We start from the raw sequence: 72,089 nt of genomic DNA, 5'->3' as shown, positions 1-72,089 counted from the left end.
AAGGTGAAAAATGGTCCGTTTTCAAATGTTTTATTTTTGAAAGTCAGTTCACATTTGTAGGTGGATTATTAGTTTTAGAGCTAAAATTAGCATGTTTAAAGTGATTTTCATGCTTCCAGGGGCTCTAAACACAAGATTTGTGGAATGGTTAAAAGTGCATGAAAATGGCCAATTTGCTCACTCTGAGGTCTCAAAAAGTGTTTCTTCACCCCGGGAAGTGAATTAAATACCATTTGAAGGCATTTAATGTTCAAGCAAAAACAGCTGATTTTTGACAAAAGAGATAACACCCCCCCATTACGTCATTCTTCAGAAAGGTGAAAAATGGTCCGTTTTCAAATGTTTTATTTTTGAACGTCAGTTCACATTTGTAGGTGGATCATCAGTTTTAGAGCTAAAATTAGCATGTTTAAAGTGATTTTCATGCTTCCAGGGGCCCGGGAAGTGAATTAAATACCATTTGGAGGCATTTATTGTTCAAGCAAAAACAGCTGATTTTTGACAAAAGAGATAACACCCCCCCCCATTACGTCATTCTTCAGAAAGGTGAAAAATGGTCCGTTTTCAAATGTTTTATATTTGAACGTCAGTTCACATTTGTAGGTGGATTATTAGTTTTATAGCTAAAATTAGCATGTTTAAAGTGATTTTCATGCTTCCAGGGGCTCTAAACACAAGATTTGTGGAATGGTTAAAAGTGCATGAAAATGGCCAATTTGCTCACTCTGAGGTCTCAAAAAGTGTTTCTTCACCCCGGGAAGTGAATTAAATACCATTTGGAGGCATTTAATGTTTAAGCAAAAACAGCTGATTTTTGACAAAAGAGATAACACCCCCCATTACGTCATTCTTCAGAAAGGTGAAAAATGGTCCGTTTTCAAATGTTTTATTTTTGAACGTCAGTTCACATTTGTAGGTGGATTATTAGTTTTAGAGCTAAAATTAGCATGTTTAAAGTGATTTTCATGCTTCCAGGGGCCCGGAAAGTGAATTAAATACCATTTGGAGGCATTTAATGTTCAAGCAAAAACAGCTGATTTTTGACAAAAGAGATAACACCCCCCATTACGTCATGCTTCAGAAAGGTGAAAAATGGTCCGTTTTCAAATGTTTTATTTTTGAACGTCAGTTCACATTTGTAGGTGGATTATTAGTTTTAGAGCTAAAATTAGCATGTTTAAAGTGATTTTCATGCTTCCAGGGGCTCTAAACACAAGATTTGTGGAATGGTTAAAAGTGCATGAAAATGGCCAATTTGCTCACTCTGAGGTCTCAAAAAGTGTTTCTTCACCCCGGGAAGTGAATTAAATACCATTTGGAGGCATTTAATGTTCAAGCAAAAACAGCTGATTTTTGACAAAAGAGATAACACCCCCCCATTACGTCATTCTTCAGAAAGGTGAAAAATGGTCTGTTTTCAAATGTTTTATTTTTGAAAGTCAGTTCACATTTGTAGGTGGATTATTAGTTTTAGAGCTAAAATTAGCATGTTTAAAGTGATTTTCATGCTTGCAGGGGCCCGGGAAGTGAATTAAATACCATTTGGAGGCATTTAATGTTCAAGCAAAAACAGCTGATTTTTGACAAAAGAGATAACACCCCCCCCATTACGTCATTCTTCAGAAAGGTGAAAAATGGTCTGTTTTCAAATGTTTTATTTTTGAAAGTCAGTTCACATTTGTAGGTGGATTATTAGTTTTAGAGCTAAAATTAGCATGTTTAAAGTGATTTTCATGCTTCCAGGGGCTCTAAACACAAGATTTGTGGAATGGTTAAAAGTGCATGAAAATGGCCAATTTGCTCACTCTGAGGTCTCAAAAAGTGTTTCTTCATCCCGGGAAGTGAATTAAATACCATTTGGAGGCATTTAATGTTCAAGCAAAAACGGCTGATTTTTGACAAAAGAGATAACACCCCCCCATTACGTCATGCTTCAGAAAGGTGAAAAATGGTCCGTTTTCAAATGTTTTATTTTTGAACGTCAGTTGACATTTGTAGGTGGATTATTAGTTTTAGAGCTAAAATTAGCATGTTTAAAGTGATTTTCATGCTTCCAGGGGCCCTAAACACAAGATTTGTGGAATGGTTAAAAGTGCATGAAAATTGCCAATTTGCTCACTCTGAGGTCTCAAAAAGTGTTTCTTCACCCCGGGAAGTGAATTAAATACCATTTGGAGGCATTTAATGTTCAAGCAAAAACGGCTGATTTTTGACAAAAGAGATAACACCCCCCATTACGTCATGCTTCAGAAAAGTGAAAAATGGTCCGTTTTCAAATGTTTTATTTTTGAACGTCAGTTCACATTTGTAGGTGGATTGTTAGTTTTAGAGCTAAAATTAGCATGTTTAAAGTGATTTTTATGCTTCCAGGGGCCCGGGAAGTGAATTAAATACCATTTGGAGGCATTTAATGTTCAAGCAAAAACAGCTGATTTTTGACAAAAGAGATAACACCCCCCCATTACGTCATTCTTCAGAAAGGTGAAAAATGGTCCGTTTTCAAATGTTTTATTTTTGAACGTCAGTTCACATTTGTAGGTGGATTATTAGTTTTAGAGCTAAAATTAGCATGTTTAAAGTGATTTTCATGCTTCCAGGGGCCCGGGAAGTGATTTAAATACCATTTGGAGGCATTTAATGTTCAAGCAAAAACGGCTGATTTTTGACAAAAGAGATAACCCCCCCCCCATTACGTCATGCTTCAGAAAGGTGAAAAATGGTCCGTTTTCAAATGTTTTATTTTTGAACGTCAGTTAACATTTGTAGGTGTATTATTAGTTTTAGAGCTAAAATTAGCATTTTTAAAGTGATTTTCATGATTCCAGGGGCTCTAAACACAAGATTTGTGGAATGGTTAAAAGTGCATGAAAATGGACAATTTGCTCACTCTGAGGTCTCAAAAAGTGTTTCTTCCCCCCGGGAAGTGAATTAAATACCATTTGGAGGCATTTCATGTTCAAGCAAAAACAGCTGATTTATTGACAAAAGAGATAACACCCCCCCATTACGTCATTCTTCAGAAAGGTGAAAAATGGTCCGTTTTCAAATGTTTTATTTTTGAACGTCAGTTCACATTTGTAGGTGGATTATTAGTTTTAGAGCTAAAATTAGCATGTTTAAAGTGATTTTCATGATTCCAGGGGCTCTAAACACAAGATTTGTAGAATGGTTAAAAGTGCATGAAAATTTTCAATTTGCTCACTCTGAGGTCTCAAAAAGTGTTTCTTCACCCCGGGAAGTGAATTAAATACCATTTGAAGGCATTTAATGTTCAAGCAAAAACAGCTGATTTTTGACAAAAGAGATAACACCCCCCATTACGTCATTCTTCAGAAAGGTGAAAAATGGTCCGTTTTCAAATGTTTTATTTTTGAACGTCAGTTCACATTTGTAGGTGGATCATCAGTTTTAGAGCTAAAATTAGCATGTTTAAAGTGATTTTCATGCTTCCAGGGGCCCGGGAAGTGAATTAAATACCATTTGGAGGCATTTAATGTTCAAGCAAAAACAGCTGATTTTTGACAAAAGAGATAACACCCCCCCCCCATTACGTCATTCTTCAGAAAGGTGAAAAAAGGTCCGTTTTCAAATGTTTTATATTTGAACGTCAGTTCACATTTGTAGGTGGATTATTAGTTTTATAGCTAAAATTAGCATGTTTAAAGTGATTTTCATGCTTTCAGGGGCTCTAAACACAAGATTTGTGGAATGGTTAAAAGTGCATGAAAATGGCCAATTTGCTCACTCTGAGGTCTCAAAAAGTGTTTCTGCACCCCGGGAAGTGAATTAAATACCATTTGGAGGCATTTAATGTTCAAGCAAAAACAGCTGATTTTTGACAAAAGAGATAACACCCCCCCATTACGTCATTCTTCAGAAAGGTGAAAAATTGTCCGTTTTCAAATGTTTTATTTTTGAACGTCAGTTCACATTTGTAGGTGGATTATTAGTTTTAGAGCTAAAATTAGCATGTTTAAAGTGATTTTCATGCTTCCAGGGGCCCGGAAAGTGAATTAAATACCATTTGGAGGCATTTAATGTTCAAGCAAAAACAGCTGATTTTTGACAAAAGAGATAACACCCCCCCATTACGTCATTCTTCAGAAAGGTGAAAAATGGTCCGTTTTCAAATGTTTTGTTTTTGAACGTCAGTTCACATTTGTAGGTGGATTATTAGTTTTAGAGCTAAAATTAGCATGTTTAAAGTGATTTTCATGCTTCCAGGGGCTCTAAACACAAGATTTGTGGAATGGTTAAAAGTGCATGAAAATGGTCAATTTGCTCACTCTGAGGTCTCAAAAACTGTTTCTTCACCCCGGGAAGTGAATTAAAAACCATTTGAAGGCATTTAATGTTCAAGCAAAAACAGCTGTTTTTTGACAATAGAGATAACACCCCCCATTACGTCATTCTTCAGAAAGGTGAAAAATGGTCTGTTTTCAAATGTTTTATTTTTGAAAGTCAGTTCACATTTGTAGGTGGATTATTAGTTTTAGAGCTAAAATTAGCATGTTTAAAGTGATTTTCATGCTTCCAGGGGCCCAGGAAGTGAACTAAATACCATTTGGAGGCATTTAATGTTCAAGCAAAAACGGCTGATTTTTGACAAAAGAGATAACACCCCCCCCCATTACGTCATGCTTTAGAAAGGTGAAAAATGGTCTGTTTTCAAATGTTTTATTTTTGAACGTCAGTTCACATTTGTAGGTGGATTATTAGTTTTAGAGCTAAAATTAGCATGTTTAAAGTGATTTTCATGCTTCCAGGGGCTCTAAACACAAGATTTGTGGAATGGTTAAAAGTGCATGAAAATGGACAATTTGCTCACTCTGAGGTCTCAAAAAGTGTTTCTTCCCCCCGGGAAGTGAATTAAATACCATTTGGAGGCATTTCATGTTCAAGCAAAAACAGCTGATTTATTGACAAAAGAGATAACACCCCCCCATTACGTCATTCTTCAGAAAGGTGAAAAATGGTCCGTTTTCAAATGTTTTATTTTTGAACGTCAGTTCACATTTGTAGGTGGATTATTAGTTTTAGAGCTAAAATTAGCATGTTTAAAGTGATTTTCATGCTTCCAGGGGCTCTAAAAACAAGATTTGTGGAATGGTTAAAAGTGCATGAAAATGGCCAATTTGCTCACTCTGAGGTCTCAAAAAGTGTTTCTTCACCCCGGGAAGTGAATTAAATACCATTTGAACGCATTTAATGTTCAAGCAAAAACAGCTGATTTTTGACAAAAGAGATAACACCCCCCCATTACGTCATTCTTCAGAAAGGTGAAAAATGGTCCGTTTTCAAATGTTTTATTTTTGAACGTCAGTTCACATTTGTAGGTGGATCATCAATTTTAGAGCTAAAATTAGCATGTTTAAAGTGATTTTCATGCTTCCAGGGGCCCGGGAAGTGAATTAAATACCATTTGGAGGCATTTAATGTTCAAGCAAAAACAGCTGATTTTTGACAAAAGAGATAACACCCCCCCCATTACCTCATTCTTCAGAAAGGTGAAAAATGGTCAGTTTTCAAATGTTTTATTTTTGAACGTCAGTTCACATTTGTAGGTGGATTATTAGTTTTAGAGCTAAAATTAGCATGTTTAAAGTGATTTTCATGCTTCCAATGGCTCTAAACACAAGATTTGTGGAATGGTTAAAAGTGCATGAAAATGGTCAATTTGCTCACTCTGAGGTCTCAAAAAGTGTTTCTTCACCCCGGGAAGTGAATTAAATACCATTTGGAGGCATTTAATGTTCAAGCAAAAACAGCTGATTTTTGACAAAAGAGATAACACCCCCCTCTACGTCATGCTTCAGAAAGGTGAAAAATGGTCCGTTTTCAAATGTTTTATTTTTGAACGTCAGTTCACATTTGTAGGTGGATTATTAGTTTTAGAGCTAAAATTAGCATGTTTAAAGTGATTTTCATGCTTTCAGGGGCTCTAAACACAAGATGTGTGGAATGGTTAAAAGTGCATGAAAATGGCCAATTTGCTCACTCTGAGATCTCAAAAAGTGTTTCTTCACCCCGGGAAGTGAATTAAATACCATTTGGAGGCATTTAATGTTCAAGCAAAAACAGCTTATTTTTGACAAAAGAGATAACACCCCCCCATTACGTCATTCTTCAGAAAGGTGAATAATGGTCCGTTTTCAAATGTTTTATTTTTGAACGTCAGTTCACATTTGTAGGTGGATTATTAGTTTTAGAGCTAAAATTAGCATGTTTAAAGTGATTTTCATGCTTCCAGGGGCCCGGGAAGTGAATTAAATACCATTTGGAGGCATTTAATGTTCAAGCAAAAACGGATGATTTTTGACAAAAGAGATAACACCCCCCCCCATTACGTCATGCTTCAGAAAGGTGAAAAATGGTCCGTTTTCAAATGTTTTATTTTTGAACGTCAGTTAACATTTGTAGGTGGATTATTAGTTTTAGAGCTAAAATTAGCATGTTTAAAGTGATTTTCATGATTCCAGGGGCTCTAAACACAAGATTTGTGGAATGGTTAAAAGTGCATGAAAATGGACAAATTGCTCACTCTGTTGTTTCAAAAAGTGTTTCTTCCCCCCGGGAAGTGAATTAAATACCATTTGGAGGCATTTCATGTTCAAGCAAAAACAGCTGATTTATTGACAAAAGAGATAATACCCCCCCCATTACGTCATTCTTCAGAAAGGTGAAAAATGGTCCGTTTTCAAATGTTTTATTTTTGAACGTCAGTTCACATTTGTAGGTGGATTATTAGTTTTAGAGCTAAAATTAGCATGTTTAAAGTGATTTTCATGATTCCAGGGGCTCTAAACACAAGATTTGTAGAATGGTTAAAAGTGCATGAAAATGGCCAATTTGCTCACTCTGAGGTCTCAAAAAGTATTTCTTCACCCCGGGAAGTGAATTAAATACCATTTGGAGGCATTTAATGTTCAAGCAAAAACAGCTGATTTTTGACAAAAGAGATAACACCCCCCATTACGTCATTCTTCAGAAAGGTGAAAAATGGTCCGTTTTCAAATGTTTTATTTTTGAACGTCAGTTCACATTTGTAGGTGGATTATTAGTTTTAGAGCTAAAATTAGCATGTTTAAAGTGATTTTCATGCTTCCAGGGGCCCGGAAAGTGAATTAAATACCATTTGGAGGCATTTAATGTTCAAGCAAAAACAGCTGATTTTTGACAAAAGAGATAACACCCCCCATTACGTCATTCTTCAGAAAGGTGAAAAATGGTCTGTTTTCAAATGTTTTATTTTTTAACGTCAGTTCACATTTGTAGGTGGATCATCAGTTTTAGAGCTAAAATTAGCATGTTTAAAGTGATTTTCATGCTTCCAGGGGCCCGGGAAGTGAATTAAATACCATTTGGAGGCATTTAATGTTCAAGCAAAAACAGCTGATTTTTGACAAAATAGATAACACCCCCCATTACGTCATGCTTCAGAAAGGTGAAAAATGGTCCGTTTTCAAATGTTTTATTTTTGAACGTCAGTTCACATTTGTAGGTGGATTATTAGTTTTAGAGCTAAAATTAGCATGTTTAAAGTGATTTTCATGCTTCCAATGGCTCTAAACACAAGATTTGTGGAATGGTTAAAAGTGCATGAAAATGGTCAATTTGCTCACTCTGAGGTCTCAAAAAGTGTTTCTTCACCCCGGGAAGTGAATTAAATACCATTTGGAGGCATTTAATGTTCAAGCAAAAACAGCTGATTTTTGACAAAAGAGATAACACCCCCCTCTACGTCATGCTTCAGAAAGGTGAAAATTGGTCCGTTTTCAAATGTTTTATTTTTGAACGTCAGTTCACATTTGTAGGTGGATTATTAGTTTTAGAGCTAAAATTAGCATGTTTAAAGTGATTTTCATGCTTCCAGGGGCTCTAAACACAAGATGTGTGGAATGGTTAAAAGTGCATGAAAATGGCCAATTTGCTCACTCTGAGATCTCAAAAAGTGTTTCTTCACCCCGGGAAGTGAATTAAATACCATTTGGAGGCATTTAATGTTCAAGCAAAAACAGCTTATTTTTGACAAAAGAGATAACACCCCCCCATTACGTCATTCTTCAGAAAGGTGAATAATGGTCCGTTTTCAAATGTTTTATTTTTGAACGTCAGTTCACATTTGTAGGTGGATTATTAGTTTTAGAGCTAAAATTAGCATGTTTAAAGTGATTTTCATGCTTCCAGGGGCCCGGGAAGTGAATTAAATACCATTTGGAGGCATTTAATGTTCAAGCAAAAACGGCTGATTTTTGACAAAAGAGATAACACCCCCCCCCCCCATTACGTCATGCTTCAGAAAGGTGAAAAATGGTCCGTTTTCAAATGTTTTATTTTTGAACGTCAGTTAACATTTGTAGGTGGATTATTAGTTTTAGAGCTAAAATTAGCATGTTTAAAGTGATTTTCATGATTCCAGGGGCTCTAAACACAAGATTTGTGGAATGGTTAAAAGTGCATGAAAATGGACAAATTGCTCACTCTGAGGTTTCAAAAAGTGTTTCTTCCCCCCGGGAAGTGAATTAAATACCATTTGGAGGCATTTCATGTTCAAGCAAAAACAGCTGATTTATTGACAAAAGAGATAACACCCCCCCATTACGTCATTCTTCAGAAAGGTGAAAAATGGTCCGTTTTCAAATGTTTTATTTTTGAACGTCAGTTCACATTTGTAGGTGGATTATTAGTTTTAGAGCTAAAATTAGCATGTTTAAAGTGATTTTCATGATTCCAGGGGCTCTAAACACAAGATTTGTAGAATGGTTAAAAGTGCATGAAAATGGCCAATTTGCTCACTCTGAGGTCTCAAAAAGTGTTTCTTCACCCCGGGAAGTGAATTAAATACCATTTGAACGCATTTAATGTTCAAGCAAAAACAGCTGATTTTTGACAAAAGAGATAACACCCCCCCATTACGTCATTCTTCAGAAAGGTGAAAAAATGGTCCGTTTTCAAATGTTTTATTTTTGAACGTCAGTTCCCATTTGTAGGTGGATCATCAGTTTTAGAGCTAAAATTAGCATGTTTAAAGTGATTTTCATGCTTCCAGGGGCCCGGAAAGTGAATTAAATACCATTTGGAGGCATTTAATGTTCAAGCAAAAAAAGCTGATTTTTGACAAAAGAGATAACACCCCCCCATTACGTCATTCTTCAGAAAGGTGAAAAATGGTCCGTTTTCAAATGTTTTGTTTTTGAACGTCAGTTCACATTTGTAGGTGGATTATTAGTTTTAGAGCTAAAATTAGCATGTTTAAAGTGATTTTCATGCTTCCAGGGGCTCTAAACACAAGATTTGTAGAATGGTTAAAAGTGCATGAAAATGGTCAATTTGCTCACTCTGAGGTCTCAAATACTGTTTCTTCACCCCGGGAAGTGAATTAAAAACCATTTGAAGGCATTTAATGTTCAAGCAAAAACAGCTGATTTTTGACAATAGAGATAAGACCCCCCATTACGTCATTCTTCAGAAAGGTGAAAAATGGTCTGTTTTCAAATGTTTTATTTTTGAAAGTCAGTTCACATATTAGTTTTAGAGCTAAAATTAGCATGTTTAAAGTGATGTTCATGCTTCCAGGGGCCCAGGAAGTGAACTAAATACCATTTGGAGGCATTTAATGTTCAAGTAAAAACGGCTGATTTTTGACAAAAGAGATAACACCCCCCCCCATTACGTCATGCTTCAGAAAGGTGAAAAATGGTCCGTTTTCAAATGTTTTATTTTTGAACGTCAGTTCACATTTGTAGGTGGATTATTAGTTTTAGAGCTAAAATTAGCATGTTTAAAGTGATTTTCATGCTTCCAGGGGCTCTAAACACAAGATTTGTGGAATGGTTAAAAGTGCATGAAAATGGACAATTTGCTCACTCTGAGGTCTCAAAAAGTGTTTCTTCCCCCTGGGAAGTGAATTAAATACCATTTGGAGGCATTTCATGTTCAAGCAAAAACAGCTGATTTTTGACAAAAGAGATAACACCCCCCCATTACGTCATTCTTCAGAAAGGTGAAAAATGGTCCGTTTTCAAATGTTTTATTTTTGAACGTCAGTTCACATTTGTAGGTGGATCATCAGTTTTAGAGCTAAAATTAGCATGTTTAAAGTGATTTTCATGCTTCCAGGGGCCCGGGAAGTGAATTAAATACCATTTGGAAGCATTTAATGTTCAAGCAAAAACAGCTGATTTTTGACAAAAGAGATAACACCCCCCCATTACGTCATTCTTCAGAAAGGTGAAAAATGGTCCGTTTTCAAATGTTTTATTTTTGAACGTCAGTTCACATTTGTAGGTGGATTATTAGTTTTAGAGCTAAAATTAGCATGTTTAAAGTGATTTTCATGCTTCCAGGGGCTCTAAACACAAGATTTGTGGAATGGTTAAAAGTGCATGAAAATGGCCAATTTGCTCACTCTGAGGTCTCAAAAAGTGTTTCTTCACCCCGGGAAGTGAATTAAATACCATTTGGAGGCATTTAATGTTCAATCAAAAACAGCTGATTTTTGACAAAAGAGATAACACCCCCCCATTACGTCATTCTTCAGAAAGGTGAAAAATGGTCTGTTTTCAAATGTTTTATTTTTGAAAGTCAGTTCACATTTGTAGGTGGATTATTAGTTTTAGAGCTAAAATTAGCATGTTTAAAGTGATTTTCATGCTTCCAGGGGCTCTAAACACAAGATTTGTGGAATGGTTAAAAGTGCATGAAAATTGCCAATTTGCTCACTCTGAGGTCTCAAAAAGTGTTTCTTCACCCCGGGAAGTGAATTAAATACCATTTGGAGGCATTTAATGTTCAAGCAAAAACGGCTGATTTTTGACAAAAGAGATAACACCCCCCCATTACGTCATGCTTCAGAAAAGTGAAAAATGGTCCGTTTTCAAATGTTTTATTTTTGAACGTCAGTTCACATTTGTAGGTGGATTGTTAGTTTTAGAGCTAAAATTAGCATGTTTAAAGTGATTTTTATGCTTCCAGGGGCCCGGGAAGTGAATTAAATACCATTTGGAGGCATTTAATGTTCAAGCAAAAACAGCTGATTTTTGACAAGAGATAACACCCCCCCATTACGTCATTCTTCAGAAAGGTGAAAAATGGTCAGTTTTCAAATGTTTTATTTTTGAACGTCAGTTCACATTTGTAGGTGGATTATTAGTTTTAGAGCTAAAATTAGCATGTTTAAAGTGATTTTCATGCTTCCAGGGGCTCTAAACACAAGATGTGTGGAATGGTTAAAAGTGCATGAAAATGGTCAATTTGCTCACTCTGAGGTCTCAAAAACTGTTTCTTCACCCCGGGAAGTGAATTAAAAACCATTTGAAGGCATTTAATGTTCAAGCAAAAACAGCTGATTTTTGACAAAAGAGATAACACCCCCCATTACGTCATTCTTCAGAAAGGTGAAAAATGGTCTGTTTTCAAATGTTTTATTTTTGAAAGTCAGTTCACATTTGTAGGTGGATTATTAGTTTTAGAGCTAAAATTAGCATGTTTAAAGTGATTTTCATGCTTCCAGGGGCCCAGGAAGTGAATTAAATACCATTTGGAGGCATTTAATGTTCAAGCAAAAACGGCTGATTTTTGACAAAAGAGATAACACCCCCCCCCATTACGTCATGCTTCAGAAAGGCGAAAAATGGTCCGTTTTCAAATGTTTTATTTTTGAACGTCAGTTCACATTTGTAGGTGGATCATCAGTTTTAGAGCTAAAATTAGCATGTTTAAAGTGATTTTCATGCTTCCAGGGGCCCGGGAAGTGAATTAAATACCATTTGGAGGCATTTAATGTTCAAGCAAAAACAGCTGATTTTTGACAAAAGAGATAACACCCCCCCATTACGTCATTCTTCAGAAAGGTGAAAAATGGTCCGTTTTCAAATGTTTTATTTTTGAACGTCAGTTCACATTTGTAGGTGGATTATTAGTTTTAGAGCTAAAATTAGCATGTTTAAAGTGATTTTCATGCTTCCAGGGGCTCTAAACACAAGATTTGTGGAATGGTTAAAAGTGCATGAAAATGGCCAATTTGCTCACTCTGAGGTCTCAAAAAGTGTTTCTTCACCCCGGGAAGTGAATTAAATATCATTTGGAGGCATTTAATGTTCAAGCAAAAACAGCTGATTTTTGACAAAAGAGATAACACCCCCCCATTACGTCATTCTTCAGAAAGGTGAAAAATGGTCCGTTTTCAAATGTTTTATTTTTGAAAGTCAGTTCACATTTGTAGGTGGATTATTAGTTTTAGAGCTAAAATTAGCATGTTTAAAGTGATTTTCATGCTTCCAGGGGCTCTAAACACAAGATTTGTGGAATGGTTAAAAGTGCATGAAAATGGCCAATTTGCTCACTCTGAGGTCTCAAAAAGTGTTTCTTCACCCCGGGAAGTGAATTAAATACCATTTGGAGGCATTTAATGTTCAAGCAAAAACAGCTGATTTTTGACAAAAGAGATAACACCCCCCCATTACGTCATTCTTCAGAAAGGTGAAAAATGGTCTGTTTTCAAATGTTTTATTTTTGAAAGTCAGTTCACATTTGTAGGTGGATTATTAGTTTTAGAGCTAAAATTAGCATGTTTAAAGTGATTTTCATGCTTCCAGGGGCTCTAAACACAAGATTTGTGGAATGGTTAAAAGTGCATGAAAATTGCCAATTTGCTCACTCTGAGGTCTCAAAAAGTGTTTCTTTACCCCGGGAAGTGAATTAAATACCATTTGGAGGCATTTAATATTCAAGCAAAAACGGCTGATTTTTGACAAAAGAGATAACACCCCCCCATTACGTCATGCTTCAGAAAAGTGAAAAATGGTCCGTTTTCAAATGTTTTATTTTTGAACGTCAGTTCACATTTGTAGGTGGATTATTAGTTTTAGAGCTAAAATTAGCATGTTTAAAGTGATTTTCATGATTCCAGGGGCTCTAAACACAAGATTTGTAGAATGGTTAAAAGTGCATGAAAATGGCCAATTTGCTCACTCTGAGGTCTCAAAAAGTGTTTCTTCACCCCGGGAAGTGAATTAAATACCATTTGAACGCATTTAATGTTCAAGCAAAAACAGCTGATTTTTGACAAAAGAGATAACACCCCCCCATTACGTCATTCTTCAGAAAGGTGAAAAAATGGTCCGTTTTCAAATGTTTTATTTTTGAACGTCAGTTCCCATTTGTAGGTGGATCATCAGTTTTAGAGCTAAAATTAGCATGTTTAAAGTGATTTTCATGCTTCCAGGGGCCCGGAAAGTGAATTAAATACCATTTGGAGGCATTTAATGTTCAAGCAAAAAAAGCTGATTTTTGACAAAAGAGATAACACCCCCCCATTACGTCATTCTTCAGAAAGGTGAAAAATGGTCCGTTTTCAAATGTTTTGTTTTTGAACGTCAGTTCACATTTGTAGGTGGATTATTAGTTTTAGAGCTAAAATTAGCATGTTTAAAGTGATTTTCATGCTTCCAGGGGCTCTAAACACAAGATTTGTAGAATGGTTAAAAGTGCATGAAAATGGTCAATTTGCTCACTCTGAGGTCTCAAATACTGTTTCTTCACCCCGGGAAGTGAATTAAAAACCATTTGAAGGCATTTAATGTTCAAGCAAAAACAGCTGATTTTTGACAATAGAGATAAGACCCCCCATTACGTCATTCTTCAGAAAGGTGAAAAATGGTCTGTTTTCAAATGTTTTATTTTTGAAAGTCAGTTCACATATTAGTTTTAGAGCTAAAATTAGCATGTTTAAAGTGATGTTCATGCTTCCAGGGGCCCAGGAAGTGAACTAAATACCATTTGGAGGCATTTAATGTTCAAGTAAAAACGGCTGATTTTTGACAAAAGAGATAACACCCCCCCCCATTACGTCATGCTTCAGAAAGGTGAAAAATGGTCCGTTTTCAAATGTTTTATTTTTGAACGTCAGTTCACATTTGTAGGTGGATTATTAGTTTTAGAGCTAAAATTAGCATGTTTAAAGTGATTTTCATGCTTCCAGGGGCTCTAAACACAAGATTTGTGGAATGGTTAAAAGTGCATGAAAATGGACAATTTGCTCACTCTGAGGTCTCAAAAAGTGTTTCTTCCCCCTGGGAAGTGAATTAAATACCATTTGGAGGCATTTCATGTTCAAGCAAAAACAGCTGATTTTTGACAAAAGAGATAACACCCCCCCATTACGTCATTCTTCAGAAAGGTGAAAAATGGTCCGTTTTCAAATGTTTTATTTTTGAACGTCAGTTCACATTTGTAGGTGGATCATCAGTTTTAGAGCTAAAATTAGCATGTTTAAAGTGATTTTCATGCTTCCAGGGGCCCGGGAAGTGAATTAAATACCATTTGGAAGCATTTAATGTTCAAGCAAAAACAGCTGATTTTTGACAAAAGAGATAACACCCCCCCATTACGTCATTCTTCAGAAAGGTGAAAAATGGTCCGTTTTCAAATGTTTTATTTTTGAACGTCAGTTCACATTTGTAGGTGGATTATTAGTTTTAGAGCTAAAATTAGCATGTTTAAAGTGATTTTCATGCTTCCAGGGGCTCTAAACACAAGATTTGTGGAATGGTTAAAAGTGCATGAAAATGGCCAATTTGCTCACTCTGAGGTCTCAAAAAGTGTTTCTTCACCCCGGGAAGTGAATTAAATACCATTTGGAGGCATTTAATGTTCAATCAAAAACAGCTGATTTTTGACAAAAGAGATAACACCCCCCCATTACGTCATTCTTCAGAAAGGTGAAAAATGGTCTGTTTTCAAATGTTTTATTTTTGAAAGTCAGTTCACATTTGTAGGTGGATTATTAGTTTTAGAGCTAAAATTAGCATGTTTAAAGTGATTTTCATGCTTCCAGGGGCTCTAAACACAAGATTTGTGGAATGGTTAAAAGTGCATGAAAATTGCCAATTTGCTCACTCTGAGGTCTCAAAAAGTGTTTCTTCACCCCGGGAAGTGAATTAAATACCATTTGGAGGCATTTAATGTTCAAGCAAAAACGGCTGATTTTTGACAAAAGAGATAACACCCCCCCATTACGTCATGCTTCAGAAAAGTGAAAAATGGTCCGTTTTCAAATGTTTTATTTTTGAACGTCAGTTCACATTTGTAGGTGGATTGTTAGTTTTAGAGCTAAAATTAGCATGTTTAAAGTGATTTTTATGCTTCCAGGGGCCCGGGAAGTGAATTAAATACCATTTGGAGGCATTTAATGTTCAAGCAAAAACAGCTGATTTTTGACAAGAGATAACACCCCCCCATTACGTCATTCTTCAGAAAGGTGAAAAATGGTCAGTTTTCAAATGTTTTATTTTTGAACGTCAGTTCACATTTGTAGGTGGATTATTAGTTTTAGAGCTAAAATTAGCATGTTTAAAGTGATTTTCATGCTTCCAGGGGCTCTAAACACAAGATGTGTGGAATGGTTAAAAGTGCATGAAAATGGTCAATTTGCTCACTCTGAGGTCTCAAAAACTGTTTCTTCACCCCGGGAAGTGAATTAAAAACCATTTGAAGGCATTTAATGTTCAAGCAAAAACAGCTGATTTTTGACAAAAGAGATAACACCCCCCATTACGTCATTCTTCAGAAAGGTGAAAAATGGTCTGTTTTCAAATGTTTTATTTTTGAAAGTCAGTTCACATTTGTAGGTGGATTATTAGTTTTAGAGCTAAAATTAGCATGTTTAAAGTGATTTTCATGCTTCCAGGGGCCCAGGAAGTGAATTAAATACCATTTGGAGGCATTTAATGTTCAAGCAAAAACGGCTGATTTTTGACAAAAGAGATAACACCCCCCCCCCATTACGTCATGCTTCAGAAAGGCGAAAAATGGTCCGTTTTCAAATGTTTTATTTTTGAACGTCAGTTCACATTTGTAGGTGGATCATCAGTTTTAGAGCTAAAATTAGCATGTTTAAAGTGATTTTCATGCTTCCAGGGGCCCGGGAAGTGAATTAAATACCATTTGGAGGCATTTAATGTTCAAGCAAAAACAGCTGATTTTTGACAAAAGAGATAACACCCCCCCATTACGTCATTCTTCAGAAAGGTGAAAAATGGTCCGTTTTCAAATGTTTTATTTTTGAACGTCAGTTCACATTTGTAGGTGGATTATTAGTTTTAGAGCTAAAATTAGCATGTTTAAAGTGATTTTCATGCTTCCAGGGGCTCTAAACACAAGATTTGTGGAATGGTTAAAAGTGCATGAAAATGGCCAATTTGCTCACTCTGAGGTCTCAAAAAGTGTTTCTTCACCCCGGGAAGTGAATTAAATATCATTTGGAGGCATTTAATGTTCAAGCAAAAACAGCTGATTTTTGACAAAAGAGATAACACCCCCCCATTACGTCATTCTTCAGAAAGGTGAAAAATGGTCCGTTTTCAAATGTTTTATTTTTGAAAGTCAGTTCACATTTGTAGGTGGATTATTAGTTTTAGAGCTAAAATTAGCATGTTTAAAGTGATTTTCATGCTTCCAGGGGCTCTAAACACAAGATTTGTGGAATGGTTAAAAGTGCATGAAAATGGCCAATTTGCTCACTCTGAGGTCTCAAAAAGTGTTTCTTCACCCCGGGAAGTGAATTAAATACCATTTGGAGGCATTTAATGTTCAAGCAAAAACAGCTGATTTTTGACAAAAGAGATAACACCCCCCCCATTACGTCATTCTTCAGAAAGGTGAAAAATGGTCTGTTTTCAAATGTTTTATTTTTGAAAGTCAGTTCACATTTGTAGGTGGATTATTAGTTTTAGAGCTAAAATTAGCATGTTTAAAGTGATTTTCATGCTTCCAGGGGCTCTAAACACAAGATTTGTGGAATGGTTAAAAGTGCATGAAAATTGCCAATTTGCTCACTCTGAGGTCTCAAAAAGTGTTTCTTTACCCCGGGAAGTGAATTAAATACCATTTGGAGGCATTTAATATTCAAGCAAAAACGGCTGATTTTTGACAAAAGAGATAACACCCCCCCATTACGTCATGCTTCAGAAAAGTGAAAAATGGTCAGTTTTCAAATGTTTTATTTTTGAACGTCAGTTCACATTTGTAGGTGGATTGTTAGTTTTAGAGCAAAAATTAGCATGTTTAAAGTGATTTTTATGCTTCCAGGGGCCCGGGAAGTGAATTAAATACCATTTGGAGGCATTTAATGTTCAAGCAAAAACAGCTGATTTTTGACAAAAGAGATAACACCCCCCCATTACGTCATTCTTCAGAAAGGTGAAAAATGGTCCGTTTTCAAATGTTTTATTTTTGAACGTCAGTTCACATTTGTAGGTGGATTATTAGTTTTAGAGCTAAAATTAGCATGTTTAAAGTGATGTTCATGCTTCCAGGGGCTCTAAACACAAGATTTGTGGAATGGTTAAAAGTGCATGAAAATGGACAATTTGCTCACTCTGAGGTCTCAAAAAGTGTTTCTTCCCCCCGGGAAGTGAATTAAATACCATTTGGAGGCATTTCATGTTCAAGCAAAAACAGCTGATTTATTGACAAAAGAGATAACACCCCTCCATTACGTCATTCTTCAGAAAGGTGAAAAATGGTCCGTTTTCAAATGTTTTATTTTTGAACGTCAGTTCACATTTGTAGGTGGATTATTAGTTTTAGAGCTAAAATTAGCATGTTTAAAGTGATTTTCATGCTTCCAGGGGCTCTAAAAACAATATTTGTGGAATGGTTAAAAGTGCATGAAAATGGCCAATTTGCTCACTCTGAGGTCTCAAAAAGTGTTTCTTCACCCCGGGAAGTGAATTAAATACCATTTGAACGCATTTAATGTTCAAGCAAAAACAGCTGATTTTTGACAAAAGAGATAACACCCCCCCGTTACGTCATTCTTCAGAAAGGTGAAAAATGGTCCGTTTTCAAATGTTTTATTTTTGAACGTCAGTTCACATTTGTAGTTGGATCATCAGTTTTAGAGCTAAAATTAGCATGTTTAAAGTGATTTTCATGCTTCCAGGGGCCCGGGAAGTGAATTAAATACCATTTGGAGGCATTTAATGTTCAAGCAAAAACAGCTGATTTTTGACAAAAGAGATAACACCCCCCCATTACGTCATTCTTCAGAAAGGTGAAAAATGGTCCGTTTTCAAATGTTTTATTTTTGAAAGTCAGTTCACATTTGTAGGTGGATTATTAGTTTTAGAGCTAAAATTAGCATGTTTAAAGTGATTTTCATGCTTCCAGGGGCTCTAAACACAAGATTTGTGGAATGGTTAAAAGTGCATGAAAATTGCCAATTTGCTCACTCTGAGGTCTCAAAAAGTGTTTCTTCACCCCGGGAAGTGAATTAAATACCATTTGGAGGCATTTAATGTTCAAGCAAAAACGGCTGATTTTTGACAAAAGAGATAACACCCCCCCCATTACGTCATGCTTCAGAAAAGTGAAAAATGGTCCGTTTTCAAATGTTTTATTTTTGAACGTCAGTTCACATTTGTAGGTGGATTGTTAGTTTTAGAGCTAAAATTAGCATGTTTAAAGTGATTTTTATGCTTCCAGGGGCCCGGGAAGTGAATTAAATACCATTTGGAGGCATTTAATGTTCAAGCAAAAACAGCTGATTTTTGACAAAAGAGATAACACCCCCCCATTACGTCATTCTTCAGAAAGGTGAAAAATGGTCCGTTTTCAAATGTTTTATTTTTGAACGTCAGTTCACATTTGTAGGTGGATTATTAGTTTTAGAGCTAAAATTAGCATGTTTAAAGTGATTTTCATGCTTCCAGGGGCTCTAAACACAAGATTTGTGGAATGGTTAAAAGTGCATGAAAATGGTCAATTTGCTCACTCTGAGGTCTCAAAAAGTGTTTCTTCACCCCGGGAAGTGAATTAAATACCATTTGGAGGCATTTAATGTTCAAGCAAAAACAGCTGATTTTTGACAAAAGAGATAACACCCCCCTCTACGTCATGCTTCAGAAAGGTGAAAAATGGTCCGTTTTCAAATGTTTTATTTTTGAACGTCAGTTCACATTTGTAGGTGGATTATTAGTTTTAGAGCTAAAATTAGCATATTTAAAGTGATTTTCATGCTTCCAGGGGCTCTAAACACAAGATGTGTGGAATGGTTAAAAGTGCATGAAAATGGTCAATTTGCTCACTCTGAGGTCTCAAAACTGTTTCTTCACCCCGGGAAGTGAATTAAAAACCATTTGAAGGCATTTAATGTTCAAGCAAAAACAGCTGATTTTTTACAAAAGAGATAACACCCCCCATTACGTCATTCTTCAGAAAGGTGAAAAATGGTCAGTTTTCAAATGTTTTATTTTTGAACGTCAGTTCACATTTGTAGGTGGATCATCAGTTTTAGAGCTAAAATGAGCATGTTTAAAGTGATTTTCATGCTTCCAGGGGCCCGGGAAGTGAATTAAATACCATTTGGAGGCATTTAATGTTCAAGCAAAAACAGCTGATTTTTGACAAAAGAGATAACACCCCCCCCCCATTACGTCATTCTTCAGAAAGGTGAAAAATGGTCCGTTTTCAAATGTTTTATTTTTGAACGTCAGTTCACATTTGTAGGTGGATTATTAGTTTTAGAGCTAAAATTAGCATGTTTAAAGTGATTTTCATGCTTCCAGGGGCTCTAAACACAAGATTTGTGGAATGGTTAAAAGTGCATGAAAATGGCCAATTTGCTCACTCTGAGGTCTCAAAAAGTGTTTCTTCACCCCAGGAAGTGAATTAAATACCATTTGGAGGCATTTAATGTTCAAGCAAAAACAGCAGATTTTTGACAAAAGAGATAACACCCCCCCATTACGTCATTCTTCAGAAAGGTGAAAAATTGTCTGTTTTCAAATGTTTTATTTTTGAAAGTCAGTTCACATTTGTAGGTGGATTATTAGTTTTAGAGCTAAAATTAGCATGTTTAAAGTGATTTTCATGCTTCCAGGGGCTCTAAACACAAGATTTGTGGAATGGTTAAAAGTGCATGAAAATTGCCAATTTGCTCACTCTGAGGTCTCAAAAAGTGTTTCTTTACCCCGGGAAGTGAATTAAATACCATTTGGAGGCATTTAATGTTCAAGCAAAAACGGCTGATTTTTGACAAAAGAGATAACACCCCCCCATTACGTCATGCTTCAGAAAAGTGAAAAATGGTCCGTTTTCAAATGTTTTATTTTTGAACGTCAGTTCACATTTGTAGGTGGATTGTTAGTTTTAGAGCTAAAATTAGCATGTTTAAAGTGATTTTTATGCTTCCAGGGGCCCGGGAAGTGAATTAAATACCATTTGGAGGCATTTAATGTTCAAGCAAAAACAGCTGATTTTTGACAAAAGAGATAACACCCCCCCATTACGTCATTCTTCAGAAAGGTGAAAAATGGTCCGTTTTCAAATGTTTTATTTTTGAACGTCAGTTCACATTTGTAGGTGGATTATTAGTTTTAGAGCTAAAATTAGCATGTTTAAAGTGATTTTCATGCTTCCAAGGGCTCTAAACACAAGATTTGTGGAATGGTTAAAAGTGCATGAAAATGGTCAATTTGCTCACTCTGAGGTCTCAAAAAGTGTTTCTTCACCCCGGGAAGTGAATTAAATACCATTTGGAGGCATTTAATGTTCAAGCAAAAACAGCTGATTTTTGACAAAAGAGATAACACCCCCCTCTACGTCATGCTTCAGAAAGGTGAAAAATGGTCCGTTTTCAAATGTTTTATTTTTGAACGTCAGTTCACATTTGTAGGTGGATTATTAGTTTTAGAGCTAAAATTAGCATGTTTAAAGTGATTTTCATGCTTCCAGGGGCTCTAAACACAAGATGTGTGGAATGGTTAAAAGTGCATGAAAATGGCCAATTTGCTCACTCTGAGATCTCAAAAAGTGTTTCTTCACCCCGGGAAGTGAATTAAATACCATTTGGAGGCATTTAATGTTCAAGCAAAAACAGCTTATTTTTGACAAAAGAGATAACACCCCCCCATTACGTCATTCTTCAGAAAGGTAAAAAATAATCCATTTTCAAATGTTTCATTTTTGAAAGTCAGTTCACATTTGTAGGTGGATTATTAGTTTTAGAGCTAAAATTAGCATGTTTAAAGTGATTTTCATGCTTCCAGGGGCCCGGGAAGTGAATTAAATACCATTTGGAGGCATTTAATGTTCAAGCAAAAACGGCTGATTTTTGACAAAAGAGATAACACCCCCCCCCATTACGTCATGCTTCAGAAAGGTGAAAAATGGTCCGTTTTCAAATGTTTTATTTTTGAAAGTCAGTTCACATTTGTAGGTGGATTATTCGTTTTAGAGCTAAAATTAGCATGTTTAAAGTGATTTTCATGCTTCCAGGGGCTCTAAACACAAGATTTGTGGAATGGTTAAAAGTGCATGAAAATTGCCAATTTGCTCACTCTGAGGTCTCAAAAAGTGTTTCTTTACCCCGGGAAGTGAATTAAATACCATTTGGAGGCATTTAATGTTAAAGCAAAAACGGCTGATTTTTGACAAAAGAGATAACACCCCCCCATTACGTCATGCTTCAGAAAAGTGAAAAATGGTCCGTTTTCAAATGTTTTATTTTTGAACGTCAGTTCACATTTGTAGGTGGATTGTTAGTTTTAGAGCTAAAATTAGCATGTTTAAAGTGATTTTTATGCTTCCAGGGGCCCGGGAAGTGAATTAAATACCATTTGGAGGCATTTAATGTTCAAGCAAAAACAGCTGATTTTTGACAAAAGAGATAACACCCCCCATTACGTCATTCTTCAGAAAGGTGAAAAATGGTCCGTTTTCAAATGTTTTATTTTTGAACGTCAGTTCACATTTGTAGGTGGATTATTAGTTTTAGAGCTAAAATTAGCATGTTTAAAGTGATTTTCATGCTTCCAAGGGCTCTAAACACAAGATTTGTGGAATGGTTAAAAGTGCATGAAAATGGCCAATTTGCTCACTCTGAGGTCTCAAAAAGTGTTTCTTCACCCCGGGAAGTGAATTAAATACCATTTGGAGGCATTTAATGTTCAAGCAAAAACAGCTGATTTTTGACAAAAGAGATAACACCCCCCCATTACGTCATTCTTCAGAAAGGTGAAAAATGGTCCGTTTTCAAATGTTTTATTTTTGAAAGTCAGTTCACATTTGTAGGTGGATTATTAGTTTTAGAGCTAAAATTAGCATGTTTAAAGTGATTTTCATGCTTCCAGGGGCTCTAAACACAAGATTTGTGGAATGGTTAAAAGTGCATGAAAATGGCCAATTTGCTCACTCTGAGGTCTCAAAAAGTGTTTCTTTACCCCGGGAAGTGAATTAAATACCATTTGGAGGCATTTAATGTTCAAGCAAAAACAGCTGATTTTTGACAAAAGAGATAACACCCCCCCATTACGTCATTCTTCAGAAAGGTGAAAAATGGTCTGTTTTCAAATGTTTTATTTTTGAAAGTCAGTTCACATTTGTAGGTGGATTATTAGTTTTAGAGCTAAAATTAGCATGTTTAAAGTGATTTTCATGCTTCCAGGGGCTCTAAACACAAGATTTGTGGAATGGTTAAAAGTGCATGAAAATTGCCAATTTGCTCACTCTGAGGTCTCAAAAAGTGTTTCTTTACCCCGGGAAGTGAATTAAATACCATTTGGAGGCATTTAATATTCAAGCAAAAATGGCTGATTTTTGACAAAAGAGATAACACCCCCCCATTACGTCATGCTTCAGAAAAGTGAAAAATGGTCAGTTTTCAAATGTTTTATTTTTGAACGTCAGTTCACATTTGTAGGTGGATTGTTAGTTTTAGAGCAAAAATTAGCATGTTTAAAGTGATTTTTATGCTTCCAGGGGCCCGGGAAGTGAATTAAATACCATTTGGAGGCATTTAATGTTCAAGCAAAAACAGCTGATTTTTGACAAAAGAGATAACACCCCCCCATTACGTCATTCTTCAGAAAGGTGAAAAATGGTCCGTTTTCAAATGTTTCATTTTTGAACGTCAGTTCACATTTGTAGGTGGATTATTAGTTTTAGAGCTAAAATTAGCATGTTTAAAGTGATGTTCATGCTTCCAGGGGCTCTAAACACAAGATTTGTGGAATGGTTAAAAGTGCATGAAAATGGACAATTTGCTCACTCTGAGGTCTCAAAAAGTGTTTCTTCCCCCCGGGAAGTGAATTAAATACCATTTGGAGGCATTTCATGTTCAAGCAAAAACAGCTGATTTATTGACAAAAGAGATAACACCCCTCCATTACGTCATTCTTCAGAAAGGTGAAAAATGGTCCGTTTTCAAATGTTTTATTTTTGAACGTCAGTTCACATTTGTAGGTGGATTATTAGTTTTAGAGCTAAAATTAGCATGTTTAAAGTGATTTTCATGCTTCCAGGGGCTCTAAAAACAATATTTGTGGAATGGTTAAAAGTGCATGAAAATGGCCAATTTGCTCACTCTGAGGTCTCAAAAAGTGTTTCTTCACCCCGGGAAGTGAATTAAATACCATTTGAACGCATTTAATGTTCAAGCAAAAACAGCTGATTTTTGACAAAAGAGATAACACCCCCCCGTTACGTCATTCTTCAGAAAGGTGAAAAATGGTCCGTTTTCAAATGTTTTATTTTTGAAAGTCAGTTCACATTTGTAGGTGGATTATTAGTTTTAGAGCTAAAATTAGCATGTTTAAAGTGATTTTCATGCTTCCAGGGGCTCTAAACACAAGATTTGTGGAATGGTTAAAAGTGCATGAAAATTGCCAATTTGCTCACTCTGAGGTCTCAAAAAGTGTTTCTTCACCCCGGGAAGTGAATTAAATACCATTTGGAGGCATTTAATGTTCAAGCAAAAACGGCTGATTTTTGACAAAAGAGATAACACCCCCCCATTACGTCATGCTTCAGAAAAGTGAAAAATGGTCCGTTTTCAAATGTTTTATTTTTGAACGTCAGTTCACATTTGTAGGTGGATTGTTAGTTTTAGAGCTAAAATTAGCATGTTTAAAGTGATTTTCATGCTTCCAGGGGCCCGGGAAGTGAATTAAATACCATTTGGAGGCATTTAATGTTCAAGCAAAAACGGCTGATTTTTGACAAAAGAGATAACACCCCCCCCCATTACGTCATGCTTCAGAAAGGTGAAAAATGGTCCGTTTTCAAATGTTTTATTTTTGAAAGTCAGTTCACATTTGTAGGTGGATTATTCGTTTTAGAGCTAAAATTAGCATGTTTAAAGTGATTTTCATGCTTCCAGGGGCTCTAAACACAAGATTTGTGGAATGGTTAAAAGTGCATGAAAATTGCCAATTTGCTCACTCTGAGGTCTCAAAAAGTGTTTCTTTACCCCGGGAAGTGAATTAAATACCATTTGGAGGCATTTAATGTTCAAGCAAAAACGGCTGATTTTTGACAAAAGAGATAACACCCCCCCATTACGTCATGCTTCAGAAAAGTGAAAAATGGTCCGTTTTCAAATGTTTTATTTTTGAACGTCAGTTCACATTTGTAGGTGGATTGTTAGTTTTAGAGCTAAAATTAGCATGTTTAAAGTGATTTTTATGCTTCCAGGGGCCCGGGAAGTGAATTAAATACCATTTGGAGGCATTTAATGTTCAAGCAAAAACAGCTGATTTTTGACAAAAGAGATAACACCCCCCCATTACGTCATTCTTCAGAAAGGTGAAAAATGGTCCGTTTTCAAATGTTTTATTTTTGAACGTCAGTTCACATTTGTAGGTGGATTATTAGTTTTAGAGCTAAAATTAGCATGTTTAAAGTGATTTTCATGCTTCCAAGGGCTCTAAACACAAGATTTGTGGAATGGTTAAAAGTGCATGAAAATGGCCAATTTGCTCACTCTGAGGTCTCAAAAAGTGTTTCTTCACCCCGGGAAGTGAATTAAATACCATTTGGAGGCATTTAATGTTCAAGCAAAAACAGCTGATTTTTGACAAAAGAGATAACACCCCCCCATTACGTCATTCTTCAGAAAGGTGAAAAATGGTCCGTTTTCAAATGTTTTATTTTTGAAAGTCAGTTCACATTTGTAGGTGGATTATTAGTTTTAGAGCTAAAATTAGCATGTTTAAAGTGATTTTCATGCTTCCAGGGGCTCTAAACACAAGATTTGTGGAATGGTTAAAAGTGCATGAAAATGGCCAATTTGCTCACTCTGAGGTCTCAAAAAGTGTTTCTTCACCCCGGGAAGTGAATTAAATACCATTTGGAGGCATTTAATGTTCAAGCAAAAACAGCTGATTTTTGACAAAAGAGATAACACCCCCCCATTACGTCATTCTTCAGAAAGGTGAAAAATGGTCTGTTTTCAAATGTTTTATTTTTGAAAGTCAGTTCACATTTGTAGGTGGATTATTAGTTTTAGAGCTAAAATTAGCATGTTTAAAGTGATTTTCATGCTTCCAGGGGCTCTAAACACAAGATTTGTGGAATGGTTAAAAGTGCATGAAAATTGCCAATTTGCTCACTCTGAGGTCTCAAAAAGTGTTTCTTTACCCCGGGAAGTGAATTAAATACCATTTGGAGGCATTTAATATTCAAGCAAAAACGGCTGATTTTTGACAAAAGAGATAACACCCCCCCATTACGTCATGCTTCAGAAAAGTGAAAAATGGTCAGTTTTCAAATGTTTTATTTTTGAACGTCAGTTCACATTTGTAGGTGGATTGTTAGTTTTAGAGCAAAAATTAGCATGTTTAAAGTGATTTTTATGCTTCCAGGGGCCCGGGAAGTGAATTAAATACCATTTGGAGGCATTTAATGTTCAAGCAAAAACAGCTGATTTTTGACAAAAGAGATAACACCCCCCCATTACGTCATTCTTCAGAAAGGTGAAAAATGGTCCGTTTTCAAATGTTTCATTTTTGAACGTCAGTTCACATTTGTAGGTGGATTATTAGTTTTAGAGCTAAAATTAGCATGTTTAAAGTGATGTTCATGCTTCCAGGGGCTCTAAACACAAGATTTGTGGAATGGTTAAAAGTGCATGAAAATGGACAATTTGCTCACTCTGAGGTCTCAAAAAGTGTTTCTTCCCCCCGGGAAGTGAATTAAATACCATTTGGAGGCATTTCATGTTCAAGCAAAAACAGCTGATTTATTGACAAAAGAGATAACACCCCTCCATTACGTCATTCTTCAGAAAGGTGAAAAATGGTCCGTTTTCAAATGTTTTATTTTTGAACGTCAGTTCACATTTGTAGGTGGATTATTAGTTTTAGAGCTAAAATTAGCATGTTTAAAGTGATTTTCATGCTTCCAGGGGCTCTAAAAACAATATTTGTGGAATGGTTAAAAGTGCATGAAAATGGCCAATTTGCTCACTCTGAGGTCTCAAAAAGTGTTTCTTCACCCCGGGAAGTGAATTAAATACCATTTGAACGCATTTAATGTTCAAGCAAAAACAGCTGATTTTTGACAAAAGAGATAACACCCCCCCGTTACGTCATTCTTCAGAAAGGTGAAAAATGGTCCGTTTTCAAATGTTTTATTTTTGAACGTCAGTTCAAATTTGTAGGTGGATCATCAGTTTTAGAGCTAAAATTAGCATGTTTAAAGTGATTTTCATGCTTCCAGGGGCCCGGGAAGTGAATTAAATACCATTTGGAGGCATTTAATGTTCAAGCAAAAACAGCTGATTTTTGACAAAAGAGATAACACCCCCCCATTACGTCATTCTTCAGAAAGGTGAAAAATGGTCCGTTTTCAAATGTTTTATTTTTGAAAGTCAGTTCACATTTGTAGGTGGATTATTAGTTTTAGAGCTAAAATTAGCATGTTTAAAGTGATTTTCATGCTTCCAGGGGCTCTAAACACAAGATTTGTGGAATGGTTAAAAGTGCATGAAAATTGCCAATTTGCTCACTCTGAGGTCTCAAAAAGTGTTTCTTCACCCCGGGAAGTGAATTAAATACCATTTGGAGGCATTTAATGTTCAAGCAAAAACGGCTGATTTTTGACAAAAGAGATAACACCCCCCCATTACGTCATGCTTCAGAAAAGTGAAAAATGGTCCGTTTTCAAATGTCTTATTTTTGAACGTCAGTTCACATTTGTAGGTGGATTGTTAGTTTTAGAGCTAAAATTAGCATGTTTAAAGTGATTTTCATGCTTCCAGGGGCCCGGGAAGTGAATTAAATACCATTTGGAGGCATTTAATGTTCAAGCAAAAACGGCTGATTTTTGACAAAAGAGATAACACCCCCCCCCATTACGTCATGCTTCAGAAAGGTGAAAAATGGTCCGTTTTCAAATGTTTTATTTTTGAAAGTCAGTTCACATTTGTAGGTGGATTATTCGTTTTAGAGCTAAAATTAGCATGTTTAAAGTGATTTTCATGCTTCCAGGGGCTCTAAACACAAGATTTGTGGAATGGTTAAAAGTGCATGAAAATTGCCAATTTGCTCACTCTGAGGTCTCAAAAAGTGTTTCTTTACCCCGGGAAGTGAATTAAATACCATTTGGAGGCATTTAATGTTCAAGCAAAAACGGCTGATTTTTGACAAAAGAGATAACACCCCCCCATTACGTCATGCTTCAGAAAAGTGAAAAATGGTCCGTTTTCAAATGTTTTATTTTTGAACGTCAGTTCACATTTGTAGGTGGATTGTTAGTTTTAGAGCTAAAATTAGCATGTTTAAAGTGATTTTTATGCTTCCAGGGGCCCGGGAAGTGAATTAAATACCATTTGGAGGCATTTAATGTTCAAGCAAAAACAGCTGATTTTTGACAAAAGAGATAACACCCCCCCATTACGTCATTCTTCAGAAAGGTGAAAAATGGTCCGTTTTCAAATGTTTTATTTTTGAACGTCAGTTCACATTTGTAGGTGGATTATTAGTTTTAGAGCTAAAATTAGCATGTTTAAAGTGATTTTCATGCTTCCAAGGGCTCTAAACACAAGATTTGTGGAATGGTTAAAAGTGCATGAAAATGGCCAATTTGCTCACTCTGAGGTCTCAAAAAGTGTTTCTTCACCCCGGGAAGTGAATTAAATACCATTTGGAGGCATTTAATGTTCAAGCAAAAACAGCTGATTTTTGACAAAAGAGATAACACCCCCCCATTACGTCATTCTTCAGAAAGGTGAAAAATGGTCCGTTTTCAAATGTTTTATTTTTGAAAGTCAGTTCACATTTGTAGGTGGATTATTAGTTTTAGAGCTAAAATTAGCATGTTTAAAGTGATTTTCATGCTTCCAGGGGCTCTAAACACAAGATTTGTGGAATGGTTAAAAGTGCATGAAAATGGCCAATTTGCTCACTCTGAGGTCTCAAAAAGTGTTTCTTCACCCCGGGAAGTGAATTAAATACCATTTGGAGGCATTTAATGTTCAAGCAAAAACAGCTGATTTTTGACAAAAGAGATAACACCCCCCCATTACGTCATTCTTCAGAAAGGTGAAAAATGGTCCGTTTTCAAATGTTTTATTTTTGAAAGTCAGTTCACATTTGTAGGTGGATTATTAGTTTTAGAGCTAAAATTAGCATGTTTAAAGTGATTTTCATGCTTCCAGGGGCTCTAAACACAAGATTTGTGGAATGGTTAAAAGTGCATGAAAATGGCCAATTTGCTCACTCTGAGGTCTCAAAAAGTGTTTCTTCACCCCGGGAAGTGAATTAAATACCATTTGGAGGCATTTAATGTTCAAGCAAAAACAGCTGATTTTTGACAAAAGAGATAACACCCCCCCATTACGTCATTCTTCAGAAAGGTGAAAAATGGTCTGTTTTATTTTTGAAAGTCAGTTCACATTTGTAGGTGGATTATTAGTTTTAGAGCTAAAATTAGCATGTTTAAAGTGATTTTCATGCTTCCAGGGGCTCTAAACACAAGATTTGTGGAATGGTTAAAAGTGCATGAAAATTGCCAATTTGCTCACTCTGAGGTCTCAAAAAGTGTTTCTTTACCCCGGGAAGTGAATTAAATACCATTTGGAGGCATTTAATATTCAAGCAAAAACGGCTGATTTTTGACAAAAGAGATAACACCCCCCCATTACGTCATGCTTCAGAAAAGTGAAAAATGGTCAGTTTTCAAATGTTTTATTTTTGAACGTCAGTTCACATTTGTAGGTGGATTGTTAGTTTTAGAGCAAAAATTAGCATGTTTAAAGTGATTTTTATGCTTCCAGGGGCCCGGGAAGTGAATTAAATACCATTTGGAGGCATTTAATGTTCAAGCAAAAACAGCTGATTTTTGACAAAAGAGATAACACCCCCCCATTACGTCATTCTTCAGAAAGGTGAAAAATGGTCCGTTTTCAAATGTTTCATTTTTGAACGTCAGTTCACATTTGTAGGTGGATTATTAGTTTTAGAGCTAAAATTAGCATGTTTAAAGTGATGTTCATGCTTCCAGGGGCTCTAAACACAAGATTTGTGGAATGGTTAAAAGTGCATGAAGATGGACAATTTACTCACTCTGAGGTCTCAAAAAGTGTTTCTTCCCCCCGGGAAGTGAATTAAATACCATTTGGAGGCATTTCATGTTCAAGCAAAAACAGCTGATTTATTGACAAAAGAGATAACACCCCTCCATTACGTCATTCTTCAGAAAGGTGAAAAATGGTCCGTTTTCAAATGTTTTATTTTTGAACGTCAGTTCACATTTGTAGGTGGATTATTAGTTTTAGAGCTAAAATTAGCATGTTTAAAGTGATTTTCATGCTTCCAGGGGCTCTAAAAACAATATTTGTGGAATGGTTAAAAGTGCATGAAAATGGCCAATTTGCTCACTCTGAGGTCTCAAAAAGTGTTTCTTCACCCCGGGAAGTGAATTAAATACCATTTGAACGCATTTAATGTTCAAGCAAAAACAGCTGATTTTTGACAAAAGAGATAACACCCCCCCGTTACGTCATTCTTCAGAAAGGTGAAAAATGGTCCGTTTTCAAATGTTTTATTTTTGAACGTCAGTTCACATTTGTAGGTGGATCATCAGTTTTAGAGCTAAAATTAGCATGTTTAAAGTGATTTTCATGCTTCCAGGGGCCCGGGAAGTGAATTAAATACCATTTGGAGGCATTTAATGTTCAAGCAAAAACAGCTGATTTTTGACAAAAGAGATAACACCCCCCCATTACGTCATTTTTCAGAAAGGTGAAAAATGGTCCGTTTTCAAATGTTTTATTTTTGAAAGTCAGTTCACATTTGTAGGTGGATTATTAGTTTTAGAGCTAAAATTAGCATGTTTAAAGTGATTTTCATGCTTCCAGGGGCTCTAAACACAAGATTTGTGGAATGGTTAAAAGTGCATGAAAATGGCCAATTTGCTCACTCTGAGGTCTCAAAAAGTGTTTCTTCACCCCGGGAAGTGAATTAAATACCATTTGGAGGCATTTAATGTTCAAGCAAAAACAGCTGATTTTTGACAAAAGAGATAACACCCCCCCATTACGTCATTCTTCAGAAAGGTGAAAAATGGTCTGTTTTCAAATGTTTTATTTTTGAAAGTCAGTTCACATTTGTAGGTGGATTATTAGTTTTAGAGCTAAAATTAGCATGTTTAAAGTGATTTTCATGATTCCAGGGGCTCTAAACACAAGATTTGTAGAATGGTTAAAAGTGCATGAAAATGGCCAATTTGCTCACTCTGAGGTCTCAAAAAGTGTTTCTTCACCCCGGGAAGTGAATTAAATACCATTTGAACGCATTTAATGTTCAAGCAAAAACAGCTGATTTTTGACAAAAGAGATAACACCCCCCCATTACGTCATTCTTCAGAAAGGTGAAAAAATGGTCCGTTTTCAAATGTTTTATTTTTGAACGTCAGTTCCCATTTGTAGGTGGATCATCAGTTTTAGAGCTAAAATTAGCATGTTTAAAGTGATTTTCATGCTTCCAGGGGCCCGGAAAGTGAATTAAATACCATTTGGAGGCATTTAATGTTCAAGCAAAAAAAGCTGATTTTTGACAAAAGAGATAACACCCCCCCATTACGTCATTCTTCAGAAAGGTGAAAAATGGTCCGTTTTCAAATGTTTTGTTTTTGAACGTCAGTTCACATTTGTAGGTGGATTATTAGTTTTAGAGCTAAAATTAGCATGTTTAAAGTGATTTTCATGCTTCCAGGGGCTCTAAACACAAGATTTGTGGAATGGTTAAAAGTGCATGAAAATGGTCAATTTGCTCACTCTGAGGTCTCAAATACTGTTTCTTCACCCCGGGAAGTGAATTAAAAACCATTTGAAGGCATTTAATGTTCAAGCAAAAACAGCTGATTTTTGACAATAGAGATAAGACCCCCCATTACGTCATTCTTCAGAAAGGTGAAAAATGGTCTGTTTTCAAATGTTTTATTTTTGAAAGTCAGTTCACATATTAGTTTTAGAGCTAAAATTAGCATGTTTAAAGTGATGTTCATGCTTCCAGGGGCCCAGGAAGTGAACTAAATACCATTTGGAGGCATTTAATGTTCAAGTAAAAACGGCTGATTTTTGACAAAAGAGATAACACCCCCCCCCATTACGTCATGCTTCAGAAAGGTGAAAAATGGTCCGTTTTCAAATGTTTTATTTTTGAACGTCAGTTCACATTTGTAGGTGGATTATTAGTTTTAGAGCTAAAATTAGCATGTTTAAAGTGATTTTCATGCTTCCAGGGGCTCTAAACACAAGATTTGTGGAATGGTTAAAAGTGCATGAAAATGGACAATTTGCTCACTCTGAGGTCTCAAAAAGTGTTTCTTCCCCCTGGGAAGTGAATTAAATACCATTTGGAGGCATTTCATGTTCAAGCAAAAACAGCTGATTTTTGACAAAAGAGATAACACCCCCCCATTACGTCATTCTTCAGAAAGGTGAAAAATGGTCCGTTTTCAAATGTTTTATTTTTGAACGTCAGTTCACATTTGTAGGTGGATCATCAGTTTTAGAGCTAAAATTAGCATGTTTAAAGTGATTTTCATGCTTCCAGGGGCCCGGGAAGTGAATTAAATACCATTTGGAAGCATTTAATGTTCAAGCAAAAACAGCTGATTTTTGACAAAAGAGATAACACCCCCCCATTACGTCATTCTTCAGAAAGGTGAAAAATGGTCCGTTTTCAAATGTTTTATTTTTGAACGTCAGTTCACATTTGTAGGTGGATTATTAGTTTTAGAGCTAAAATTAGCATGTTTAAAGTGATTTTCATGCTTCCAGGGGCTCTAAACACAAGATTTGTGGAATGGTTAAAAGTGCATGAAAATGGCCAATTTGCTCACTCTGAGGTCTCAAAAAGTGTTTCTTCACCCCGGGAAGTGAATTAAATACCATTTGGAGGCATTTAATGTTCAATCAAAAACAGCTGATTTTTGACAAAAGAGATAACACCCCCCCATTACGTCATTCTTCAGAAAGGTGAAAAATGGTCTGTTTTCAAATGTTTTATTTTTGAAAGTCAGTTCACATTTGTAGGTGGATTATTAGTTTTAGAGCTAAAATTAGCATGTTTAAAGTGATTTTCATGCTTCCAGGGGCTCTAAACACAAGATTTGTGGAATGGTTAAAAGTGCATGAAAATTGCCAATTTGCTCACTCTGAGGTCTCAAAAAGTGTTTCTTCACCCCGGGAAGTGAATTAAATACCATTTGGAGGCATTTAATGTTCAAGCAAAAACGGCTGATTTTTGACAAAAGAGATAACACCCCCCCATTACGTCATGCTTCAGAAAAGTGAAAAATGGTCCGTTTTCAAATGTTTTATTTTTGAACGTCAGTTCACATTTGTAGGTGGATTGTTAGTTTTAGAGCTAAAATTAGCATGTTTAAAGTGATTTTTATGCTTCCAGGGGCCCGGGAAGTGAATTAAATACCATTTGGAGGCATTTAATGTTCAAGCAAAAACAGCTGATTTTTGACAAGAGATAACACCCCCCCATTACGTCATTCTTCAGAAAGGTGAAAAATGGTCAGTTTTCAAATGTTTTATTTTTGAACGTCAGTTCACATTTGTAGGTGGATTATTAGTTTTAGAGCTAAAATTAGCATGTTTAAAGTGATTTTCATGCTTCCAGGGGCTCTAAACACAAGATGTGTGGAATGGTTAAAAGTGCATGAAAATTGTCAATTTGCTCACTCTGAGGTCTCAAAAACTGTTTCTTCACCCCGGGAAGTGAATTAAAAACCATTTGAAGGCATTTAATGTTCAAGCAAAAACAGCTGATTTTTGACAAAAGAGATAACACCCCCCATTACGTCATTCTTCAGAAAGGTGAAAAATGGTCTGTTTTCAAATGTTTTATTTTTGAAAGTCAGTTCACATTTGTAGGTGGATTATTAGTTTTAGAGCTAAAATTAGCATGTTTAAAGTGATTTTCATGCTTCCAGGGGCCCAGGAAGTGAATTAAATACCATTTGGAGGCATTTAATGTTCAAGCAAAAACGGCTGATTTTTGACAAAAGAGATAACACCCCCCCCCATTACGTCATGCTTCAGAAAGGCGAAAAATGGTCCGTTTTCAAATGTTTTATTTTTGAACGTCAGTTCACATTTGTAGGTGGATCATCAGTTTTAGAGCTAAAATTAGCATGTTTAAAGTGATTTTCATGCTTCCAGGGGCCCGGGAAGTGAATTAAATACCATTTGGAGGCATTTAATGTTCAAGCAAAAACAGCTGATTTTTGACAAAAGAGATAACACCCCCCCATTACGTCATTCTTCAGAAAGGTGAAAAATGGTCCGTTTTCAAATGTTTTATTTTTGAACGTCAGTTCACATTTGTAGGTGGATTATTAGTTTTAGAGCTAAAATTAGCATGTTTAAAGTGATTTTCATGCTTCCAGGGGCTCTAAACACAAGATTTGTGGAATGGTTAAAAGTGCATGAAAATGGCCAATTTGCTCACTCTGAGGTCTCAAAAAGTGTTTCTTCACCCCGGGAAGTGAATTAAATATCATTTGGAGGCATTTAATGTTCAAGCAAAAACAGCTGATTTTTGACAAAAGAGATAACACCCCCCCATTACGTCATTCTTCAGAAAGGTGAAAAATGGTCCGTTTTCAAATGTTTTATTTTTGAAAGTCAGTTCACATTTGTAGGTGGATTATTAGTTTTAGAGCTAAAATTAGCATGTTTAAAGTGATTTTCATGCTTCCAGGGGCTCTAAACACAAGATTTGTGGAATGGTTAAAAGTGCATGAAAATGGCCAATTTGCTCACTCTGAGGTCTCAAAAAGTGTTTCTTCACCCCGGGAAGTGAATTAAATACCATTTGGAGGCATTTAATGTTCAAGCAAAAACAGCTGATTTTTGACAAAAGAGATAACACCCCCCCATTACGTCATTCTTCAGAAAGGTGAAAAATGGTCTGTTTTCAAATGTTTTATTTTTGAAAGTCAGTTCACATTTGTAGGTGGATTATTAGTTTTAGAGCTAAAATTAGCATGTTTAAAGTGATTTTCATGCTTCCAGGGGCTCTAAACACAAGATTTGTGGAATGGTTAAAAGTGCATGAAAATTGCCAATTTGCTCACTCTGAGGTCTCAAAAAGTGTTTCTTTACCCCGGGAAGTGAATTAAATACCATTTGGAGGCATTTAATATTCAAGCAAAAACGGCTGATTTTTGACAAAAGAGATAACACCCCCCCATTACGTCATGCTTCAGAAAAGTGAAAAATGGTCAGTTTTCAAATGTTTTATTTTTGAACGTCAGTTCACATTTGTAGGTGGATTGTTAGTTTTAGAGCAAAAATTAGCATGTTTAAAGTGATTTTTATGCTTCCAGGGGCCCGGGAAGTGAATTAAATACCATTTGGAGGCATTTAATGTTCAAGCAAAAACAGCTGATTTTTGACAAAAGAGATAACACCCCCCCATTACGTCATTCTTCAGAAAGGTGAAAAATGGTCCGTTTTCAAATGTTTTATTTTTGAACGTCAGTTCACATTTGTAGGTGGATTATTAGTTTTAGAGCTAAAATTAGCATGTTTAAAGTGATGTTCATGCTTCCAGGGGCTCTAAACACAAGATTTGTGGAATGGTTAAAAGTGCATGAAAATGGACAATTTGCTCACTCTGAGGTCTCAAAAAGTGTTTCTTCCCCCCGGGAAGTGAATTAAATACCATTTGGAGGCATTTCATGTTCAAGCAAAAACAGCTGATTTATTGACAAAAGAGATAACACCCCTCCATTACGTCATTCTTCAGAAAGGTGAAAAATGGTCCGTTTTCAAATGTTTTATTTTTGAACGTCAGTTCACATTTGTAGGTGGATTATTAGTTTTAGAGCTAAAATTAGCATGTTTAAAGTGATTTTCATGCTTCCAGGGGCTCTAAAAACAATATTTGTGGAATGGTTAAAAGTGCATGAAAATGGCCAATTTGCTCACTCTGAGGTCTCAAAAAGTGTTTCTTCACCCCGGGAAGTGAATTAAATACCATTTGAACGCATTTAATGTTCAAGCAAAAACAGCTGATTTTTGACAAAAGAGATAACACCCCCCCGTTACGTCATTCTTCAGAAAGGTGAAAAATGGTCCGTTTTCAAATGTTTTATTTTTGAACGTCAGTTCACATTTGTAGTTGGATCATCAGTTTTAGAGCTAAAATTAGCATGTTTAAAGTGATTTTCATGCTTCCAGGGGCCCGGGAAGTGAATTAAATACCATTTGGAGGCATTTAATGTTCAAGCAAAAACAGCTGATTTTTGACAAAAGAGATAACACCCCCCCATTACGTCATTCTTCAGAAAGGTGAAAAATGGTCCGTTTTCAAATGTTTTATTTTTGAAAGTCAGTTCACATTTGTAGGTGGATTATTAGTTTTAGAGCTAAAATTAGCATGTTTAAAGTGATTTTCATGCTTCCAGGGGCTCTAAACACAAGATTTGTGGAATGGTTAAAAGTGCATGAAAATTGCCAATTTGCTCACTCTGAGGTCTCAAAAAGTGTTTCTTCACCCCGGGAAGTGAATTAAATACCATTTGGAGGCATTTAATGTTCAAGCAAAAACGGCTGATTTTTGACAAAAGAGATAACACCCCCCCCATTACGTCATGCTTCAGAAAAGTGAAAAATGGTCCGTTTTCAAATGTTTTATTTTTGAACGTCAGTTCACATTTGTAGGTGGATTGTTAGTTTTAGAGCTAAAATTAGCATGTTTAAAGTGATTTTTATGCTTCCAGGGGCCCGGGAAGTGAATTAAATACCATTTGGAGGCATTTAATGTTCAAGCAAAAACAGCTGATTTTTGACAAAAGAGATAACACCCCCCCATTACGTCATTCTTCAGAAAGGTGAAAAATGGTCCGTTTTCAAATGTTTTATTTTTGAACGTCAGTTCACATTTGTAGGTGGATTATTAGTTTTAGAGCTAAAATTAGCATGTTTAAAGTGATTTTCATGCTTCCAGGGGCTCTAAACACAAGATTTGTGGAATGGTTAAAAGTGCATGAAAATGGTCAATTTGCTCACTCTGAGGTCTCAAAAAGTGTTTCTTCACCCCGGGAAGTGAATTAAATACCATTTGGAGGCATTTAATGTTCAAGCAAAAACAGCTGATTTTTGACAAAAGAGATAACACCCCCCTCTACGTCATGCTTCAGAAAGGTGAAAAATGGTCCGTTTTCAAATGTTTTATTTTTGAACGTCAGTTCACATTTGTAGGTGGATTATTAGTTTTAGAGCTAAAATTAGCATATTTAAAGTGATTTTCATGCTTCCAGGGGCTCTAAACACAAGATGTGTGGAATGGTTAAAAGTGCATGAAAATGGTCAATTTGCTCACTCTGAGGTCTCAAAACTGTTTCTTCACCCCGGGAAGTGAATTAAAAACCATTTGAAGGCATTTAATGTTCAAGCAAAAACAGCTGATTTTTTACAAAAGAGATAACACCCCCCATTACGTCATTCTTCAGAAAGGTGAAAAATGGTCAGTTTTCAAATGTTTTATTTTTGAACGTCAGTTCACATTTGTAGGTGGATCATCAGTTTTAGAGCTAAAATGAGCATGTTTAAAGTGATTTTCATGCTTCCAGGGGCCCGGGAAGTGAATTAAATACCATTTGGAGGCATTTAATGTTCAAGCAAAAACAGCTGATTTTTGACAAAAGAGATAACACCCCCCCCCCATTACGTCATTCTTCAGAAAGGTGAAAAATGGTCCGTTTTCAAATGTTTTATTTTTGAACGTCAGTTCACATTTGTAGGTGGATTATTAGTTTTAGAGCTAAAATTAGCATGTTTAAAGTGATTTTCATGCTTCCAGGGGCTCTAAACACAAGATTTGTGGAATGGTTAAAAGTGCATGAAAATGGCCAATTTGCTCACTCTGAGGTCTCAAAAAGTGTTTCTTCACCCCAGGAAGTGAATTAAATACCATTTGGAGGCATTTAATGTTCAAGCAAAAACAGCAGATTTTTGACAAAAGAGATAACACCCCCCCATTACGTCATTCTTCAGAAAGGTGAAAAATTGTCTGTTTTCAAATGTTTTATTTTTGAAAGTCAGTTCACATTTGTAGGTGGATTATTAGTTTTAGAGCTAAAATTAGCATGTTTAAAGTGATTTTCATGCTTCCAGGGGCTCTAAACACAAGATTTGTGGAATGGTTAAAAGTGCATGAAAATTGCCAATTTGCTCACTCTGAGGTCTCAAAAAGTGTTTCTTTACCCCGGGAAGTGAATTAAATACCATTTGGAGGCATTTAATGTTCAAGCAAAAACGGCTGATTTTTGACAAAAGAGATAACACCCCCCCATTACGTCATGCTTCAGAAAAGTGAAAAATGGTCCGTTTTCAAATGTTTTATTTTTGAACGTCAGTTCACATTTGTAGGTGGATTGTTAGTTTTAGAGCTAAAATTAGCATGTTTAAAGTGATTTTTATGCTTCCAGGGGCCCGGGAAGTGAATTAAATACCATTTGGAGGCATTTAATGTTCAAGCAAAAACAGCTGATTTTTGACAAAAGAGATAACACCCCCCCATTACGTCATTCTTCAGAAAGGTGAAAAATGGTCCGTTTTCAAATGTTTTATTTTTGAACGTCAGTTCACATTTGTAGGTGGATTATTAGTTTTAGAGCTAAAATTAGCATGTTTAAAGTGATTTTCATGCTTCCAAGGGCTCTAAACACAAGATTTGTGGAATGGTTAAAAGTGCATGAAAATGGTCAATTTGCTCACTCTGAGGTCTCAAAAAGTGTTTCTTCACCCCGGGAAGTGAATTAAATACCATTTGGAGGCATTTAATGTTCAAGCAAAAACAGCTGATTTTTGACAAAAGAGATAACACCCCCCTCTACGTCATGCTTCAGAAAGGTGAAAAATGGTCCGTTTTCAAATGTTTTATTTTTGAACGTCAGTTCACATTTGTAGGTGGATTATTAGTTTTAGAGCTAAAATTAGCATGTTTAAAGTGATTTTCATGCTTCCAGGGGCTCTAAACACAAGATGTGTGGAATGGTTAAAAGTGCATGAAAATGGCCAATTTGCTCACTCTGAGATCTCAAAAAGTGTTTCTTCACCCCGGGAAGTGAATTAAATACCATTTGGAGGCATTTAATGTTCAAGCAAAAACAGCTTATTTTTGACAAAAGAGATAACACCCCCCCATTACGTCATTCTTCAGAAAGGTAAAAAATAATCCATTTTCAAATGTTTCATTTTTGAAAGTCAGTTCACATTTGTAGGTGGATTATTAGTTTTAGAGCTAAAATTAGCATGTTTAAAGTGATTTTCATGCTTCCAGGGGCCCGGGAAGTGAATTAAATACCATTTGGAGGCATTTAATGTTCAAGCAAAAACGGCTGATTTTTGACAAAAGAGATAACACCCCCCCCCATTACGTCATGCTTCAGAAAGGTGAAAAATGGTCCGTTTTCAAATGTTTTATTTTTGAAAGTCAGTTCACATTTGTAGGTGGATTATTCGTTTTAGAGCTAAAATTAGCATGTTTAAAGTGATTTTCATGCTTCCAGGGGCTCTAAACACAAGATTTGTGGAATGGTTAAAAGTGCATGAAAATTGCCAATTTGCTCACTCTGAGGTCTCAAAAAGTGTTTCTTTACCCCGGGAAGTGAATTAAATACCATTTGGAGGCATTTAATGTTAAAGCAAAAACGGCTGATTTTTGACAAAAGAGATAACACCCCCCCATTACGTCATGCTTCAGAAAAGTGAAAAATGGTCCGTTTTCAAATGTTTTATTTTTGAACGTCAGTTCACATTTGTAGGTGGATTGTTAGTTTTAGAGCTAAAATTAGCATGTTTAAAGTGATTTTTATGCTTCCAGGGGCCCGGGAAGTGAATTAAATACCATTTGGAGGCATTTAATGTTCAAGCAAAAACAGCTGATTTTTGACAAAAGAGATAACACCCCCCCATTACGTCATTCTTCAGAAAGGTGAAAAATGGTCCGTTTTCAAATGTTTTATTTTTGAACGTCAGTTCACATTTGTAGGTGGATTATTAGTTTTAGAGCTAAAATTAGCATGTTTAAAGTGATTTTCATGCTTCCAAGGGCTCTAAACACAAGATTTGTGGAATGGTTAAAAGTGCATGAAAATGGCCAATTTGCTCACTCTGAGGTCTCAAAAAGTGTTTCTTCACCCCGGGAAGTGAATTAAATACCATTTGGAGGCATTTAATGTTCAAGCAAAAACAGCTGATTTTTGACAAAAGAGATAACACCCCCCCATTACGTCATTCTTCAGAAAGGTGAAAAATGGTCCGTTTTCAAATGTTTTATTTTTGAAAGTCAGTTCACATTTGTAGGTGGATTATTAGTTTTAGAGCTAAAATTAGCATGTTTAAAGTGATTTTCATGCTTCCAGGGGCTCTAAACACAAGATTTGTGGAATGGTTAAAAGTGCATGAAAATGGCCAATTTGCTCACTCTGAGGTCTCAAAAAGTGTTTCTTTACCCCGGGAAGTGAATTAAATACCATTTGGAGGCATTTAATGTTCAAGCAAAAACAGCTGATTTTTGACAAAAGAGATAACACCCCCCCATTACGTCATTCTTCAGAAAGGTGAAAAATGGTCTGTTTTCAAATGTTTTATTTTTGAAAGTCAGTTCACATTTGTAGGTGGATTATTAGTTTTAGAGCTAAAATTAGCATGTTTAAAGTGATTTTCATGCTTCCAGGGGCTCTAAACACAAGATTTGTGGAATGGTTAAAAGTGCATGAAAATTGCCAATTTGCTCACTCTGAGGTCTCAAAAAGTGTTTCTTTACCCCGGGAAGTGAATTAAATACCATTTGGAGGCATTTAATATTCAAGCAAAAATGGCTGATTTTTGACAAAAGAGATAACACCCCCCCATTACGTCATGCTTCAGAAAAGTGAAAAATGGTCAGTTTTCAAATGTTTTATTTTTGAACGTCAGTTCACATTTGTAGGTGGATTGTTAGTTTTAGAGCAAAAATTAGCATGTTTAAAGTGATTTTTATGCTTCCAGGGGCCCGGGAAGTGAATTAAATACCATTTGGAGGCATTTAATGTTCAAGCAAAAACAGCTGATTTTTGACAAAAGAGATAACACCCCCCCATTACGTCATTCTTCAGAAAGGTGAAAAATGGTCCGTTTTCAAATGTTTCATTTTTGAACGTCAGTTCACATTTGTAGGTGGATTATTAGTTTTAGAGCTAAAATTAGCATGTTTAAAGTGATGTTCATGCTTCCAGGGGCTCTAAACACAAGATTTGTGGAATGGTTAAAAGTGCATGAAAATGGACAATTTGCTCACTCTGAGGTCTCAAAAAGTGTTTCTTCCCCCCGGGAAGTGAATTAAATACCATTTGGAGGCATTTCATGTTCAAGCAAAAACAGCTGATTTATTGACAAAAGAGATAACACCCCTCCATTACGTCATTCTTCAGAAAGGTGAAAAATGGTCCGTTTTCAAATGTTTTATTTTTGAACGTCAGTTCACATTTGTAGGTGGATTATTAGTTTTAGAGCTAAAATTAGCATGTTTAAAGTGATTTTCATGCTTCCAGGGGCTCTAAAAACAATATTTGTGGAATGGTTAAAAGTGCATGAAAATGGCCAATTTGCTCACTCTGAGGTCTCAAAAAGTGTTTCTTCACCCCGGGAAGTGAATTAAATACCATTTGAACGCATTTAATGTTCAAGCAAAAACAGCTGATTTTTGACAAAAGAGATAACACCCCCCCGTTACGTCATTCTTCAGAAAGGTGAAAAATGGTCCGTTTTCAAATGTTTTATTTTTGAACGTCAGTTCACATTTGTAGGTGGATCATCAGTTTTAGAGCTAAAATTAGCATGTTTAAAGTGATTTTCATGCTTCCAGGGGCCCGGGAAGTGAATTAAATACCATTTGGAGGCATTTAATGTTCAAGCAAAAACAGCTGATTTTTGACAAAAGAGATAACACCCCCCCATTACGTCATTCTTCAGAAAGGTGAAAAATGGTCCGTTTTCAAATGTTTTATTTTTGAAAGTCAGTTCACATTTGTAGGTGGATTATTAGTTTTAGAGCTAAAATTAGCATGTTTAAAGTGATTTTCATGCTTCCAGGGGCTCTAAACACAAGATTTGTGGAATGGTTAAAAGTGCATGAAAATTGCCAATTTGCTCACTCTGAGGTCTCAAAAAGTGTTTCTTCACCCCGGGAAGTGAATTAAATACCATTTGGAGGCATTTAATGTTCAAGCAAAAACGGCTGATTTTTGACAAAAGAGATAACACCCCCCCATTACGTCATGCTTCAGAAAAGTGAAAAATGGTCCGTTTTCAAATGTTTTATTTTTGAACGTCAGTTCACATTTGTAGGTGGATTGTTAGTTTTAGAGCTAAAATTAGCATGTTTAAAGTGATTTTCATGCTTCCAGGGGCCCGGGAAGTGAATTAAATACCATTTGGAGGCATTTAATGTTCAAGCAAAAACGGCTGATTTTTGACAAAAGAGATAACACCCCCCCCCATTACGTCATGCTTCAGAAAGGTGAAAAATGGTCCGTTTTCAAATGTTTTATTTTTGAAAGTCAGTTCACATTTGTAGGTGGATTATTCGTTTTAGAGCTAAAATTAGCATGTTTAAAGTGATTTTCATGCTTCCAGGGGCTCTAAACACAAGATTTGTGGAATGGTTAAAAGTGCATGAAAATTGCCAATTTGCTCACTCTGAGGTCTCAAAAAGTGTTTCTTTACCCCGGGAAGTGAATTAAATACCATTTGGAGGCATTTAATGTTCAAGCAAAAACGGCTGATTTTTGACAAAAGAGATAACACCCCCCCATTACGTCATGCTTCAGAAAAGTGAAAAATGGTCCGTTTTCAAATGTTTTATTTTTGAACGTCAGTTCACATTTGTAGGTGGATTGTTAGTTTTAGAGCTAAAATTAGCATGTTTAAAGTGATTTTTATGCTTCCAGGGGCCCGGGAAGTGAATTAAATACCATTTGGAGGCATTTAATGTTCAAGCAAAAACAGCTGATTTTTGACAAAAGAGATAACACCCCCCCATTACGTCATTCTTCAGAAAGGTGAAAAATGGTCCGTTTTCAAATGTTTTATTTTTGAACGTCAGTTCACATTTGTAGGTGGATTATTAGTTTTAGAGCTAAAATTAGCATGTTTAAAGTGATTTTCATGCTTCCAAGGGCTCTAAACACAAGATTTGTGGAATGGTTAAAAGTGCATGAAAATGGCCAATTTGCTCACTCTGAGGTCTCAAAAAGTGTTTCTTCACCCCGGGAAGTGAATTAAATACCATTTGGAGGCATTTAATGTTCAAGCAAAAACAGCTGATTTTTGACAAAAGAGATAACACCCCCCATTACGTCATTCTTCAGAAAGGTGAAAAATGGTCCGTTTTCAAATGTTTTATTTTTGAAAGTCAGTTCACATTTGTAGGTGGATTATTAGTTTTAGAGCTAAAATTAGCATGTTTAAAGTGATTTTCATGCTTCCAGGGGCTCTAAACACAAGATTTGTGGAATGGTTAAAAGTGCATGAAAATGGCCAATTTGCTCACTCTGAGGTCTCAAAAAGTGTTTCTTCACCCCGGGAAGTGAATTAAATACCATTTGGAGGCATTTAATGTTCAAGCAAAAACAGCTGATTTTTGACAAAAGAGATAACACCCCCCCATTACGTCATTCTTCAGAAAGGTGAAAAATGGTCTGTTTTCAAATGTTTTATTTTTGAAAGTCAGTTCACATTTGTAGGTGGATTATTAGTTTTAGAGCTAAAATTAGCATGTTTAAAGTGATTTTCATGCTTCCAGGGGCTCTAAACACAAGATTTGTGGAATGGTTAAAAGTGCATGAAAATTGCCAATTTGCTCACTCTGAGGTCTCAAAAAGTGTTTCTTTACCCCGGGAAGTGAATTAAATACCATTTGGAGGCATTTAATATTCAAGCAAAAACGGCTGATTTTTGACAAAAGAGATAACACCCCCCCATTACGTCATGCTTCAGAAAAGTGAAAAATGGTCAGTTTTCAAATGTTTTATTTTTGAACGTCAGTTCACATTTGTAGGTGGATTGTTAGTTTTAGAGCAAAAATTAGCATGTTTAAAGTGATTTTTATGCTTCCAGGGGCCCGGGAAGTGAATTAAATACCATTTGGAGGCATTTAATGTTCAAGCAAAAACAGCTGATTTTTGACAAAAGAGATAACACCCCCCCATTACGTCATTCTTCAGAAAGGTGAAAAATGGTCCGTTTTCAAATGTTTCATTTTTGAACGTCAGTTCACATTTGTAGGTGGATTATTAGTTTTAGAGCTAAAATTAGCATGTTTAAAGTGATGTTCATGCTTCCAGGGGCTCTAAACACAAGATTTGTGGAATGGTTAAAAGTGCATGAAAATGGACAATTTGCTCACTCTGAGGTCTCAAAAAGTGTTTCTTCCCCCCGGGAAGTGAATTAAATACCATTTGGAGGCATTTCATGTTCAAGCAAAAACAGCTGATTTATTGACAAAAGAGATAACACCCCTCCATTACGTCATTCTTCAGAAAGGTGAAAAATGGTCCGTTTTCAAATGTTTTATTTTTGAACGTCAGTTCACATTTGTAGGTGGATTATTAGTTTTAGAGCTAAAATTAGCATGTTTAAAGTGATTTTCATGCTTCCAGGGGCTCTAAAAACAATATTTGTGGAATGGTTAAAAGTGCATGAAAATGGCCAATTTGCTCACTCTGAGGTCTCAAAAAGTGTTTCTTCACCCCGGGAAGTGAATTAAATACCATTTGAACGCATTTAATGTTCAAGCAAAAACAGCTGATTTTTGACAAAAGAGATAACACCCCCCCGTTACGTCATTCTTCAGAAAGGTGAAAAATGGTCCGTTTTCAAATGTTTTATTTTTGAACGTCAGTTCACATTTGTAGGTGGATCATCAGTTTTAGAGCTAAAATTAGCATGTTTAAAGTGATTTTCATGCTTCCAGGGGCCCGGGAAGTGAATTAAATACCATTTGGAGGCATTTAATGTTCAAGCAAAAACAGCTGATTTTTGACAAAAGAGATAACACCCCCCCATTACGTCATTCTTCAGAAAGGTGAAAAATGGTCCGTTTTCAAATGTTTTATTTTTGAAAGTCAGTTCACATTTGTAGGTGGATTATTAGTTTTAGAGCTAAAATTAGCATGTTTAAAGTGATTTTCATGCTTCCAGGGGCTCTAAACACAAGATTTGTGGAATGGTTAAAAGTGCATGAAAATTGCCAATTTGCTCACTCTGAGGTCTCAAAAAGTGTTTCTTCACCCCGGGAAGTGAATTAAATACCATTTGGAGGCATTTAATGTTCAAGCAAAAACGGCTGATTTTTGACAAAAGAGATAACACCCCCCCATTACGTCATGCTTCAGAAAAGTGAAAAATGGTCCGTTTTCAAATGTCTTATTTTTGAACGTCAGTTCACATTTGTAGGTGGATTGTTAGTTTTAGAGCTAAAATTAGCATGTTTAAAGTGATTTTCATGCTTCCAGGGGCCCGGGAAGTGAATTAAATACCATTTGGAGGCATTTAATGTTCAAGCAAAAACGGCTGATTTTTGACAAAAGAGATAACACCCCCCCCCATTACGTCATGCTTCAGAAAGGTGAAAAATGGTCCGTTTTCAAATGTTTTATTTTTGAAAGTCAGTTCACATTTGTAGGTGGATTATTCGTTTTAGAGCTAAAATTAGCATGTTTAAAGTGATTTTCATGCTTCCAGGGGCTCTAAACACAAGATTTGTGGAATGGTTAAAAGTGCATGAAAATTGCCAATTTGCTCACTCTGAGGTCTCAAAAAGTGTTTCTTTACCCCGGGAAGTGAATTAAATACCATTTGGAGGCATTTAATGTTCAAGCAAAAACGGCTGATTTTTGACAAAAGAGATAACACCCCCCCATTACGTCATGCTTCAGAAAAGTGAAAAATGGTCCGTTTTCAAATGTTTTATTTTTGAACGTCAGTTCACATTTGTAGGTGGATTGTTAGTTTTAGAGCTAAAATTAGCATGTTTAAAGTGATTTTTATGCTTCCAGGGGCCCGGGAAGTGAATTAAATACCATTTGGAGGCATTTAATGTTCAAGCAAAAACAGCTGATTTTTGACAAAAGAGATAACACCCCCCCATTACGTCATTCTTCAGAAAGGTGAAAAATGGTCCGTTTTCAAATGTTTTATTTTTGAACGTCAGTTCACATTTGTAGGTGGATTATTAGTTTTAGAGCTAAAATTAGCATGTTTAAAGTGATTTTCATGCTTCCAAGGGCTCTAAACACAAGATTTGTGGAATGGTTAAAAGTGCATGAAAATGGCCAATTTGCTCACTCTGAGGTCTCAAAAAGTGTTTCTTCACCCCGGGAAGTGAATTAAATACCATTTGGAGGCATTTAATGTTCAAGCAAAAACAGCTGATTTTTGACAAAAGAGATAACACCCCCCCATTACGTCATTCTTCAGAAAGGTGAAAAATGGTCCGTTTTCAAATGTTTTATTTTTGAAAGTCAGTTCACATTTGTAGGTGGATTATTAGTTTTAGAGCTAAAATTAGCATGTTTAAAGTGATTTTCATGCTTCCAGGGGCTCTAAACACAAGATTTGTGGAATGGTTAAAAGTGCATGAAAATGGCCAATTTGCTCACTCTGAGGTCTCAAAAAGTGTTTCTTCACCCCGGGAAGTGAATTAAATACCATTTGGAGGCATTTAATGTTCAAGCAAAAACAGCTGATTTTTGACAAAAGAGATAACACCCCCCCATTACGTCATTCTTCAGAAAGGTGAAAAATGGTCCGTTTTCAAATGTTTTATTTTTGAAAGTCAGTTCACATTTGTAGGTGGATTATTAGTTTTAGAGCTAAAATTAGCATGTTTAAAGTGATTTTCATGCTTCCAGGGGCTCTAAACACAAGATTTGTGGAATGGTTAAAAGTGCATGAAAATGGCCAATTTGCTCACTCTGAGGTCTCAAAAAGTGTTTCTTCACCCCGGGAAGTGAATTAAATACCATTTGGAGGCATTTAATGTTCAAGCAAAAACAGCTGATTTTTGACAAAAGAGATAACACCCCCCCATTACGTCATTCTTCAGAAAGGTGAAAAATGGTCTGTTTTATTTTTGAAAGTCAGTTCACATTTGTAGGTGGATTATTAGTTTTAGAGCTAAAATTAGCATGTTTAAAGTGATTTTCATGCTTCCAGGGGCTCTAAACACAAGATTTGTGGAATGGTTAAAAGTGCATGAAAATTGCCAATTTGCTCACTCTGAGGTCTCAAAAAGTGTTTCTTTACCCCGGGAAGTGAATTAAATACCATTTGGAGGCATTTAATATTCAAGCAAAAACGGCTGATTTTTGACAAAAGAGATAACACCCCCCCATTACGTCATGCTTCAGAAAAGTGAAAAATGGTCAGTTTTCAAATGTTTTATTTTTGAACGTCAGTTCACATTTGTAGGTGGATTGTTAGTTTTAGAGCAAAAATTAGCATGTTTAAAGTGATTTTTATGCTTCCAGGGGCCCGGGAAGTGAATTAAATACCATTTGGAGGCATTTAATGTTCAAGCAAAAACAGCTGATTTTTGACAAAAGAGATAACACCCCCCCATTACGTCATTCTTCAGAAAGGTGAAAAATGGTCCGTTTTCAAATGTTTCATTTTTGAACGTCAGTTCACATTTGTAGGTGGATTATTAGTTTTAGAGCTAAAATTAGCATGTTTAAAGTGATGTTCATGCTTCCAGGGGCTCTAAACACAAGATTTGTGGAATGGTTAAAAGTGCATGAAAATGGACAATTTGCTCACTCTGAGGTCTCAAAAAGTGTTTCTTCCCCCCGGGAAGTGAATTAAATACCATTTGGAGGCATTTCATGTTCAAGCAAAAACAGCTGATTTATTGACAAAAGAGATAACACCCCTCCATTACGTCATTCTTCAGAAAGGTGAAAAATGGTCCGTTTTCAAATGTTTTATTTTTGAACGTCAGTTCACATTTGTAGGTGGATTATTAGTTTTAGAGCTAAAATTAGCATGTTTAAAGTGATTTTCATGCTTCCAGGGGCTCTAAAAACAATATTTGTGGAATGGTTAAAAGTGCATGAAAATGGCCAATTTGCTCACTCTGAGGTCTCAAAAAGTGTTTCTTCACCCCGGGAAGTGAATTAAATACCATTTGAACGCATTTAATGTTCAAGCAAAAACAGCTGATTTTTGACAAAAGAGATAACACCCCCCCGTTACGTCATTCTTCAGAAAGGTGAAAAATGGTCCGTTTTCAAATGTTTTATTTTTGAACGTCAGTTCACATTTGTAGGTGGATCATCAGTTTTAGAGCTAAAATTAGCATGTTTAAAGTGATTTTCATGCTTCCAGGGGCCCGGGAAGTGAATTAAATACCATTTGGAGGCATTTAATGTTCAAGCAAAAACAGCTGATTTTTGACAAAAGAGATAACACCCCCCCATTACGTCATTCTTCAGAAAGGTGAAAAATGGTCCGTTTTCAAATGTTTTATTTTTGAAAGTCAGTTCACATTTGTAGGTGGATTATTAGTTTTAGAGCTAAAATTAGCATGTTTAAAGTGATTTTCATGCTTCCAGGGGCTCTAAACACAAGATTTGTGGAATGGTTAAAAGTGCATGAAAATGGCCAATTTGCTCACTCTGAGGTCTCAAAAAGTGTTTCTTCACCCCGGGAAGTGAATTAAATACCATTTGGAGGCATTTAATGTTCAAGCAAAAACAGCTGATTTTTGACAAAAGAGATAACACCCCCCCATTACGTCATTCTTCAGAAAGGTGAAAAATGGTCTGTTTTCAAATGTTTTATTTTTGAAAGTCAGTTCACATTTGTAGGTGGATTATTAGTTTTAGAGCTAAAATTAGCATGTTTAAAGTGATTTTCATGCTTCCAGGGGCTCTAAACACAAGATTTGTGGAATGGTTAAAAGTGCATGAAAATTGCCAATTTGCTCACTCTGAGGTCTCAAAAAGTGTTTCTTTACCCCGGGAAGTGAATTAAATACCATTTGGAGGCATTTAATATTCAAGCAAAAACGGCTGATTTTTGACAAAAGAGATAACACCCCCCCATTACGTCATGCTTCAGAAAAGTGAAAAATGGTCAGTTTTCAAATGTTTTATTTTTGAACGTCAGTTCACATTTGTAGGTGGATTGTTAGTTTTAGAGCAAAAATTAGCATGTTTAAAGTGATTTTTATGCTTCCAGGGGCCCGGAAAGTGAATTAAATACCATTTGGAGGCATTTAATGTTCAAGCAAAAACAGCTGATTTTTGACAAAAGAGATAACACCCCCCCATTACGTCATTCTTCAGAAAGGTGAAAAATGGTCCGTTTTCAAATGTTTCATTTTTGAACGTCAGTTCACATTTGTAGGTGGATTATTAGTTTTAGAGCTAAAATTAGCATGTTTAAAGTGATGTTCATGCTTCCAGGGGCTCTAAACACAAGATTTGTGGAATGGTTAAAAGTGCATGAAAATGGACAATTTGCTCACTCTGAGGTCTCAAAAAGTGTTTCTTCCCCCCGGGAAGTGAATTAAATACCATTTGGAGGCATTTCATGTTCAAGCAAAAACAGCTGATTTATTGACAAAAGAGATAACACCCCTCCATTACGTCATTCTTCAGAAAGGTGAAAAATGGTCCGTTTTCAAATGTTTTATTTTTGAACGTCAGTTCACATTTGTAGGTGGATTATTAGTTTTAGAGCTAAAATTAGCATGTTTAAAGTGATTTTCATGCTTCCAGGGGCTCTAAAAACAATATTTGTGGAATGGTTAAAAGTGCATGAAAATGGCCAATTTGCTCACTCTGAGGTCTCAAAAAGTGTTTCTTCACCCCGGGAAGTGAATTAAATACCATTTGAACGCATTTAATGTTCAAGCAAAAACAGCTGATTTTTGACAAAAGAGATAACACCCCCCCGTTACGTCATTCTTCAGAAAGGTGAAAAATGGTCCGTTTTCAAATGTTTTATTTTTGAACGTCAGTTCACATTTGTAGGTGGATCATCAGTTTTAGAGCTAAAATTAGCATGTTTAAAGTGATTTTCATGCTTCCAGGGGCCCGGGAAGTGAATTAAATACCATTTGGAGGCATTTAATGTTCAAGCAAAAACAGCTGATTTTTGACAAAAGAGATAACACCCCCCCATTACGTCATTCTTCAGAAAGGTGAAAAATGGTCCGTTTTCAAATGTTTTATTTTTGAAAGTCAGTTCACATTTGTAGGTGGATTATTAGTTTTAGAGCTAAAATTAGCATGTTTAAAGTGATTTTCATGCTTCCAGGGGCTCTAAACACAAGATTTGTGGAATGGTTAAAAGTGCATGAAAATTGCCAATTTGCTCACTCTGAGGTTTCAAAAAGTGTTTCTTCACCCCGGGAAGTGAATTAAATACCATTTGGAGGCATTTAATGTTCAAGCAAAAACGGCTGATTTTTGACAAAAGAGATAACACCCCCCCATTACGTCATGCTTCAGAAAAGTGAAAAATGGTCCGTTTTCAAATGTTTTATTTTTGAACGTCAGTTCACATTTGTAGGTGGATTGTTAGTTTTAGAGCTAAAATTAGCATGTTTAAAGTGATTTTTATGCTTCCAGGGGCCCGGGAAGTGAATTAAATACCATTTGGAGGCATTTAATGTTCAAGCAAAAACAGCTGATTTTTGACAAAAGAGATAACACCCCCCCATTACGTCATTCTTCAGAAAGGTGAAAAATGGTCCGTTTTCAAATGTTTTATTTTTGAACGTCAGTTCACATTTGTAGGTGGATTATTAGTTTTAGAGCTAAAATTAGCATGTTTAAAGTGATTTTCATGCTTCCAGGGGCTCTAAACACAAGATTTGTGGAATGGTTAAAAGTGCATGAAAATGGTCAATTTGCTCACTCTGAGGTCTCAAAAAGTGTTTCTTCACCCCGGGAAGTGAATTAAATACCATTTGGAGGCATTTAATGTTCAAGCAAAAACAGCTGATTTTTGACAAAAGAGATAACACCCCCCTCTACGTCATGCTTCAGAAAGGTGAAAAATGGTCCGTTTTCAAATGTTTTATTTTTGAACGTCAGTTCACATTTGTAGGTGGATTATTAGTTTTAGAGCTAAAATTAGCATATTTAAAGTGATTTTCATGCTTCCAGGGGCTCTAAACACAAGATGTGTGGAATGGTTAAAAGTGCATGAAAATGGTCAATTTGCTCACTCTGAGGTCTCAAAAACTGTTTCTTCACCCCGGGAAGTGAATTAAAAAACATTTGAAGGCATTTAATGTTCAAGCAAAAACAGCTGATTTTTTACAAAAGAGATAACACCCCCCATTACGTCATTCTTCAGAAAGGTGAAAAATGGTCTGTTTTCAAATGTTTTATTTTTGAAAGTCAGTTCACATTTGTAGGTGGATTATTAGTTTTAGAGCAAAAATTAGCATGTTTAAAGTGATTTTCATGCTTCCAGGGGCCCAGGAAGTGAATTAAATACCATTTGGAGGCATTTAATGTTCAAGCAAAAACGGCTGATTTTTGACAAACGAGATAACACCCCCCCCCCATTACGTCATTCTTCAGAAAGGTGAAAAATGGTCAGTTTTCAAATGTTTTATTTTTGAACGTCAGTTCACATTTGTAGGTGGATCATCAGTTTTAGAGCTAAAATGAGCATGTTTAAAGTGATTTTCATGCTTCCAGGGGCCCGGGAAGTGAATTAAATACCATTTGGAGGCATTTAATGTTCAAGCAAAAACAGCTGATTTTTGACAAAAGAGATAACACCCCCCCCATTACGTCATTCTTCAGAAAGGTGAAAAATGGTCCGTTTTCAAATGTTTTATTTTTGAACGTCAGTTCACATTTGTAGGTGGATTATTAGTTTTAGAGCTAAAATTAGCATGTTTAAAGTGATTTTCATGCTTCCAGGGGCTCTAAACACAAGATTTGTGGAATGGTTAAAAGTGCATGAAAATGGCCAATTTGCTCACTCTGAGGTCTCAAAAAGTGTTTCTTCACCCCGGGAAGTGAATTAAATACCATTTGGAGGCATTTAATGTTCAAGCAAAAACAGCAGATTTTTGACAAAAGAGATAACACCCCCCCATTACGTCATTCTTCAGAAAGGTGAAAAATTGTCTGTTTTCAAATGTTTTATTTTTGAAAGTCAGTTCACATTTGTAGGTGGATTATTAGTTTTAGAGCTAAAATTAGCATGTTTAAAGTGATTTTCATGCTTCCAGGGGCTCTAAACACAATATTTGTGGAATGGTTAAAAGTGCATGAAAATTGCCAATTTGCTCACTCTGAGGTCTCAAAAAGTGTTTCTTTACCCCGGGAAGTGAATTAAATACCATTTGGAGGCATTTAATGTTCAAGCAAAAACGGCTGATTTTTGACAAAAGAGATAACACCCCCCCATTACGTCATGCTTCAGAAAAGTGAAAAATGGTCCGTTTTCAAATGTTTTATTTTTGAACGTCAGTTCACATTTGTAGGTGGATTGTTAGTTTTAGAGCTAAAATTAGCATGTTTAAAGTGATTTTTATGCTTCCAGGGGCCCGGGAAGTGAATTAAATACCATTTGGAGGCATTTAATGTTCAAGCAAAAACAGCTGATTTTTGACAAAAGAGATAACACCCCCCCATTACGTCATTCTTCAGAAAGGTGAAAAATGGTCCGTTTTCAAATGTTTTATTTTTGAAAGTCAGTTCACATTTGTAGGTGGATTATTAGTTTTAGAGCTAAAATTAGCATGTTTAAAGTGATTTTCATGCTTCCAGGGGCTCTAAACACAAGATTTGTGGAATGGTTAAAAGTGCATGAAAATGGCCAATTTGCTCACTCTGAGGTCTCAAAAAGTGTTTCTTCACCCCGGGAAGTGAATTAAATACCATTTGGAGGCATTTAATGTTCAAGCAAAAACAGCTGATTTTTGACAAAAGAGATAACACCCCCCCATTACGTCATTCTTCAGAAAGGTGAAAAATGGTCTGTTTTCAAATGTTTTATTTTTGAAAGTCAGTTCACATTTGTAGGTGGATTATTAGTTTTAGAGCTAAAATTAGCATGTTTAAAGTGATTTTCATGCTTCCAGGGGCTCTAAACACAAGATTTGTGGAATGGTTAAAAGTGCATGAAAATTGCCAATTTGCTCACTCTGAGGTCTCAAAAGGTGTTTCTTTACCCCGGGAAGTGAATTAAATACCATTTGGAGGCATTTAATATTCAAGCAAAAACGGCTGATTTTTGACAAAAGAGATAACACCCCCCCATTACGTCATGCTTCAGAAAAGTGAAAAATGGTCAGTTTTCAAATGTTTTATTTTTGAACGTCAGTTCACATTTGTAGGTGGATTGTTAGTTTTAGAGCAAAAATTAGCATGTTTAAAGTGATTTTTATGCTTCCAGGGGCCCGGAAAGTGAATTAAATACCATTTGGAGGCATTTAATGTTCAAGCAAAAACAGCTGATTTTTGACAAAAGAGATAACACCCCCCCATTACGTCATTCTTCAGAAAGGTGAAAAATGGTCCGTTTTCAAATGTTTCATTTTTGAACGTCAGTTCACATTTGTAGGTGGATTATTAGTTTTAGAGCTAAAATTAGCATGTTTAAAGTGATGTTCATGCTTCCAGGGGCTCTAAACACAAGATTTGTGGAATGGTTAAAAGTGCATGAAAATGGACAATTTGCTCACTCTGAGGTCTCAAAAAGTGTTTCTTCCCCCCGGGAAGTGAATTAAATACCATTTGGAGGCATTTCATGTTCAAGCAAAAACAGCTGATTTATTGACAAAAGAGATAACACCCCTCCATTACGTCATTCTTCAGAAAGGTGAAAAATGGTCCGTTTTCAAATGTTTTATTTTTGAACGTCAGTTCACATTTGTAGGTGGATTATTAGTTTTAGAGCTAAAATTAGCATGTTTAAAGTGATTTTCATGCTTCCAGGGGCTCTAAAAACAATATTTGTGGAATGGTTAAAAGTGCATGAAAATGGCCAATTTGCTCACTCTGAGGTCTCAAAAAGTGTTTCTTCACCCCGGGAAGTGAATTAAATACCATTTGAACGCATTTAATGTTCAAGCAAAAACAGCTGATTTTTGACAAAAGAGATAACACCCCCCCGTTACGTCATTCTTCAGAAAGGTGAAAAATGGTCCGTTTTCAAATGTTTTATTTTTGAACGTCAGTTCACATTTGTAGGTGGATCATCAGTTTTAGAGCTAAAATTAGCATGTTTAAAGTGATTTTCATGCTTCCAGGGGCCCGGGAAGTGAATTAAATACCATTTGGAGGCATTTAATGTTCAAGCAAAAACAGCTGATTTTTGACAAAAGAGATAACACCCCCCCATTACGTCATTCTTCAGAAAGGTGAAAAATGGTCCGTTTTCAAATGTTTTATTTTTGAAAGTCAGTTCACATTTGTAGGTGGATTATTAGTTTTAGAGCTAAAATTAGCATGTTTAAAGTGATTTTCATGCTTCCAGGGGCTCTAAACACAAGATTTGTGGAATGGTTAAAAGTGCATGAAAATTGCCAATTTGCTCACTCTGAGGTTTCAAAAAGTGTTTCTTCACCCCGGGAAGTGAATTAAATACCATTTGGAGGCATTTAATGTTCAAGCAAAAACGGCTGATTTTTGACAAAAGAGATAACACCCCCCCATTACGTCATGCTTCAGAAAAGTGAAAAATGGTCCGTTTTCAAATGTTTTATTTTTGAACGTCAGTTCACATTTGTAGGTGGATTGTTAGTTTTAGAGCTAAAATTAGCATGTTTAAAGTGATTTTTATGCTTCCAGGGGCCCGGGAAGTGAATTAAATACCATTTGGAGGCATTTAATGTTCAAGCAAAAACAGCTGATTTTTGACAAAAGAGATAACACCCCCCCATTACGTCATTCTTCAGAAAGGTGAAAAATGGTCCGTTTTCAAATGTTTTATTTTTGAACGTCAGTTCACATTTGTAGGTGGATTATTAGTTTTAGAGCTAAAATTAGCATGTTTAAAGTGATTTTCATGCTTCCAGGGGCTCTAAACACAAGATTTGTGGAATGGTTAAAAGTGCATGAAAATGGTCAATTTGCTCACTCTGAGGTCTCAAAAAGTGTTTCTTCACCCCGGGAAGTGAATTAAATACCATTTGGAGGCATTTAATGAGCAAAAACGGCTGATTTTTGACAAAAGAGATAACACCCCCCCCCCATTACGTCATGCTTCAGAAAGGTGAAAAATGGTCCGTTTTCAAATGTTTTATTTTTGAACGTCAGTTAACATTTGTAGGTGGATTATTAGTTTTAGAGCTAAAATTAGCATGTTTAAAGTGATTTTCATGATTCCAGGGGCTCTAAACTCAAGATTTGTGGAATGGTTAAAAGTGCATGAAAATGGACAATTTGCTCACTCTGAGGTCTCAAAAACTGTTTCTTCACCCCGGGAAGTGAATTAAAAACCATTTGAAGGCATTTAATGTTCAAGCAAAAACAGCTGATTTTTTACAAAAGAGATAACACCCCCCATTACGTCATTCTTCAGAAAGGTGAAAAATGGTCTGTTTTCAAATGTTTTATTTTTGAAAGTCAGTTCACATTTGTAGGTGGATTATTAGTTTTAGAGCAAAAATTAGCATGTTTAAAGTGATTTTCATGCTTCCAGGGGCCCAGGAAGTGAATTAAATACCATTTGGAGGCATTTAATGTTCAAGCAAAAACGGCTGATTTTTGACAAACGAGATAACACCCCCCCCCCATTACGTCATTCTTCAGAAAGGTGAAAAATGGTCAGTTTTCAAATGTTTTATTTTTGAACGTCAGTTCACATTTGTAGGTGGATCATCAGTTTTAGAGCTAAAATGAGCATGTTTAAAGTGATTTTCATGCTTCCAGGGGCCCGGGAAGTGAATTAAATACCATTTGGAGGCATTTAATGTTCAAGCAAAAACAGCTGATTTTTGACAAAAGAGATAACACCCCCCCCATTACGTCATTCTTCAGAAAGGTGAAAAATGGTCCGTTTTCAAATGTTTTATTTTTGAACGTCAGTTCACATTTGTAGGTGGATTATTAGTTTTAGAGCTAAAATTAGCATGTTTAAAGTGATTTTCATGCTTCCAGGGGCTCTAAACACAAGATTTGTGGAATGGTTAAAAGTGCATGAAAATGGCCAATTTGCTCACTCTGAGGTCTCAAAAAGTGTTTCTTCACCCCGGGAAGTGAATTAAATACCATTTGGAGGCATTTAATGTTCAAGCAAAAACAGCAGATTTTTGACAAAAGAGATAACACCCCCCCATTACGTCATTCTTCAGAAAGGTGAAAAATTGTCTGTTTTCAAATGTTTTATTTTTGAAAGTCAGTTCACATTTGTAGGTGGATTATTAGTTTTAGAGCTAAAATTAGCATGTTTAAAGTGATTTTCATGCTTCCAGGGGCTCTAAACACAAGATTTGTGGAATGGTTAAAAGTGCATGAAAATTGCCAATTTGCTCACTCTGAGGTCTCAAAAAGTGTTTCTTTACCCCGGGAAGTGAATTAAATACCATTTGGAGGCATTTAATGTTCAAGCAAAAACGGCTGATTTTTGACAAAAGAGATAACACCCCCCCATTACGTCATGCTTCAGAAAAGTGAAAAATGGTCCGTTTTCAAATGTTTTATTTTTGAACGTCAGTTCACATTTGTAGGTGGATTGTTAGTTTTAGAGCTAAAATTAGCATGTTTAAAGTGATTTTTATGCTTCCAGGGGCCCGGGAAGTGAATTAAATACCATTTGGAGGCATTTAATGTTCAAGCAAAAACAGCTGATTTTTGACAAAAGAGATAACACCCCCCCATTACGTCATTCTTCAGAAAGGTGAAAAATGGTCCGTTTTCAAATGTTTTATTTTTGAACGTCAGTTCACATTTGTAGGTGGATTATTAGTTTTAGAGCTAAAATTAGCATGTTTAAAGTGATTTTCATGCTTCCAAGGGCTCTAAACACAAGATTTGTGGAATGGTTAAAAGTGCATGAAAATGGTCAATTTGCTCACTCTGAGGTCTCAAAAAGTGTTTCTTCACCCCGGGAAGTGAATTAAATACCATTTGGAGGCATTTAATGTTCAAGCAAAAACAGCTGATTTTTGACAAAAGAGATAACACCCCCCTCTATGTCATGCTTCAGAAAGGTGAAAAATGGTCCGTTTTCAAATGTTTTATTTTTGAACGTCAGTTCACATTTGTAGGTGGATTATTAGTTTTAGAGCTAAAATTAGCATGTTTAAAGTGATTTTCATGCTTCCAGGGGCTCTAAACACAAGATGTGTGGAATGGTTAAAAGTGCATGAAAATGGCCAATTTGCTCACTCTGAGATCTCAAAAAGTGTTTCTTCCCCCCGGGAAGTGACTTAAATACCATTTGGAGGCATTTCATGTTCAAGCAAAAACAGCTGATTTATTGACAAAAGAGATAACACCCCTCCATTACGTCATTCTTCAGAAAGGTGAAAAATGGTCCGTTTTCAAATGTTTTATTTTTGAACGTCAGTTCACATTTGTAGGTGGATTATTAGTTTTAGAGCTAAAATTAGCATGTTTAAAGTGATTTTCATGCTTCCAGGGGCTCTAAAAACAATATTTGTGGAATGGTTAAAAGTGCATGAAAATGGCCAATTTGCTCACTCTGAGGTCTCAAAAAGTGTTTCTTCACCCCGGGAAGTGAATTAAATACCATTTGAACGCATTTAATGTTCAAGCAAAAACAGCTGATTTTTGACAAAAGAGATAACACCCCCCCATTACGTCATTCTTCAGAAAGGTGAAAAATGGTCCGTTTTCAAATGTTTTATTTTTGAACGTCAGTTCACATTTGTAGGTGGATCATCAGTTTTAGAGCTAAAATTAGCATGTTTAAAGTGATTTTCATGCTTCCAGGGGCCCGGGAAGTGAATTAAATACCATTTGGAGGCATTTAATGTTCAAGCAAAAACAGCTGATTTTTGACAAAAGAGATAACACCCCCCCCATTACGTCATTCTTCAGAAAGGTGAAAAATGGTCCGTTTTCAAATGTTTTATTTTTGAAAGTCAGTTCACATTTGTAGGTGGATTATTAGTTTTAGAGCTAAAATTAGCATGTTTAAAGTGATTTTCATGCTTCCAGGGGCTCTAAACACAAGATTTGTGGAATGGTTAAAAGTGCATGAAAATTGCCAATTTGCTCACTCTGAGGTCTCAAAAAGTGTTTCTTCACCCCGGGAAGTGAATTAAATACCATTTGGAGGCATTTAATGTTCAAGCAAAAACAGCTGATTTTTGACAAAAGAGATAACACCCCCCCCATTACGTCATTCTTCAGAAAGGTGAAAAATGGTCCGTTTTCAAATGTTTTATTTTTGAACGTCAGTTCACATTTGTAGGTGGATTATTAGTTTTAGAGCTAAAATTAGCATGTTTAAAGTGATTTTCATGCTTCCAGGGGCTCTAAACACAAGATTTGTGGAATGGTTAAAAGTGCATGAAAATGGTCAATTTGCTCACTCTGAGGTCTCAAAAAGTGTTTCTTCACCCCGGGAAGTGAATTAAATACCATTTGGAGGCATTTAATGTTCAAGCAAAAACAGCTGATTTTTGACAAAAGAGATAACACCCCCCTCTACGTCATGCTTCAGAAAGGTGAAAAATGGTCCGTTTTCAAATGTTTTATTTTTGAACGTCAGTTCACATTTGTAGGTGGATTATTAGTTTTAGAGCTAAAATTAGCATGTTTAAAGTGATTTTCATGCTTCCAGGGGCTCTAAACACAAGATGTGAGGAATGGTTAAAAGTGCATGAAAATGGTCAATTTGCTCACTCTGAGGTCTCAAAAACTGTTTCTTCACCCCGGGAAGTGAATTAAAAACCATTTGAAGGCATTTAATGTTCAAGCAAAAACAGCTGATTTTTTACAAAAGAGATAACACCCCCCATTACGTCATTCTTCAGAAAGGTGAAAAATTGTCTGTTTTCAAATGTTTTATTTTTGAAAGTCAGTTCACATTTGTAGGTGGATTATTAGTTTTAGAGCTAAAATTAGCATGTTTAAAGTGATTTTCATGCTTCCAGGGGCCCAGGAAGTGAATTAAATACCATTTGGAGGCATTTAATGTTCAAGCAAAAACGGCTGATTTTTGACATAAGAGATAACACCCCCCCCCCCCCATTACGTCATTCTTCAGAAAGGTGAAAAATGGTCAGTTTTCAAATGTTTTATTTTTGAACGTCAGTTCACATTTGTAGGTGGATCATCAGTTTTAGAGCTAAAATTAGCATGTTTAAAGTGATTTTCATGCTTCCAGGGGCCCGGGAAGTGAATTAAATACCATTTGGAGGCATTTAATGTTCAAGCAAAAACAGCTGATTTTTGACAAAAGAGATAACACCCCCCCCCAGTACGTCATTCTTCAGAAAGGTGAAAAATGGTCCGTTTTCAAATGTTTTATTTTTGAACGTCAGTTCACATTTGTAGGTGGATTATTAGTTTTAGAGCTAAAATTAGCATGTTTAAAGTGATTTTCATGCTTCCAGGGGCTCTAAACACAAGATTTGTGGAATGGTTAAAAGTGCATGAAAATGGCCAATTTGCTCACTCTGAGGTCTCAAAAAGTGTTTCTTCACCCCGGGAAGTGAATTAAATACCATTTGGAGGCATTTAATGTTCAAGCAAAAACAGCTGATTTTTGACAAAAGAGATAACACCCCCCCATTACGTCATTCTTCAGAAAGGTGAAAAATTGTCTGTTTTCAAATGTTTTATTTTTGAAAGTCAGTTCACATTTGTAGGTGTATTATTAGTTTTAGAGCTAAAATTAGCATGTTTAAAGTGATTTTCATGCTTCCAGGGGCTCTAAACACAAGATTTGTGGAATGGTTAAAAGTGCATGAAAATTGCCAATTTGCTCACTCTGAGGTCTCAAAAAGTGTTTCTTTACCCCGGGAAGTGAATTAAATACCATTTGGAGGCATTTAATGTTCAAGCAAAAACGGCTGATTTTTGACAAAAGAGATAACACCCCCCCATTACGTCATGCTTCAGAAAAGTGAAAAATGGTCCGTTTTCAAATGTTTTATTTTTGAACGTCAGTTCACATTTGTAGGTGGATTGTTAGTTTTAGAGCTAAAATTAGCATGTTTAAAGTGATTTTTATGCTTCCAGGGGCCCGGGAAGTGAATTAAATACCATTTGGAGGCATTTAATGTTCAAGCAAAAACAGCTGATTTTTGACAAAAGAGATAACACCCCCCCATTACGTCATTCTTCAGAAAGGTGAAAAATGGTCCGTTTTCAAATGTTTTATTTTTGAACGTCAGTTCACATTTGTAGGTGGATTATTAGTTTTAGAGCTAAAATTAGCATGTTTAAAGTGATTTTCATGCTTCCAAGGGCTCTAAACACAAGATTTGTGGAATGGTTAAAAGTGCATGAAAATGGTCAATTTGCTCACTCTGAGGTCTCAAAAAGTGTTTCTTCACCCCGGGAAGTGAATTAAATACCATTTGGAGGCATTTAATGTTCAAGCAAAAACAGCTGATTTTTGACAAAAGAGATAACACCCCCCTCTACGTCATGCTTCAGAAAGGTGAAAAATGGTCCGTTTTCAAATGTTTTATTTTTGAACGTCAGTTCACATTTGTAGGTGGATTATTAGTTTTAGAGCTAAAATTAGCATGTTTAAAGTGATTTTCATGCTTCCAGGGGCTCTAAACACAAGATGTGTGGAATGGTTAAAAGTGCATGAAAATGGCCAATTTGCTCACTCTGAGATCTCAAAAAGTGTTTCTTCACCCCGGGAAGTGAATTAAATACCATTTGGAGGCATTTAATGTTCAAGCAAAAACAGCTTATTTTTGACAAAAGAGATAACACCCCCCCATTACGTCATTCTTCAGAAAGGTGAAAAATGGTCCGTTTTCAAATGTTTTATTTTTGAAAGTCAGTTCACATTTGTAGGTGGATTATTAGTTTTAGAGCTAAAATTAGCATGTTTAAAGTGATTTTCATGCTTCCAGGGGCCCGGGAAGTGAATTAAATACCATTTGGAGGCATTTAATGTTCAAGCAAAAACGGCTGATTTTTGACAAAAGAGATAACACCCCCCCATTACGTCATGCTTCAGAAAGGTGAAAAATGGTCCGTTTTCAAATGTTTTATTTTTGAAAGTCAGTTCACATTTGTAGGTGGATTATTCGTTTTAGAGCTAAAATTAGCATGTTTAAAGTGATTTTCATGCTTCCAGGGGCTCTAAACACAAGATTTGTGGAATGGTTAAAAGTGCATGAAAATTGCCAATTTGCTCACTCTGAGGTCTCAAAAAGTGTTTCTTTACCCCGGGAAGTGAATTAAATACCATTTGGAGGCATTTAATGTTCAAGCAAAAACGGCTGATTTTTGACAAAAGAGATAACACCCCCCCATTACGTCATGCTTCAGAAAAGTGAAAAATGGTCCGTTTTCAAATGTTTTATTTTTGAACGTCAGTTCACATTTGTAGGTGGATTGTTAGTTTTAGAGCTAAAATTAGCATGTTTAAAGTGATTTTTATGCTTCCAGGGGCCCGGGAAGTGAATTAAATACCATTTGGAGGCATTTAATGTTCAAGCAAAAACAGCTGATTTTTGACAAAAGAGATAACACCCCCCCATTACGTCATTCTTCAGAAAGGTGAAAAATGGTCCGTTTTCAAATGTTTTATTTTTGAACGTCAGTTCACATTTGTAGGTGGATTATTAGTTTTAGAGCTAAAATTAGCATGTTTAAAGTGATTTTCATGCTTCCAAGGGCTCTAAACACAAGATTTGTGGAATGGTTAAAAGTGCATGAAAATGGTCAATTTGCTCACTCTGAGGTCTCAAAAAGTGTTTCTTCACCCCGGGAAGTGAATTAAATACCATTTGGAGGCATTCAATGTTCAAGCAAAAACAGCTGATTTTTGACAAAAGAGATAACACCCCCCTCTACGTCATGCTTCAGAAAGGTGAAAAATGGTCCGTTTTCAAATGTTTTATTTTTGAACGTCAGTTCACATTTGTAGGTGGATTATTAGTTTTAGAGCTAAAATTAGCATGTTTAAAGTGATTTTCATGCTTCCAGGGGCTCTAAACACAAGATTTGTGGAATGGTTAAAAGTGCATGAAAATGGCCAATTTGCTCACTCTGAGATCTCAAAAAGTGTTTCTTCACCCCGGGAAGTGAATTAAATACCATTTGGAGGCATTTAATGTTCAAGCAAAAACAGCTGATTTTTGACAAAAGAGATAACACCCCCCCATTACGTCATTCTTCAGAAAGGTGAAAAATGGTCCGTTTTCAAATGTTTTATTTTTGAACGTCAGTTCACATTTGTAGGTGGATTATTAGTTTTAGAGCTAAAATTAGCATGTTTAAAGTGATTTTCATGCTTCCAGGGGCCCGGGAAGTGAATTAAATACCATTTGGAGGCATTTAATGTTCAAGCAAAAACAGCTGATTTTTGACAAAAGAGATAACACCCCCCCATTACGTCATTCTTCAGAAAGGTGAAAAATGGTCCGTTTTCAAATGTTTCATTTTTGAACGTCAGTTCACATTTGTAGGTGGATTATTAGTTTTAGAGCTAAAATTAGCATGTTTAAAGTGATGTTCATGCTTCCAGGGGCTCTAAACACAAGATTTGTGGAATGGTTAAAAGTGCATGAAAATGGCCAATTTGCTCACTCTGAGATCTCAAAAAGTGTTTCTTCACCCCGGGAAGTGAATTAAATACCATTTGGAGGCATTTAATGTTCAAGCAAAAACAGCTTATTTTTGACAAAAGAGATAACACAACCCCATTACGTCATTCTTCAGAAAGGTGAAAAATGGTCCGTTTTCAAATGTTTTATTTTTGAACGTCAGTTCACATTTGTAGGTGGATTATTAGTTTTAGAGCTAAAATTAGCATGTTTAAAGTGATTTTCATGCTTCCAGGGGCTCTAAACACAAGATTTGTGGAATGGTTAAAAGTGCATGAAAATGGCCAATTTGCTCACTCTGAGGTCTCAAAAAGTGTTTCTTCACCCCGGGAAGTGAATTAAATACCATTTGGAGGCATTTAATGTTCAAGCAAAAACAGCTGATTTTTGAAAAAAAAAGGGATAACACCCCCCCATTACGTCATTCTTCAGAAAGGTGAAAAATGGTCCGTTTTCAAATGTTTTATTTTTGAACGTCAGTTCACATTTGTAGGTGGATTATTAGTTTTAGAGCTAAAATTAGCATGTTTAAAGTGATTTTCATGCTTCCAGGGGCCCGGGAAGTGAATTAAATACCATTTGGAGGCATTTAATGTTCAAGCAAAAACGGCTGATTTTTGACAAAAGAGATAACACCCCCCCCCCATTACGTCATGCTTCAGAAAGGTGAAAAATGGTCCGTTTTCAAATGTTTTATTTTTGAACGTCAGTTAACATTTGTAGGTGGATTATTAGTTTTAGAGCTAAAATTAGCATGTTTAAAGTGATTTTCATGATTCCAGGGGCTCTAAACTCAAGATTTGTGGAATGGTTAAAAGTGCATGAAAATGGACAATTTGCTCACTCTGAGGTCTCAAAACGTGTTTCTTCCCCCCGGGAAGTGAATTAAATACCATTTAGAGGCATTTCATGTTCAAGCAAAAACAGCTGATTTATTGACAAAAGAGATAACACCCCCCCATTACGCCATTCTTCAGAAAGGTGAAAAATGGTCCGTTTTCAAATGTTTTATTTTTGAACGTCAGTTCACATTTGTAGGTGGATTATTAGTTTTAGAGCTAAAATTAGCATGTTTAAAGTGATTTTCATGATTCCAGGGGCTCTAAACACAAGATTTGTACAATGGTTAAAAGTGCATGAAAATGGCCAATTTGCTCACTCTGAGGTCTCAAAAAGTGTTTCTTCACCCCGGGAAGTGAATTAAATACCATTTGAAGGCATTTAATGTTCAAGCAAAAACAGCTGATTTTTGACAAAAGAGATAACACCCCCCCATTACGTCATTCTTCAGAAAGGTGAAAAATGGTCCGTTTTCAAATGTTTTATTTTTGAACGTCAGTTCACATTTGTAGGTGGATCATCAGTTTTAGAGCTAAAATTAGCATGTTTAAAGTGATTTTCATGCTTCCAGGGGCCCGGGAAGTGAATTAAATACCATTTGGAGGCATTTAATGTTCAAGCAAAAACAGCTGATTTTTGACAAAAGAGATAACACCCCCCTCATTACGTCATTCTTCAGAAAGGTGAAAAATGGTCCGTTTTCAAATGTTTTATATTTGAACGTCAGTTCACATTTGTAGGTGGATTATTAGTTTTATAGCTAAAATTAGCATGTTTAAAGTGATTTTCATGCTTCCAGGGGCTCTAAAAACAATATTTGTGGAATGGTTAAAAGTGCATGAAAATGGCCAATTTGCTCACTCTGAGGTCTCAAAAAGTGTTTCTTCACCCCGGGAAGTGAATTAAATACCATTTGAACGCATTTAATGTTCAAGCAAAAACAGCTGATTTTTGACAAAAGAGATAACACCCCCCCATTACGTCATTCTTCAGAAAGGTGAAAAATGGTCCGTTTTCAAATGTTTTATTTTTGAACGTCAGTTCACATTTGTAGGTGGATCATCAGTTTTAGAGCTAAAATTAGCATGTTTAAAGTGATTTTCATGCTTCCAGGGGCCCGGGAAGTGAATTAAATACCATTTGGAGGCATTTAATGTTCAAGCAAAAACAGCTGATTTTTGACAAAAGAGATAACACCCCCCCATTACGTCATTCTTCAGAAAGGTGAAAAATGGTCCGTTTTCAAATGTTTTATTTTTGAACGTCAGTTCACATTTGTAGGTGGATTATTAGTTTTAGAGCTAAAATTAGCATGTTTAAAGTGATTTTCATGCTTCCAGGGGCTCTAAACACAAGATTTGTGGAATGGTTAAAAGTGCATGAAAATGGTCAATTTGCTCACTCTGAGGTCTCAAAAAGTGTTTCTTCACCCCTGGAAGTGAATTAAATACCATTTGGAGGCATTTAATGTTCAAGCAAAAACAGCTGATTTTTGACAAAAGAGATAACACCCCCCTCTACGTCATGCTTCAGAAAGGTGAAAAATGGTCCGTTTTCAAATGTTTTATTTTTGAACGTCAGTTCACATTTGTAGGTGGATTATTAGTTTTAGAGCTAAAATTAGCATGTTTAAAGTGATTTTCATGCTTCCAGGGACTCTAAACACAAGATGTGTGGAATGGTTAAAAGTGCATTAAAATGGCCAATTTGCTCACTCTGAGGTCTCAAAAAGTGTTTCTTCACCCCGGGAAGTGAATTAAATACCATTTGGAGGCATTTAATGTTCAAGCAAAAACAGCTGATTTTTGACAAAAGAGATAACACCCCCCCATTACGTCATTCTTCAGAAAGGTGAAAAATGGTCCGTTTTCAAATGTTTTATTTTTGAACGTCAGTTCACATTTGTAGGTGGATTATTAGTTTTAGAGCTAAAATTAGCATGTTTAAAGTGATTTTCATGCTTCCAGGGGCCCGGGAAGTGAATTAAATACCATTTGGAGGCATTTAATGTTCAAGCAAAAACGGCTGATTTTTGACAAAAGAGATAACACCCCCCCCCCATTACGTCATGCTTCAGAAAGGTGAAAAATGGTCCGTTTTCAAATGTTTTATTTTTGAACGTCAGTTAACATTTGTAGGTGGATTATTAGTTTTAGAGCTAAAATTAGCATGTTTAAAGTGATTTTCATGATTCCAGGGGCTCTAAACTCAAGATTTGTGGAATGGTTAAAAGTGCATGAAAATGGACAATTTGCTCACTCTGAGGTCTCAAAACGTGTTTCTTCCCCCCGGGAAGTGAATTAAATACCATTTAGAGGCATTTCATGTTCAAGCAAAAACAGCTGATTTATTGACAAAAGAGATAACACCCCCCCATTACGCCATTCTTCAGAAAGGTGAAAAATGGTCCGTTTTCAAATGTTTTATTTTTGAACGTCAGTTCACATTTGTAGGTGGATTATTAGTTTTAGAGCTAAAATTAGCATGTTTAAAGTGATTTTCATGATTCCAGGGGCTCTAAACACAAGATTTGTACAATGGTTAAAAGTGCATGAAAATGGCCAATTTGCTCACTCTGAGGTCTCAAAAAGTGTTTCTTCACCCCGGGAAGTGAATTAAATACCATTTGAAGGCATTTAATGTTCAAGCAAAAACAGCTGATTTTTGACAAAAGAGATAACACCCCCCCATTACGTCATTCTTCAGAAAGGTGAAAAATGGTCCGTTTTCAAATGTTTTATTTTTGAACGTCAGTTCACATTTGTAGGTGGATCATCAGTTTTAGAGCTAAAATTAGCATGTTTAAAGTGATTTTCATGCTTCCAGGGGCCCGGGAAGTGAATTAAATACCATTTGGAGGCATTTAATGTTCAAGCAAAAACAGCTGATTTTTGACAAAAGAGATAACACCCCCCTCATTACGTCATTCTTCAGAAAGGTGAAAAATGGTCCGTTTTCAAATGTTTTATATTTGAACGTCAGTTCACATTTGTAGGTGGATTATTAGTTTTATAGCTAAAATTAGCATGTTTAAAGTGATTTTCATGCTTCCAGGGGCTCTAAAAACAATATTTGTGGAATGGTTAAAAGTGCATGAAAATGGCCAATTTGCTCACTCTGAGGTCTCAAAAAGTGTTTCTTCACCCCGGGAAGTGAATTAAATACCATTTGAACGCATTTAATGTTCAAGCAAAAACAGCTGATTTTTGACAAAAGAGATAACACCCCCCCATTACGTCATTCTTCAGAAAGGTGAAAAATGGTCCGTTTTCAAATGTTTTATTTTTGAACGTCAGTTCACATTTGTAGGTGGATCATCAGTTTTAGAGCTAAAATTAGCATGTTTAAAGTGATTTTCATGCTTCCAGGGGCCCGGGAAGTGAATTAAATACCATTTGGAGGCATTTAATGTTCAAGCAAAAACAGCTGATTTTTGACAAAAGAGATAACACCCCCCCATTACGTCATTCTTCAGAAAGGTGAAAAATGGTCCGTTTTCAAATGTTTTATTTTTGAACGTCAGTTCACATTTGTAGGTGGATTATTAGTTTTAGAGCTAAAATTAGCATGTTTAAAGTGATTTTCATGCTTCCAGGGGCTCTAAACACAAGATTTGTGGAATGGTTAAAAGTGCATGAAAATGGTCAATTTGCTCACTCTGAGGTCTCAAAAAGTGTTTCTTCACCCCTGGAAGTGAATTAAATACCATTTGGAGGCATTTAATGTTCAAGCAAAAACAGCTGATTTTTGACAAAAGAGATAACACCCCCCTCTACGTCATGCTTCAGAAAGGTGAAAAATGGTCCGTTTTCAAATGTTTTATTTTTGAACGTCAGTTCACATTTGTAGGTGGATTATTAGTTTTAGAGCTAAAATTAGCATGTTTAAAGTGATTTTCATGCTTCCAGGGGCTCTAAACACAAGATGTGTGGAATGGTTAAAAGTGCATTAAAATGGTCAATTTGCTCACTCTGAGGTCTCAAAAACTGTTTCTTCACCCCGGGAAGTGAATTAAAAACCATTTGAAGGCATTTAATGTTCAAGCAAAAACAGCTGATTTTTTACAAAAGAGATAACACCCCCCATTACGTCATTCTTCAGAAAGGTGAAAAATTGTCTGTTTTCAAATGTTTTATTTTTGAAAGTCAGTTCACATTTGTAGGTGGATTATTAGTTTTAGAGCTAAAATTAGCATGTTTAAAGTGATTTTCATGCTTCCAGGGGCCCAGGAAGTGAATTAAATACCATTTGGAGGCATTTAATGTTCAAGCAAAAACGGCTGATTTTTGACAAAAGAGATAACACCCCCCCCCATTACGTCATTCTTCAGAAAGGTGAAAAATGGTCAGTTTTCAAATGTTTTATTTTTGAACGTCAGTTCACATTTGTAGGTGGATCATCAGTTTTAGAGCTAAAATTAGCATGTTTAAAGTGATTTTCATGCTTCCAGGGGCCCGGGAAGTGAATTAAATACCATTTGGAGGCATTTAATGTTCAAGCAAAAACAGCTGATTTTTGACAAAAGAGATAACCCCCCCCCCCATTACGTCATTCTTCAGAAAGGTGAAAAATGGTCCGTTTTCAAATGTTTTATTTTTGAACGTCAGTTCACATTTGTAGGTGGATTATTAGTTTTAGAGCTAAAATTAGCATGTTTAAAGTGATTTTCATGCTTCCAGGGGCTCTAAACACAAGATTTGTGGAATGGTTAAAAGTGCATGAAAATGGCCAATTTGCTCACTCTGAGGTCTCAAAAAGTGTTTCTTCACCCCGGGAAGTGAATTAAATACCATTTGGAGGCATTTAATGTTCAAGCAAAAACAGCTGATTTTTGACAAAAGAGATAACACCCCCCCATTACGTCATTCTTCAGAAAGGTGAAAAATTGTCTGTTTTCAAATGTTTTATTTTTGAAAGTCAGTTCACATTTGTAGGTGGATTATTAGTTTTAGAGCTAAAATTAGCATGTTTAAAGTGATTTTCATGCTTCCAGGGGCTCTAAACACAAGATTTGTGGAATGGTTAAAAGTGCATGAAAATTGCCAATTTGCTCACTCTGAGGTCTCAAAAAGTGTTTCTTTACCCCGGGAAGTGAATTAAATACCATTTGGAGGCATTTAATGTTCAAGCAAAAACGGCTGATTTTTGACAAAAGAGATAACACCCCCCCATTACGTCATGCTTCAGAAAAGTGAAAAATGGTCCGTTTTCAAATGTTTTATTTTTGAACGTCAGTTCACATTTGTAGGTGGATTGTTAGTTTTAGAGCTAAAATTAGCATGTTTAAAGTGATTTTTATGCTTCCAGGGGCCCGGGAAGTGAATTAAATACCATTTGGAGGCATTTAATGTTCAAGCAAAAACAGCTGATTTTTGACAAAAGAGATAACACCCCCCCATTACGTCATTCTTCAGAAAGGTGAAAAATGGTCCGTTTTCAAATGTTTTATTTTTGAACGTCAGTTCACATTTGTAGGTGGATTATTAGTTTTAGAGCTAAAATTTGCATGTTTAAAGTGATTTTCATGCTTCCAAGGGCTCTAAACATAAGATTTGTGGAATGGTTAAAAGTGCATGAAAATGGTCAATTTGCTCACTCTGAGGTCTCAAAAAGTGTTTCTTCACCCCGGGAAGTGAATTAAATACCATTTGGAGGCATTTAATGTTCAAGCAAAAACAGCTGATTTTTGACAAAAGAGATAACACCCCCCTCTACGTCATGCTTCAGAAAGGTGAAAAATGGTCAGTTTTCAAATGTTTTATTTTTGAACGTCAGTTCACATTTGTAGGTGGATTATTAGTTTTAGAGCTAAAATTAGCATGTTTAAAGTGATTTTCATGCTTCCAGGGGCTCTAAACACAAGATGTGTGGAATGGTTAAAAGTGCATGAAAATGGCCAATTTGCTCACTCTGAGATCTCAAAAAGTGTTTCTTCACCCCGGGAAGTGAATTAAATACCATTTGGAGGCATTTAATGTTCAAGCAAAAACAGCTTATTTTTGACAAAAGAGATAACTCCCCCCCATTACGTCATTCTTCAGAAAGGTGAAAAATGGTCCGTTTTCAAATGTTTTATTTTTGAAAGTCAGTTCACATTTGTAGGTAGATTATTAGTTTTAGAGCTAAAATTAGCATGTTTAAAGTGATTTTCATGCTTCCAGGGGCCCGGGAAGTGAATTAAATACCATTTGGAGGCATTTAATGTTCAAGCAAAAACGGCTGATTTTTGACAAAAGAGATAACACCCCCCCCCATTACGTCATGCTTCAGAAAGGTGAAAAATGGTCCGTTTTCAAATGTTTTATTTTTGAAAGTCAATTCACATTTGTAGGTGGATTATTCGTTTTAGAGCTAAAATTAGCATGTTTAAAGTGATTTTCATGCTTCCAGGGGCTCTAAACACAAGATTTGTGGAATGGTTAAAAGTGCATGAAAATTGCCAATTTGCTCACTCTGAGGTCTCAAAAAGTGTTTCTTTACCCCGGGAAGTGAATTAAATACCATTTGGAGGCATTTAATGTTCAAGCAAAAACGGCTGATTTTTGACAAAAGAGATAACACCCCCCCATTACGTCATGCTTCAGAAAAGTGAAAAATGGTCCGTTTTCAAATGTTTTATTTTTGAACGTCAGTTCACATTTGTAGGTGGATTGTTAGTTTTAGAGCTACAATTAGCATGTTTAAAGTGATTTTTATGCTTCCAGGGGCCCGGGAAGTGAATTAAATACCATTTGGAGGCATTTAATGTTCAAGCAAAAACAGCTGATTTTTGACAAAAGAGATAACACCCCCCCATTACGTCATTCTTCAGAAAGGTGAAAAATGGTCCGTTTTCAAATGTTTTATTTTTGAACGTCAGTTCACATTTGTAGGTGGATTATTAGTTTTAGAGCTAAAATTAGCATGTTTAAAGTGATTTTCATGCTTCCAAGGGCTCTAAACACAAGATTTGTGGAATGGTTAAAAGTGCATGAAAATGGTCAATTTGCTCACTCTGAGGTCTCAAAAAGTGTTTCTTCACCCCGGGAAGTGAATTAAATACCATTTGGAGGCATTCAATGTTCAAGCAAAAACAGCTGATTTTTGACAAAAGAGATAACACCCCCCTCTACGTCATGCTTCAGAAAGGTGAAAAATGGTCCGTTTTCAAATGTTTTATTTTTGAACGTCAGTTCACATTTGTAGGTGGATTATTAGTTTTAGAGCTAAAATTAGCATGTTTAAAGTGATTTTCATGCTTCCAGGGGCTCTAAACACAAGATGTGTGGAATGGTTAAAAGTGCATGAAAATGGCCAATTTGCTCACTCTGAGATCTCAAAAAGTGTTTCTTCACCCCGGGAAGTGAATTAAATACCATTTGGAGGCATTTAATGTTCAAGCAAAAACAGCTTATTTTTGACAAAAGAGATAACACCCCCCCATTACGTCATTCTTCAGAAAGGTGAAAAATGGTCCGTTTTCAAATGTTTTATTTTTGAACGTCAGTTCACATTTGTAGGTGGATTATTAGTTTTAGAGCTAAAATTAGCATGTTTAAAGTGATTTTCATGCTTCCAGGGGCCCGGGAAGTGAATTAAATACCATTTGGAGGCATTTAATGTTCAAGCAAAAACGGCTGATTTTTGACAAAAGAGATAACACCCCCCCCCATTACGTCATGCTTCAGAAAGGTGAAAAATGGTCCGTTTTCAAATGTTTTATTTTTGAACGTCAGTTAACATTTGTAGGTGGATTATTAGTTTTAGAGCTAAAATTAGCATGTTTAAAGTGATTTTCATGATTCCAGGGGCTCTAAACTCAAGATTTGTGGAATGGTTAAAAGTGCATGAAAATGGACAATTTGCTCACTCTGAGGTCTCAAAACGTGTTTCTTCCCCCCGGGAAGTGAATTAAATACCATTTAGAGGCATTTCATGTTCAAGCAAAAACAGCTGATTTATTGACAAAAGAGATAACACCCCCCCATTACGCCATTCTTCAGAAAGGTGAAAAATGGTCCGTTTTCAAATGTTTTATTTTTGAACGTCAGTTCACATTTGTAGGTGGATTATTAGTTTTAGAGCTAAAATTAGCATGTTTAAAGTGATTTTCATGATTCCAGGGGCTCTAAACACAAGATTTGTACAATGGTTAAAAGTGCATGAAAATGGCCAATTTGCTCACTCTGAGGTCTCAAAAAGTGTTTCTTCACCCCGGGAAGTGAATTAAATACCATTTGAAGGCATTTAATGTTCAAGCAAAAACAGCTGATTTTTGACAAAAGAGATAACACCCCCCCATTACGTCATTCTTCAGAAAGGTGAAAAATGGTCCGTTTTCAAATGTTTTATTTTTGAACGTCAGTTCACATTTGTAGGTGGATCATCAGTTTTAGAGCTAAAATTAGCATGTTTAAAGTGATTTTCATGCTTCCAGGGGCCCGGGAAGTGAATTAAATACCATTTGGAGGCATTTAATGTTCAAGCAAAAACAGCTGATTTTTGACAAAAGAGATAACACCCCCCTCATTACGTCATTCTTCAGAAAGGTGAAAAATGGTCCGTTTTCAAATGTTTTATATTTGAACGTCAGTTCACATTTGTAGGTGGATTATTAGTTTTATAGCTAAAATTAGCATGTTTAAAGTGATTTTCATGCTTCCAGGGGCTCTAAAAACAATATTTGTGGAATGGTTAAAAGTGCATGAAAATGGCCAATTTGCTCACTCTGAGGTCTCAAAAAGTGTTTCTTCACCCCGGGAAGTGAATTAAATACCATTTGAACGCATTTAATGTTCAAGCAAAAACAGCTGATTTTTGACAAAAGAGATAACACCCCCCCATTACGTCATTCTTCAGAAAGGTGAAAAATGGTCCGTTTTCAAATGTTTTATTTTTGAACGTCAGTTCACATTTGTAGGTGGATCATCAGTTTTAGAGCTAAAATTAGCATGTTTAAAGTGATTTTCATGCTTCCAGGGGCCCGGGAAGTGAATTAAATACCATTTGGAGGCATTTAATGTTCAAGCAAAAACAGCTGATTTTTGACAAAAGAGATAACACCCCCCCCATTACGTCATTCTTCAGAAAGGTGAAAAATGGTCCGTTTTCAAATGTTTTATTTTTGAAAGTCAGTTCACATTTGTAGGTGGATTATTAGTTTTAGAGCTAAAATTAGCATGTTTAAAGTGATTTTCATGCTTCCAGGGGCTCTAAACACAAGAT

Source organism: Lissotriton helveticus, chromosome 3_1 (assembly GCF_964261635.1).
Source record: "Lissotriton helveticus chromosome 3_1, aLisHel1.1, whole genome shotgun sequence".
In the NCBI taxonomy this organism is placed as follows: domain Eukaryota; kingdom Metazoa; phylum Chordata; class Amphibia; order Caudata; family Salamandridae; genus Lissotriton; species Lissotriton helveticus.
Note: the sequence above shows the minus strand (reverse complement) of the source record.